This window comes from Stegostoma tigrinum, chromosome 24 (genome assembly GCF_030684315.1).
Source record: "Stegostoma tigrinum isolate sSteTig4 chromosome 24, sSteTig4.hap1, whole genome shotgun sequence".
In the NCBI taxonomy this organism is placed as follows: Eukaryota; Metazoa; Chordata; class Chondrichthyes; order Orectolobiformes; family Stegostomatidae; genus Stegostoma; species Stegostoma tigrinum.
This window is the reverse complement of record NC_081377.1, coordinates 26,048,789-26,109,736: the sequence shown is the minus strand read 5'-3', so window position 1 is coordinate 26,109,736 and position 60,948 is coordinate 26,048,789. Positions and strand designations below refer to the sequence as shown.

General features: G+C 41.0%; 1 protein-coding gene across 1 annotated transcript; it reads left to right on the top strand.

Annotated features, from left to right (window-relative positions):
- The first annotated feature begins 704 nt into the window (after positions 1-704).
- yars1 (tyrosyl-tRNA synthetase 1) lies at positions 705-39,961 on the top strand. Its single transcript, XM_048557960.2, has 14 exons — positions 705-821; positions 1,944-2,035; positions 5,223-5,369; positions 8,019-8,194; positions 8,299-8,428; positions 9,794-9,874; positions 15,116-15,208; positions 15,828-15,963; positions 21,903-21,988; positions 24,004-24,142; positions 25,023-25,114; positions 27,431-27,624; positions 34,865-35,006; positions 37,466-39,961. The coding sequence occupies exons 2-14, from the start codon at positions 1,979-1,981 to the stop codon at positions 37,574-37,576; spliced, it is 1,584 nt and encodes a 527-aa protein (XP_048413917.1). The 5' UTR covers positions 705-821; positions 1,944-1,978; the 3' UTR covers positions 37,577-39,961.
- Positions 39,962-60,948: the final 20,987 nt, after the last annotated feature.

Here is a 60,948-nt window from a genome sequence, read left to right as displayed (position 1 = left end):
TGGTATCAATGTGGACTTCACCAGCTTCAAAATCTCCCCTACCCCCACCGCATCCCAAAACCAGCCCAGTTCGTCCCCTCCCCCCACTGCACCACACACCCAGCCCAGCTCTTCCCCTCCACCCACTGCATCCCAAAACCAGTTCAACCTGTCTCTGCCTCCCTAACCTGTTCTTCCTCTCACCCATCCCCTCCTCCCACCCCAAGCCGCACCTCCAGCTACCTACTAACCTCATCCCACCTCCTTGACCTGTCCATCTTCCCGGGACTGACCTATCCCCTCCCTACCTCCCCACCTAAACTCTCCTCTCCACCTATCTTCTTTTCTCTCCATCTTCGGTCCGCCTCCCCCTCTCTCCCTATTTATTCCAGTTCCCTCTCCCCATCCCCCTCTCTGATGAAGGGTCTAGGCCCGAAACGTCAGCTTTTGTGCTCCTGAGATGCTGCTGGGCCTGCTGTGTTCATCCAGCCTCACATTTCATTATCTTAGATTGTTCATGTTTTTTTAAATTGTTACATTCTAAGCAACTGAAAAAAATATTCCTGTAATTGCCTTTCAACACCTTGTCCAGGGTAATTGAGCCAGACACACTCTTGGCCCATCCCAACTTTATTACAGATTTGACATGATCTCGCCACAATACTTCGCCCACATGTAGCAATGACAGACTGATGTACGCAGCCGCAGGATCGGGTGATCGATGGTGCTGGTTCGATAGCGCTGTCTGCGCCTGCGCAGGGCGCCGGGTGGATGATGCAGCCACTCGGAAACTGATGCAACCGGCGTTTTAGAAGCGGACACCGGCAGAAGGCGGCTACGCGGTAAGAGCTGACTCGGACGGGCTTCCTCTACATTGGGGAAACCAAGCGGAGGCTTGGGGGCCGCTTTGCAGAACACCTCCGCTCGGTTCGCAATAAACAACTGCACCTCCCAGTCGCAAACCATTTCCACTCCCCCTCCCATTCTCTTGATGACATGTCCATCATGGGCCTCCTGCACTGCCGCAATGATGCCACCCGAAGGTTGCAGGAACAGCAACTCATATTCCGCCTGGGAACCCTGCAGCCCAATGGTATCAATGTGGACTTCACCAGTTTCAAAATCTCCCCTTCCCCCACTGCATCCCTAAACCAGCCCAGTTCATCCCCACCTCATTAACCTGTCCTTCCTCCCCACTATCCCCTCCTCCCACCTCAAGCCGCACCTCCATTTCCTACCTACTAACCTCATCCCACCTCCTTGACCAGTCCGTCCTCCCTTGTCTGAACTATCCCCTCCCTACCTCCCCACCTACACTCACCTTTACTGGCTCCATCCCTGCCTCTTTGACCGTTCTGTCTCCTCTCCACCTGTCTTCTCCGCTATCCATCTTCAATCCGCCTCACCCCTCTCTCCCTATTTATTGCAGAATGCCATTCCCCTCCCCCATTTCTGAAGAAGGGTCTAGACCTGAAACGCCAGCTTTCCAGCTCTCTGATGCTGTTTGGCCTGCTGTGTTCATCCAACGTTGCATCTTGTTATCCCGGTCCAGCCCGGCAGTTGGGAAAGGGAGTAGGCATAGCCGGTCTGGGGAGTGCGGAGATGGAGCAGGCCTGGTCTGGGCGGAGAGGAAAGGGACCCCATAGGGTTCTGAACGAGTCAGTCCTGGCCTCTGGGGGCCATGTGTAGAATCCAGCAGATGATGTCCTTCCACCCTGGGTGGGTGTGGGCTGTGTGTGCATGTGGGGGAAGTGGTGGTGATGGAGTTGGAGAGAGATGGTGATGATGGCAATGGGCTAGTGGTGAAGAGAGATGGTGGTGGTGGGCTGGAGCGGGGGGGAGAGATGATCGGTGTAGAGGGTTGGGGGTGAATACATGATGGAATAAGTCGGACCTTTGATAGTGATAGACCTCATGTGAGCTGTGATTATCTTTTAAAAGTTAATGGCTTTTTTTTCTTCCAGTTCATGCCTGATAATTATTAGGAACATTTGTCATCATGGGCGACAGTGCGAATGTTCAGGAAAAACTCAATCTAATCACCAGGAACTTGCAGGTATAATCTTTCTGTATAAATAGTTAACCTACATGAGATCAGAAGATTCCTCACAGAACAAAGCTGTGTGGAATAGGTTGCTTGGTAATGGCGAAAAATACTGGAATCTTTGTGTGTCAATTGAATTGTGAAATCTGTGGAATGTAGGCCAAATAACCTCCTCCAACATGGGGATGGGCAGCACAGTGGCTCAGTGGTTAGCACTGCTGGCTCACAGCGCCAGGGACTCGGGTTCAGTTCCAGCCTCAGGCAACTGCCCGGGTGCTCCGGTTTCCTCCACAGTCCCAAGATGTGCAGGTCAGGTGGATTGGGCATGCTAAATTCCTCAAAGTGTTCCGGAATGTGTAGATTAGGTGGGTTATAAGGGAATGGGTCTGGGTGGGTGCTCTGAGGTTCACTGTGGACTTGTTGGGCCAAAGGGCCTGTTTCCACACTGTGTGGATTCTGTGTCATCCGTATATTTTTAGGTGGCATGGTGGCTCAGTGGTTAGCACTGCAGCCTCACAGCAACAGGGACCTGGGTTCAATTCCAGCCTCGGGTGACTGTCTGTGTGGAGTTTACACATTCTCCCCGTGTCTGCGTGGGTTTCCTCCGGGTGCTCCGGTTTCCTCCCACAATCCAAAGATGTGCAGGCTAGGTGGATTGGCTATGCTAAATTGCCCGTAGTGTTCAGGGTTGTGTGGGTTATAGAGGGATGGGTCTGGGTGGGATGCTCCAAGCGGCGGCGTGGTCTTGTTGGGCCAAAGGGCCCGTTTCCACACTGTAGGGACTCTAATCAAACATAGTGAAGTTGTGAAACTGAAACTGTCTTGAAATTTTCACATTTCTGGGTAGTAAACTGATGACTGAATTGTGAGATGACTAAGAAAATAGACTGCGAAAGTATGACAAATGATTATGAGCAAATTACCTTTAATGAACAATGTTCAAATCATTACATTGATAGTAAAACAAGAATCAGATTAAATGGAAAGCAGCCAGTGCTGAACCAGGTGGATATTTGATTACCTTTCAGGGAGCAGTAATTTCACACAAAGATCACCTTTTTTGACAGTGTTTTGATCTTTCAAGGTTTCCATGCTCTGGCAGCTTCATGTTTTCTATTTGGCAGATTGCCACCTGAGCAGCGATGTACCTAAGGATGAGATGTCTGCTCATTTTGCCATGATTTGTGGTGTTGTGCTTTTCTCTTCAGTTAGAAACATAGGAGAAGGATTGGGTCATTTAGTCTCTCTGCCAGTGAGGATCACAGCTGCTCATCCACCACCATGCTATATCCCTGAATTATCCCTATATCGCTTGATGTAATTAATAACTAGAAATTAACGCTCTGTGTCTTGCGCATAGTTTTTTTTAATTCATTCACAGGACATGGGTATCAGTGGCTGGCCAGCATTTATTGGCCATTCCTAGTTGCTCTTGAGAAGGTGGCGGTGAATTGCCGCCGTTCATTTGTAGTAGGTAGATCCACAATGCTATTCGTGGAGGAGTTTCAGGATTTTTACCCATCGACGCTAAAGAAATGGTGACATTTTTCCAAGTATGGCTGGTGACTGTTTTGGAGGGGTGCTTGCAAATTGTAATGATCCCATATATTTGCTACCCTTGTCCTTCTCGATGGCAGTGCTCATGGGTTTGGAAGATGCTGTCTAGGGAGTTTTAGTAAATTTCTGCCATTTTAAAATGACAAAACTGCTGTAACTGAACACTGCAGGTAAAATCTTTGTGGATATGGTACCAACTAAGTGACTGCTTGGTCCTGGATAGTATCAAGCTTACTGTGTTATTGGAGTTGCAGCCTTCAAGGTCAATGGCAGTATTCTGTCACACTGCTGACTTGTGCCGTATAGATGGTGGGCAGGGTTTGGGGAGTCAGAAGACGGTTACATGCTGCAAGATTCCCAGCCTCTGAGCTGCTCTTGTAGCCACAATATTTAAATGCTGTGTCCAGTTCAGCTTCTGGTTGATGGTAACCTTCAGGATCTTGAGAATACCCAATATTTGATGGCAATGTTTAGATTTTCTTTTGTTGGAGTTGACTGCTCAAAAGTGCTGATCAGGGTTGTAAATCCTATCTCTAGAGGGCGAGAGTGCTATTAGGTCGAGGTGGGAACAATGTCATATCATTGGGAGTACTCTGTGTGTGTGTGTGTGTGTGTGTGTGTGTGTGTGTGTGTGTGTGCGTGTGTGTGTGTCAGGTAGGTTGCTGGACTGGCCGACATGTCTGCATTAGGAAACGGTTGTCAGGCCTGCTTGGGAGGGTTTCTTGGATTAGGTGCGAGCTGCTGTCCGGTGCTGAGTTGAGTTCACTCTAATAATTAGCTCAGAGTAGTTTTAAAATCTTCTAAGGTTTCCTTTGTAAACGTTCGACTAATTTTTTCAGAATTTTCTAGGTGCAGTGTGATTACCAACTGAAAGTTGTAATTTCTAGCATTATTCCTGGCTTGGAGTCTGCTCCATTTGGGATTTTTATAAGGTCCCAACATGCAACCACAGTCTACTGTAAAGCAATAACCACTTGGACAGTGCAACTTCTGGTTAATGCTTGAACCTCTCCATTGTTCTGGGCTTGATAATTACAAAGATTCAGTATCCTCTAAGTCAAGAAAGTCTTCCTCTGTCCTAAATGGTGTGTCTCTTGTTCTGAGACTGTTCCCAGGTTCTTGAATCGCCAGCCAGAGGAAACATTCTATCTGCATTTACGTTGTTTAGCCCTTGAAGAATTTTGTAAGTTTCAGTGAGATCACCTTTCATTCATCTAAACATTAGAGATTTCAGGCCCCAGAATTATTCAGGGGAGCTTCCTGTTTTCAATGTCAACAGCAATATGATAGGGAAGAGAATACATGAGGTGGTTTCCCACTATCTTCCTTATGTGCTTAAAGGAAGCACTAATCATGTCCCTGAAATATCCTTTGATTGAAGGAGTTTTTGTTCTTTTGCCAACACAATCAAAAATTCAGTTCCACCATTCGACTTGACTTGTAACCCACTGTATGGGATTCTGACTTGGGCTTAGGGCAATTTGGAAAATGCCAGGAAAGGAGAACTTCCTGTGGTCTAAAATTAGCCTACTGACCTAACATACCCTTTAGACCAGCAAATGCAAGTTAATTTTATGTTAAAACGTTTTGCTCAGTCGACACGGACATGAAGAAAACAGACTTTTCTTACATTTTTTTGCAGGAGGTCCTTGGCGAAGAGAAGTTGCGTTCAATTCTGGAGGAACGGGATTTGAGTGTCTACTGGGGGACAGCTACCACTGGGAAACCTCATGTGGCATACTTTGTGCCAATGTCAAAGATCGCTGACTTCCTAAAAGCTGGATGTGAGGTAGAGATTGGTTTTCATACGTTTGGTGACGTAACAGCCATGCACAACTGAAAGCCATGTCATTAATTTAGCTCTTATGTTACTGTAAGCCACAAGAGGATTTGTATCATAATGTAACAAAAAACAAGTTTTTCGTAAACCTGATGTACGTTGCAGCGCCCCTTACCTTGAGACAACTGGTTAACATTTTTGTTTGGTCTCCTCTGTAGAGATGGCAGATCAGATTATGCTGTTTAGGAGGGAGGTACACAGGTAGAAAATGGTGGTGAGGGAGTTTCGACTGTAGAGATTCCATGCAGTCCTCTTGTGAGTAAGTAGTTCAAATTGTAAAACCCCATGGTCATCTTTTAGTTATAATCTTGTAGAAAACTGACAGAGTAGGTAGAGGTTTGACTTTTATTAATAATTCTAGTTTCCGTATTACATTGTCGTTGCAATATTGCACAATGGATTTCCATGTTTATTTTTAATTGGGGAAATTTGGTGAGCTGATCTTGGTGAAGCCAGTGATGAGGTTTATAATTGGTCAGTGGGTGAATATGAAAAATCAGTTCAGGAAAATATTTTATTAACATTTCTTCTCTAGGCCTCCACCTGCCCCTCTTTCCCTGTTTACTTCAGATTCCCTCTTCCGTTCCCCCATTTCTGAAGAAGGGTGTAGGTCCGAAACATCAGCTTTCCTGCTCCTTTGATGCTGCTTGACCTGCTGTGTTCTTCCAGGTCTACACCTAGTTATCTAAGATTCTCCAGCATCTGCATTTCCTACTATCTCTGGAAAGGAACAGAGCTTGGCTGGAACAAAAACAATGGGTGCAGTTTTCCCAGTTTTCTTTAATCAATGTGGGGGCAGATATGTTAGGTTGCAAATAAAATGCCACTCCCACTGCTGAGATAATGCAACCTAATGAAAGTCAGTCAGCACATTAAGTCCTCCCCACTGGCATCCTGTGTTGGCAAAAGTTTGTCTGCTGTTTGAAGACCAATAGCTTTTGGAGTTCCTAAGACAACTGGTCAAGGCCTACATCTCAGGGATCCAGCAAGCAAAAGGTAGAATGTTTTGACATCTTTTCACATGATGGCAGTCCCGAGAGAGAGTGGTCACCTCTCTTGTCACCTCATCTATGCCATTTGGGCACTTAGAGATTCCTCCTCCCTCCCTATCACACTCTCTCTATTTTTCTCTGTCTCTTTCTTTTCTCTTTCTCTCTCTCTCTCTCTCTCTCTCTTATTTCTCTCCTTTCTTCCTTCCTCGCTCCCCTTTCTCTTGTCGCTCTTCTGTCGCGCTGTCTGCCTCACTCCCCTTTCTCTTGTCGCTCTTCTGTCGCGCTGCCTGCCTCACTCCCCTTTCTCTTCTCGCTCTTCTGTCACGCTGCCTGCCTCACTCCCCTTTCTCTTCTCGCTCTTCTGTCGTGCTGCCTGCCTCACTCCCCTTTCTCTTCTCGTTCTTCTGTCGCGCTGCCTGCCTCACTCCCCTTTCTCTTCTCGCTCTTCTGTCGCGCTGCCTGCCTCACTCCCTTTTCTCTTCTTGCTCTTCTGTTTCGCCGTCTGCCTCGCTCCTGCTCTCACCCTCTTTCTGTTGCTCAGTCTCTGTCTCGCTGCCACTCTCTTTCTCTCGCTATCACTCTGTCGCTGTCTTTCTCTCACTGTCGCTCTCGCTGTCTCGCTCACTCTTGCTCTGTCGCTGTCCAACTCTTGCTCTCGCTCTTCCGCTCGCTCTTCCACTCTTTTTCTCACTCTTCTGCTCTCTTTCTCGCGCGCTCTCGCTTGCTCTTGCTCTCACCCTCTCTTTTTCTTGCTCTCACTCGCTCTCTTTCTCTCACTGTCACTGTCCTTATCTCTCTGTCGCGCTGTCGCGCTCTTGCTCTGTCGCGCTCTTGCTCTGTCGCGCTCTTGCTCTGTCGCGCTCTTGCTCTGTCGCGCTCTTGCTCTGTCGCGCTCTTGCTCTGTCGCGCTCTCTCTGTCTTGCGCGGTCACTCTTTCTCGCTCGCTCGCGCGCTCTCTCTCCCTCTCGCTCGCGCGCTCTCTCTCCCTCTCGCTCGCGCGCTCTCTCTCCCTCTCGCTCGCGCGCTCTCTCTCCCTCTCGCTCGCGCGCTCTCTCTCCCTCTCGCTCGCGCTCCCTCCTTCTCCCCATTCCAAACAATTAACTGTCAGGAAGATTGCCACATGCCCAGAAAGTAGGTATTTTGTAACCAGTAAGTTGAGGCCATTAATTGACGACATATGAGCTTTAATTGGTGCCAAATTGAGAATTCCCTCAATGGGGCTTCTCATCCAAAGCTTAATTAGTAAGGCAGTGAGAAGGGTGGGAAGTATCTCACCAAATTATTTGCCTTTTATGCCATCTCCAGAAAGGGGAACATTCTTACCCAATGGGTTAACCTTCCTAAAGTTTAAGTGGAGGAAATTTCTGCTCATGTAGTACTGGACATGTGATAAATATCCTGACAACATGAAGGCAGTGAAAAGTGGTCAAGAGAAGTGGAGGTATTGTAGAATTGGAGGTATATCTACTTAGCTTCCTATATTTACACCGTATTTCAGTTTCTGTATGAATATTTTACAAGGTATATCCCAAATTCCCAGATATAATGAAAATTGTTGGCTAATTATTCATCAAAATAATGGACAGAGTTGCCCCTTTCATTCCAGGTAACTATTCTGTTTGCTGATTTGCATGCCTATTTGGACAACATGAAAGCTCCCTGGGAACTGCTGGAACTGAGGACGCAGTATTATGAACATATTATTAAAGCGATGCTCGAAAGTATCGGTGTGCCAATAGAAAAACTCAGATTTGTAAAGGGAACTAATTATCAGTTAAGCAGGTAAGAGCTAAATATTAAATCTCTGATCATATAATGTGAGGACATGTAGGATGGAAATGCTTTTCCTGCTTTTTAAAGACTTTCGCAAATTTTTGCATTTACAGGGAATACACTTTGGATGTTTACAAATTATCCTCTGTGGTGACTCAGCATGATGCCAAAAAAGCTGGTGCTGAAGTGGTTAAACAAGTGGACCATCCACTCCTCAGTGGCCTCCTATATCCTGGATTACAGGTCAGTATGGGAGATGTAGTCTATATAATCTATCCATTATCATTGTGTTGACCAGGATTTCAAGTTATTAAACATAAAGACTGAGTGTATGTTCAAATGACAGTCATAAACAACTTAAGTTTTACTTTAATGGAAGTTTGTCTTTGTCTTCCTCATTTGCTTGTATTATAAATTTCCAATTATCCATTGCATGTTTAAAAATGTATATCTGTTGTATTAGCTCTAGGGTGCTCCTTTTAATGCCTGTGATGAAATTAATGAGCAAAGGATTGATTTTGCGTACTGCTCCATTTGTACAAGTCATAGCTTTAACATGCCTTGCTTAGTTTTTAGCCACTTCCCTCACATTATGTTCACGGCCCTGGTTTAATGTCATTGCTCCCTCTGCCAAATCGTTGTCTTGGCTCAAAGCTTGTTGCCCCAGCCTTGCTCCTTTGCCCTTAGTTTAGGCCAATCCTTTCGCCATTGAATTTGTTTTGTTTTCCTGATCGTTCTTGTGAACTGCTGAATTAATCTAAAAACAAAGTACTGTGAATGTTGGAGATAACAAAATGTGTGGAGCTGGATGAACACAGCAGGCCAAGCAGCATCTTAGGAGCACAAAAACTTTTGTGATGAAGGGTCTAGGCCCGAAATGTCAGCTTTTGTGCTCCTAAGATGCTGCTAGGCCTGCTGTGTTCATCCAGCTCCACACTTTGTTCTCTTGGATTCTCCAGCATCTGCAGTTCCCATTATCACTGTGAATGTTGGAGATTTGAAGTAAAAGCCGGACATGTTGGAGAACTCAGAAAGTGATGGCAGCATTTCTGGAGAGAGGTGTTAACATTTTGAGTCTTTTATGACTCATTCAAAACTCTTCTGCTCTCCGCAGAAGCTGCCAGACCCATTGGGTTTCTCCAGCACTTTGTTTCATAGTGAATAGCTCCATCAAGTGGCAGATGCTGGCTAGTGCAGGAACCCTATTACTCCCTACATTAACTTCTGTCACTAAGTGAAGCCCGGTCAAGCTAAAAGCAGGTGCATGTTTTTGAGCATATTGTATTGCACAGTGATACACTTATTCTATTTAGTAATGAGAACAGAGTGCTATGCATGTATGGTATAGTATTTCAACTAGTACCTTTTCTTTCCTCGGTGAAAAAGTCCAAAGGCACTTATCTCTGCTTTTAACATTGATCCCTTTGGGAGTCTATGATTCACTTAAAATTGTTTCACTTGAAGTCACAATTTTCAGGAACGCAATCAAAACTTGATAAGTGAGGACCCATAGTACTATAAGGTGTAATATCAATACGCACAGAATGTTTAACTAAAGTTTTTAAAAGGATTAAGATTTATTTTTGAAATAATTTTCTACTGTTTTAGGCCTTGGATGAAGAATACTTGAAGGTCGATGCACAGTTTGGTGGAATTGATCAGAGGAAAATATTCACATTTGCAGAAAAGGTAAGCTTTGTACCTTCTCATATTGATTATTACATGAGCCGGTTAGGAAGTCCAAAGCAATTAATTTAAACTTTAGGCTAGTGAATTTGTCTAGAGAAACATACCAGAACTTAGCTGCATTTTTAAAATATCATCTTTCTGCCTCTTAAAAAGAAATGCATGAAGCTTTACGTACAGGATATTGTTTCATGGTAGGTTTTAGACTAAAGCAAATTCTTAACAAAAAAGGCTTCATTAGGCTTTTATTTTGGATGAGGGAACTGACTTTCTGAATGAAAGGTGAGACACTTTGAAGAAATGTGCATATATAATAAATGAAAGCTTTCTAGTTTAAGAAATTTAGATGTGTTTTATTGGGCTGTAATTCGTTAAGTTCTTCTTTTCAGACACAGCATTTCAATTTAAAATGGCATAGCTAGTGCTGTCTGCCTGTGCATTTTTGCCTAGTTTTGCATAATTGCAATGACTGCCAACCAATGTAGTTTACAAATTACAAAACAACTGCCACAAGCATTACATTGGACAGACTGGAAGGAAACTAATCATCAGAATACATGAACATCAACTAGCTGTAAAATGACATGACAGACTTTCCTTAATATCAGTACACTCGGACAATGAAAGCCGTCAGTTTAACTGGGACAATGTAACCATAGTAACTCAAGCCAAATGTAGACACACAACGGGAATTCTCAGGGGCATGGTTCTCATCCCATAATGCAAGCAACAAACACAGAACTGAACCCAATGTACAAACCCATACAGAACAAAACTGGAAATGACACTACTCAGTATAATGGACCAGACAGTATAAATTCCAAGCAGAGCAGAACAACATTGCTTCGTTGGAGGCCTCACTGATCATGTTACCTAGCATGCTGATGAAACGTCTGAACAAAAACAAGCCAGCTCAGCAAGCAAATCAACAACCTCATTCACAACCAGAGCTAGAAATCTTTGCTAAAACCTTAAAGCATAGTTTTTCCCCTTCCAAAATACATCTTTTCAGACATGCTTAGTGCCCTTTTTAATATTCTTATACATTATATACATTTTGTAACGTAACATTCCAGTGTGCAGCAATCCCAGTTAAGGAAGCAAAGAATCATGTATACGTGCATTTGAAATGATGATAATTTAACCTGCTGTGAAATCAATTTGTTGATTAGCGAGTGTTGAGATGATATTGTCTCACATCAGGTACAGCTTACAAGTAAAGACCATAAAACCATAAGACATAGGAGTGGAAGTAAGGCCATTCGGCCCATCAAGTCCACTCCACCATTTAAATCATGGCTGATGGGCATTTCAACTCCACTTCCCTGCACTCTCCCCATAGCCCTTGATTCCTTCTGAGATCAAGAATTTGTCGATCTCTGCCTTGAAGGCATCCAACGTCCCAAGCCTCCACTGCACTCTGTGGCAATGAATTCCACAAGCCCACCACTCTCTGGCTGAAGAAATGTCGTTTCATTTCCATTCTAAATTGACCCCCTCGAATTCTAAGGCTGTGCCCACAGGTCCTAGTCACCCCACCTAACGGAAACAACTTCCTAGCGTCCACTCCTTCTAAGCCATACATTATCTTGTAAATTTCTATTAGATCTCCCCTCAACCTTCTAAACTCTAATGAGTACAATCCCAGGATCCTTAGCCATTCATCATACGTTAAACCTACCATTCCAGGGATCATCTGTGTGAATCTCCGCTGGACACGCTGTAGGGCTAGTATGTCCTTCCTGAGGTGTGGGGCCCAAAATTGGATATAGCATTCTAAATGGGGCCTAACTATAGACCTTTATAAAGCCTCAGAAGCACATCGCTGCTTTTATATTCCAACCCTCTTGAGATAAACGGCAGCATTACATTCTCTTTCTTGATTACGGACTCTACCTGCAAGTTAACCTTTAGAGAATCCTGGACCAACACTCCCAGACCCCTTTGTACTTCTGCTTTGCGAATTTTCTCACCATTTAGAAAATGGTCCATGCCTGTATTCTTTTTTCCAAAGTGCAAAACCTCACATTTACTCACATTGAATTTCATCAGCTATTTCCTGGACCACTGTCCAAATCTTTCTGCAGCTTCCCCACCTCCTCAGTACAACCTGCCTGTCCACCTATCTTCGTATCATCGGCAAACTTCGCCAGAATGCCCCCAGCCCCTTCATGCAAATCATTAATATATAAGGTGAACAGCTGCGGCCCCAACACTGAACCCTGCAGGACACCACTCGTCACTGATTGCCATTCCGAAAAAGAGCCTTTTATCCCACCTCTCTGCCTTCTGTCAGAGCCAATCCTCAATCCAAGCCAGTAGCTCACCTCGAACACCATGGGCCCTCACCTTGCTCAGCAGCCTCCCGTGAGGCACCGTATCAAAGGCCTTTTGGAAGTCTAGATAGATAACATCTACTGGGTTTCCCTGGTCTAACATACTTGTTACCTCTACAAAGAATTAAAGTTGTAATTATGTGTGACTTTAGTCTTAAAATGGTTTTCTACACAAATATGTAGTGGAACCAACTAGCAGGCAGGCTACCCTGGACTGTGGGTATTGTGTAATAATAAAAGAGTACCTGGCACTGTAGCTGTGAGAGACCCCATGAGGATGAGTAACCATAATAAGATTGGATTCTTGATGATAGAAAGTTGGTTTAGATAATTCTGAAATTGGAGTCCTGAACTGAAATAAAGGAAACTTCAGTGGTGTGAGGTGTGAGCTCGTTGTGATAAATTGGGAAACATTCTCCCAAAGTGATAACATTGGACAGGCAATGTTAGACATTTAGAGTGCATGGAGAAATGACAAGAATTTCTCATTCCTGTCTGGCCCAGAAACAACATGGAAAAGGTGGCCCTATCATGGCCTATAAGGGAATCGAAGGATAATATTCGATCCAACAAACGGATATACAAATTGGCCAAAAAGAATAACACACCTGAGGATCGGGAGAAATTTCGATTTCAGCCAGAGGGAACAAAGGGATTGATTAAGAAATAAAAATTACATGACTAATTTTATGGGAAACATACAAACTGACTGTAAATGCTGCTGTTGAAATGTAAAGTTTAAAAGATCAGTGAAGAGAAATATAGGTCCCTTACAAACAGAAACACGAGGATTTGTAATGGGAAACAGAGATGACAGACTAGTTATTTTGCTTCTGTTTTCACAAAGGAGGGTACAAATAATGTCCCAGAAATGTTAGGTAACACAGTCTAGCAACAGGGAGGAACGTAAGGAAATCCAATATTGGTAGAGAAATACTGTTGGGGAAATAATTAGGATTAAAGGCCAGTAAACCTCCAGGGCCTAATAATCAACATCTTAGAGTCCTTAAGGAAGTGACTGAAGAGCTAGTGGATGCATTGGTTGTTATCTTTCAAAATTCTGTAGAGTCTGGAACAGTTCCTATAGATTGGAGGGTAGTTAATACAATCCCACTATTTTAAAAAAGCAGGCAGAGAGAAACCAAGGAATTATAAACTGGTCAACCTGATGTTGATGGTAGAGAAAATGCTGGAATCCGCTATTAAAAAAAAATTCATAGAGCATTTGTAAAATTGTGACAGGATCTCAGTATGTATTTGAGAAAGGGAAATCATGCTTGACCACTCTATTGCAGTTCTTCAAGGATGTGATAAAGAGGGACCAGTGGATGTGGTTTACTTGGCATTTCAGAATGCTTTGCCAGAAGGTCCCACATAAGCATTTAGTGTGTATAATCAGAGCACATGGGACTTGGGGTAATGTAGTGACATGGATGTGGCACTGGTTGGTAGACAGGAAACAAATAATCGGAATAAACGGGACACTTTCAGAGCGGAAGCCACTGATCAGTGATAGGAACCCATCTATTCACCATATATATTGATGATTTAGATGAGGGAAATAAATGTAATATCATCAGGTTTGCGGGTGCCACATAGCTGGCTGGGAATGTGATCTGTGGGAAGGATGCAGAGATACATCAGTGTGATCTGGACAAATTGACTTAGTGGGAAAATGTATTTCAGATGAAGTATAATGTGGCGAAATGTGAGGTTATCCATTTTGGTAGCAAATGCAGCAAGACAGATTATTATCTGAATGGTGATAGATTGAAAAAGGGGTTAGTGTAACAAGATTTGGGTGACCTTGTACACGAGCTGCTGGCAGTCAACATGCAGGTGAACCAGGGATGTGAAGATGGCAAATGATATTTTGGCCTTCATAGCGGGAGGATTCAGATGCAGGAGCAAGGATGTCTTGCTGTAATCATACAAGGTCTTAATGAGGCCATACCTGGAATATTGCATGCAGTTTTGGTCTCCTTATCTAGCGAAGGGTGTACTGGCTATGGAGGAAGTGCAACAAAGATTTACCAGACTGATTCTTGGGGTGGCAATATTGACATAAGAAGAGAGATTTGGTTAAAAATATATTCATTGGAGTTGAGAAGAATGAGGGATTGAAACCTATGAAATTTTAACAGGACTAGACAGGGTAAACACAGGAAGGATGTTCCTGATGATTGGAGAGTCCAGAGCCAGGGATCACAGTCTAAGAATACGAGGTAAGTAATGAAGAATAGTTTAGGAATAGAAGAAAAGCACATTTAGGACTGAGATGAGAATTTTCTTTACCCAGAGAGAGGTGAACCTTTGGAATTTTCTGTCCTTAAAAAGTGGTTGAGGCAAAAACATTTAATGTTTTCAAGAAGAAGGATTACAGTTCTTAGGGTTAAAGGGATCAAAGGATATGAACTGAAAGCGGGAGAGGAGGGATGATCATAGTGAATGGTAAAGCAAGCTCCAAAGGCTAAATGACCCATTCCTTTTCTATTTTCTATGTTTCTTTCTTTAATTTTATGTACTTTCTGTAAAAGCTTTAAAGCAGCACTTTACAGCAGTAGAATTTTTTAAACTTTTTTTTAAGAGTAGCTGAATTAATCATCTTACGCTGTAGAACATAGTTAAAGCAGAGTGGCTGTTACCAGTTATCATAATAATCATTGCTTGTCAAAAGTAATCTATTGGGTGAAGCACTGCATGAAACATTTTGATGGTAAAATACTGTCTGATCAAAAGTAGAAATGCAGTGTTAGCATAACATGCTTTAAGTCTTTCTTAAAATAAATCTTTTCCTAGTTCTTGTTTGTTCTTCAAATGTTCACCTTCTAAATTAGTTGTTCTTTATACCATAAAGTTTTAAAATCTTGAACTACCATGTATATTGATGATATTTGAACTTATTCAGTATCTTCCAGCTCTTGGGTATGCCAAACGTATTCACTTAATGAATCCTATGGTGCCAGGTCTGACTGGAGGGAAAATGAGCTCCTCTGAAGAGGTATTACTTACCAACAAATTTCATTTCATTTGTGATTAATAGTTTAACAGACATTGTGATTTGAAAGTGAGTGACTGTATGGTGCAACAGAATTTACTTTGATGTATAAGAACTCAGTTGCAGTGCAATTCTCTCAGTAAGTAAAACGAAGCCTGAAATATGAAATCTCATATTTCATAACAAGAGATATGAAGTGCTTACTGATGCAGTGAAAATCTTGGAGGAGAGAAGAAATACAAATGTTTTGAAGTATCCGTTCCATTTGATTAGAAATCACGTCAATTTTGATTTAAAATCATTCAGTATTGCAGCTAAGAAACAAATTGTGATAATTATACTCTGTAGGTATCAATCTCATCTGATAGTTGTTGAAAGGCTGCAGCTTCATAGCAGACCTTGTCCTGTTAACAGGAATCGATGATCAAAGTGCTTTGAGAGTCATTGCTACTGTAAAACTAAAACTTGCAATTGAAATTTTTTTGAAGAAATATTGGTATTCCAAGGTGTGAAGTTAAGAGGTGGAACTCTGGCGAGAGAATACTGAATACAAATGTTCATATATGTAATAATTTTCTTTAGGTAATATCTTTTGGATGTTCACATTAATTGTTGCATTTAGGAATCCAAAATTGACTTGCTGGACAAAAAGGAAGACATTAAAAAGAAGCTGAAACGGGCATTTTGTGAACCTGGTAATGTGGAGAACAATGGTGTTTTATCCTTTGTGAAACATGTCTTGTTTCCCTTACATGGAGGTGAGAATAAAGAACATGGAATTTTAGTTATTGTTATCAAAATAGTTTTGGCAAAAATTAGTATTTCTTTACTTTCCATCTTTTGAGACATTCCTACCATAAACGGGCGTAAAGTGGATTTATCAACACTTGAGATTGATGTATTGCTGTAAATTCCAACTTCAAGTTTCTAGCTAATGGGCTGCCCAGTATCAATATACTCCGGGTTTCTACACATACTACAACATTTGCTTAACCAGCAGAATGCAAGTAGCATTCTAAATATTGGCTCATCTTGCAAGGTACAGAAATAGACCAAATGGAAGCTATTCTATAGGACAGTGACTAACTTGATCAGATATTGTTTGCTCTGTAATGTGCAAACTTGCAAATGTGCCAAAGACTGCCACTTTCAGACCTGAAACATGCCTGATTTACCTGTTATCTGAGAAAAGCAGAGTATTGTTCAAATTTGAATGCAAGATAAACAAGCTATTTCACGCTGCTGTGAGTAGTATTTTCCAACAGCAGAATGTCGCCATTAGTCCGAAAAGACATTCTGCTGACTACGCAAGTATGGAACGTAGTGTTTGAATTTCAGTACCAATATGATGCCAGATACTTACACCACTCACGTCCACATTGAGTTGATCAAATCAGCATGTTCTTTCATTGGTTTCTAATAGGTGTGTTTCAGACTATACTCGTCATGACCAGACTTGTAAACACCCAAAGCAAAGCGTCCATGTGATGTGATTCCTCGGTTGGACAGCACTTGCTGAACTATCCGGAATGTATGAATAGAACATTAATTGTAATTTAAGATAATCAGTCATGCACATTTATTTTCCCTAGAATCAGCAGACATTCATACATGATGAACTGTTTTATGTAAACAAAAGGAATGTCTTGAAAATTACACTTCTTTTATTGACATGGGAACTTGGCATTTTTATGGCCCCCCTTTTCTTTCTCCATGCCAATGTCTCAGTTGACTTGCTAATCCTGTGACTCAAATTGTTGTGATTGTTTGTAATTTTGCGTTATTTCTTTTGTTCTGCTGAGTGCAAACCAAAATAACTTCAGCAGCTTGTTTCTCTTTTCAATAACCTGAAAGTTATTTGTGTGATAATATACTGAAGTATCAGGCTGGGGCAGAAGTCAAATAATCACTCATGGATTAAAAACTGAAATTGCTGTTGACGCTCAGCAGGTCTGGCACCATATGTGGAGAGAAAGCAGAGTTAACTTTGAGTCCAATGCCTCTTCATCAGAATAGATAGCAAGTAGGAACAAAGTGTTATGGAGGTTTTGTGAAGTCGTGAATCATGAATTTGTCCCAAAAAATAAATAACAAATATGAACATTCGCATTTCCTTGATTTTTAACCTATTTTTAATTAGCTCAGAACTCGTGAATTTCTCATCATTTCCATGATTCTCTGGAATGGCACTCTCGCAGTTATGGAGCAATGACTATATCTGCTGAAGACGGATTTCTGGGGGTAATTCAGGAGGCACAGCAGAAATTCATCAGAGGAAGAAGAAACACACTGAGAAAAGGGCATGGCAACCATGGTTGACCAGGGAAATCAGAAAAAGCATGAAAGAAAAATTAGACATTGTGATGAAGATTAGTGGGAAGCCAGAGGATCGGAAAACCTTAAAAACCAGCAGAGGATGACTGAAAAAGCAATAAGGGGGGAGTTGAAATATGACGATAAGAAAGCTAGTCATATAAAAAAAATGAAAAGAGTTTATCTAACATATCAGAAAGGTAAGAGAGAGCCTAGTGTAGATAATGGACCGCCGGAAAATGAGACTGGAGAGGAAGTAAATGGAAACAAGGAATTGGCTGATGAACTGAGTAGGTACTTTGTGTCAGTTCTCACAGTTGAAGACACCAGTAGCATACCAGAATTTCAAGAGAGTCAGGGGGCCGAGCTGAGTGTAGTGGCCATCAGTAAGGAGAAGGTGCTGCGAAGCTGAAAGGTCTGAAGTTAAATAAATCACCTGGACCAGATGGACTGCACCCCAGAGTTCTGAAGAAAATAGCTGAGGAGACTATAGAGACATTGGTAGTGATTTTTCAGGAATCTGAAGTCAGGAAGGGTCCCAGAGGAGTGGAAAATGGCTAATGTAACATCCCTGCTTAAGAAAGAAGGATGGCAGAAGACTGAAAACTGTTGGCTGGTTTGCCGGCCTTAGTTGCTGCTAGATTTTGGAATCCACGATTAAGAATGCAATTGCAGAATACTTGGAAGTGCATGGATATAATAGGGCTGAGTCAGCATCGCTTCATCAGGTGGAGGTCATGCCTGATAAATCTATTGGAATGCTTTGAGAAGTTATTGAGCAAGTTAGACAAAGGAGAGAAGTGGATGTGATCTATTTGGATTACCAGAAAGCTTTTGACAAGGTGCCACACAGGAGGCTGCTAAATAAGATCAGACTGCACGGTAAAGAGCTGAAGAAGGACCTACGCCCGAAACGTCAGCTTTCCTGCTCCTATGATGCTGTTTGACCTGCTCTGTTCATCCAGCTCTACACCTTGTTATCTCAGATTCTCCAGCATCTGCAGTTCCTACTACCTCAGACTGCATGGTGTTAGGGCAAGGTACGAGCATGGATAGAAGATTAGCTGACTGATAGAAGGCAGAGAATGAGTATAAAGCGGTCTTTCTCGGGATGGCAGCTGGTGAATTATGGAGTTCCTATACAGTACATTGGTTAGCCTACTCTTAAAATACTGCATTCAGCTCTGGTCCCCCTGCAATAGGAAAGATGTTGTGAAACTTGAAAGGGTTCAGAAAAGATTTGCATTGATGCTGCCAGGATTAGAGAGTTTGAGCTATAGGCAGAGGCTGAATAGACTGAGTCTATTTTCCCTGGAGCATTGGAGGCTGAGGGGTAACTCTATAGAGATTTTTAAAATATCGAGGGACAAGGTCATGTCTTTTCCCCAAGGTAGGTGAGTCCAAAACTAGAGGGCATAAGTTTAAGGTGAGAGGCGAAAGATTTAAAAGGAGCCTGAAGGGGCAGACTTCTCTTGCAGAGCCTGGTGCTTGAATTGAATGAGCAATGGAGGTGCCAGAGGAGGTGGTGAAAGCTGGTACAGTTACAAAATTTAAAAGGCATATGGATGGGTATATAAATAGGAAGGGTTTTGACGGATATAGGCCAAATGCTGGCACGTGGGACTTGATTAATTTAGAGATCGGCATGGACAAATTGGACTGAAGGGTCCATTTCCATGCTTTATAACTCTGAGTTTATGACGTCTGTATTGGATCACAACTATTCACATTATACATTAATGATCTGAATGAAGGAGCCGAGGGCATTGTTGATAAGTTTGTGGATGACACCAAGGTGAAGGGACAGGCAGTCTTGAGAAAGTGAAGAGGCTGCAGAAAGACTTGGACAAGGAGAGTGGATAAAGAAGTTGCGGCTAGAAGTACAGGGTGGGGAAAATATGAAATTAAGCACTTTAGTAGGAAAAAGGGGTACAGATTACTTGCTAAATGGTGAAAGACTTTAGATATCTGAAGCACAAAGGGACTTGGGAATCCTGTTTCAGGATTTCTCTTTAGGTTAATATGCAGGTACAGTTGGCTGTTAGGAAGGTAAACGCAATGTTCGACCTTCGTTTCACCAGGATTAGAATACAATGTAGATATACTGCCGAGGTTGTATAAGACTCTGGTCAGACCGCATTTAGAATATTATGAGCAGTTATGGGCCCCTAATAAAAGAAAGGATGTGCTGGCCATGGAGGAGATGCAGATAAGGTTTGCAAAAATGATCCCAGGGATGTAGGGCATTTCATATGAGGAGAGGTTGAGGTCTTTGTGCCTGTTCTGGGTGGATTTTACAAGAATGAGGGGGGATCTGATTGAAACTTACAGAATACTGAGAGGCCTGGATAGCGTGGATGTGGAGGTGATATTTTCACTAGTTGGAGAGACCAGGACCTGAGGGCACAGCCTCAGAGTGAAGGCATGATCCTTTAGAACTGAAATGAGGAATTTCTTCAACCTGAGAGTGGTTAATCTGGGAACTCGTTGCTGCAAAAGTGTACTGATTGGTAAGGGGCCCAGGGGTTATGGGGCAAAGGTAAATCTACCATGATCCAAGAGGGGAGCAGACTGGAGGGGCCAAATGATTGAGGGGGAAAGTGCGTGGACAGGTGGCAACAGAACACAGAGATTGCACACAAGGGGATTACTGATGGGTCAAGACAAAAAAAGAAGTTGAGTAAGTGATAATGACAGTTGAAAGTAATATAGAATGGGTAGGGTGTGCTAAAAGCAACCTATGTCATGACAGGACAGGTCGTTGGGTGGATTAAAATCTTTGAAGGATGGAATTGGGCTCCAGAGTTATTGAACATGATATCAAGTCCTCGAGGCTACGGAATCAGGAAATGTCAACACAAGCTCGAAGGACAGCATCTCATTTTCTGCTTGGGAACCCTGCAGCCTCCACGACTCCACAGCAAGCTCAATAAGTTTTGAACTTGATTCTGTCTTTCTATTTTTTTTAACCACTCCTACTATTAGTATGGCTGACCCATTCTCACCCACTCTCAGGCCTGTCAGCACAGCCTACCCATTTTCTCCTACTTTCATACACACTGTCCTACTGTCAGTTGTCATTATCGCTTACTCCGCTTCTCATCTGTCCTGGCCTATCAATAAGCTCTTCATTTGCCTATTCCTTTAATATCTCTGGCTCTCGGCTCCATCACCATCTTTCCGTTCACCTGCCCTCTCAGCCCGAACCTCATCTTCATCATAAGTACCACTTTTTCCTACCTGCTGTTAGTTCTCGTGAAGAGTCGTTGGACTCAAAACAGTAACTCTGTTTTCTCCCCACAGATGTTCCCAGACCTACTGAGATTTGTCAGCAATTTATTTTGTTCAATATCCGCAGTTCCTTGTGTTTTTTTCCTTGCATATTGCTAACGATGTGGCCAATGGAATGTAATGTGAGAAAATGTGAAATTGTCCATTTTGACAAGCAGTCTAAAAATTAAGTATATTCAAAAATGAGAAATTGCTGAATTCTGAAATGCAGTGTCCTAGTGCCTGAGTTGTTGTAGCAAATAATTAGAAAATCTAATAAATCCTTTAATGCAAGATGAATTGAATACAAAGTAGGGAAGCCATATTTAGATTACATTGTGCATTGGTGAGATCATATTTGAGTATTGTGTACGGTATTGGTTTTGTTTTTTAAGAAACAGTGTGAATGCATTGGAAGCTGTTTGGCGAAGACTAACGGCTCTGGAATGAGTGATTTACCTTTTAAAGAAATGTTGGACATGCTAAGCTTGTATTTGCTAGAGTTCCAAGCAAGTCGGCACTTTTTTTTGAGTCATAGAATCATATAGCACAGAAGCAGCCCAACTCATTCATGCTGACCAGGTTTCCTAAACTGAACTGCAATTGGCACGTATCCCTTTAAACTTTTCTTATTCATGCACCTGTCCAAATGTCTTTTAAATGCTGTAATTGCACTCGCCTCTACGACTTCCTTTGGCAGCATATAGCATGTACATTTGAATGGAACATAAAAGATCCTGAGGGCATCTTGTCAGGGTGATTGTAGAGGGGGTACTTCCATCTAAATTCAGGGGTCATTTTTTAAAAAAAACATTTAAAACGAGTTTTTTTTCAGACGATCATGAGCCTTTGGTACTCTCAAATGACAGAGAAAGCAGAATCTTTAAATACTTTTAATATAGAAGTAGATAGTTTCTTGATCAGCAAGTAAATGGAGGGATCTCAGGAGTGGGTGGGAAAGTCAAGAAATCAGATCAGCAAGGATTTTATTGAATAATGGCACAGACTTGATGGACCAAGTTGTTTATTTCTCCCAATTCATGTATTTAGAACTCTAACTGATTTCTGTTTGTCAGTTCTCCAAATGACTGTTTTACCTACTTTCTTTCCCCAGAGTTTGTTATTTTGAGAGATGAGAAGTGGGGTGGCTGCAAGACCTATGTAGAATATGATGAACTTGAAAAAGACTTCATTGATCAGGTTAGATTAAATGTTGACCTATTTTATACCTGTACTTAACAAAGTTAGTTTGTTATTCTTCCGCATACATCATCTAAACTCTTGGTTTTAAGGACTGGCTTCCTTATGAATATTTAACATTTATTAATATTCTCCACAGAAATGTATATTTTTCAGTAATTCGTTTGAACTCTGGTCATTGATACCAGAAGCAGATTAACAAGACCGGGAGAATAGGAAGTGAACGTAATCTTATTAAAAGCATTAAATAACTGCCTAGTAAAGCTGCAATAGATATGCAAAAAGGAAGTGATTGGCTAAAATTAAATGTGGGTCCATGACAGGCAAAGTCGGGACAATTGTAATGGGGAATAGCAAAATGGCAGAGAAGCTAAATTATTATATTTTTCTTTCTGTTTTCACTGAGGAAGGTACAAGAAATATCCCAGAGCTAGAATCCAAGTGGCTAAGGTTGAATGTGCTGGAAGAAAATTGGCATCTGTGAGAAGATTGTCCTGACAAAATTAACTGGGCTGAAAGTTGATAAATTTCCCAGACCTGATGTCTACTTTTGAGAATGTTGAAGAAAATGGCTGTAGAGATAGTTGATGATCTGGTGATAAGCTTCCAAAATTCTATAGATTTGGGATTGGAAGGTAGAAAATGTTATCCCACTATTTAAGAAGAGAGCAAAAGAGAAAATGGGAAACTACAGAAAATGTTAGACATAAATCCATAAGAGAGAAAATGATGGGGCCTGTTATAAAGAATTGAATAAATAGACAGTTGTTTGATAATGATCTGATGGGCAGTCGTATGGATTTGTGAACTGAAAGTCATATTTGACGACCTGGTTGGAATTTTTTGAGGATGTTGCCAACAAAATTGATAAAGCATGGCTGATTGACGTAGTATGCTTACATTTTTGGAAGGCTTTTGACAAAGTCCCCTAGAGAAGGCTGGTTGGAAAAATTAAGGCACGTAGGATAGGAGGTCATGGTTTAATGACTGGCTAACAGAAGATAAGAATAAATAGGTTATGCTTGAGTGGGTAGGCTGTAACTCATGAGGTACTGACGTCAGGACTTAGGTCCCAATTGTTCACAACATGGGTCAATGAATTGGATTTAGGGACCAAATGTAATATTTTCAGATTTACAGATGATACAAAGCCAACTGTGACAGTTTGTTGTGAGGAACATGTAAAGATGCTTCAGGAGGATTTGAACACACTCAACAAATGGAATTGAACATGGCAGATGGAATATAATGCTGAAAAATGTGGGATTATCCACATTGGTAGGAGAAATTGATGTGCTAAGTATTTCTAAAATGGTAAGAGGTTGGAATGTGTAGATGCACAAAAGGGACCCAGGTGTTAATTCACTGAAAGCTAACATAGGCACAGCAAGCTATTAGGAAGGATAATAGAATGTTAGTCTTGCAAGAAAAAGTATGTTCAAGAGTAGTGAAACCTTGCCTTAATTGTGTAGGATCTTGGTTGGACCGAAGTATTGTATGCAATTTTCGACTCTTTTATCTGAGCAAGGATTTTGTTGTCATATAAAGAGAAACTAGGCAAACTGGGACTGTATTCTCTAGAATTTCAATGAATGAAAGATGATGACATTGAAGCTTACAAAATATTTACAGATATTTTCCCTGGTTGGAGAGTTTGGTACCGGGGGCACAATTTAAAGAAAGTAAAAATAATTGCAATTTGGGTCCAAGACAAGAATTGTTTTTACTGTGAAGGTGTGAACCTATGGAATTCTCTACCACAGAGAGTCGTGGAAACTCAGTCTTTCGACTGTGCTCAAGTTAGAGATTGATGATTTATGATTATCCATGGCATACAGTGTTATGGGATTCATTGGGTAAAAGGCATTGAAGTGTTCAATTAGCTGTCACTTTTATAGCAGGGCAGACTCAATGGGCTGAATAACCTACTCTTGTTCCTATTAAGGTTATTTACATTAAACCCACTGTTAGCCTTTAGAGAGTGTTACCATTGTATTAAAACACTTTCTCCTCAGTCTGTTCATCCTGGTGATCTGAAAAATTCTGTTGAAGTTGGCTTGAACAAATTGCTGGATCCAATTCGGAAGAAGTTTCAAATGCCAGAGATGCAAAAATTAACCAGAGCTGCTTATCCTGAACCTGCAAAGCATCAAAGTGAGTACTTTTTTTTCTAAAATAGGAAGTTATCTTTCCTTGATGAACAGGAAATTAGAACACACTAAACTTGGACTGCTTTGATTTAAAAGAATGGCATGTAAGCACAGAACAAGGATAACTTGGAGTCCTAAAATACTTCTAATGTGGTGAAATCTCCAAAGGTACTTCACGGCATTGAGACAAAGTTTTAACGAAATCACATTAACAGTTATTGGGACAGAGGAATAACATCATTCTTAAGGGGTTTGTTAAAGGTAAAGAGCTAGAGTGTGGAAAATTTTTCGAGGGGTAGTTCCAGAACTTGAGAGGCATAGAAAATTGAAGTGTTTTTACCTATTAGAGGAACAAACCAATTTGAAGATGCGCAAGAGACCAGAATTGGAGAAACGCAGAGTTTTCAGACAATTACAGGACTGTAGAAAGTTAAACATGGGGTGGAAATAAACCAAGGAGGGTTTTGAACATGAAAATTTTAAATTTGCAGCATTATTGTCAGTGTTGTAGATCACCAAGCACGGACTTGTTGGGCGAATGATCCTGCTAAGATAATGTCTTTTTATGCCAAGGTCGAATTTTAAAGATGATGGTTTATCTTGTTTAGAAAATGGACTGGTTCCTACACTTTAACAGTGGGTGTTAAACAAAGTAATAAGCAAGCTGTGATAAAGACAATAATGTTTACACATTTAACAAACTTAAAATAGTCCACCTGAGACCTTATGCTGAAATAGCTATTCTTGTAAACTGTTATTGATTCATTTTCATATGTATGCAAAAAGATTATTGCCTGTGAAATTATTTTTTAAAAGAATTAGGCTTAAATTCCATACGCACAAATGCAAATTCATTCCTTTTTCTTTTTTTATTCACTTTTCAGAGGGAGTTTCCAAAGGGCAAGCTGCTGAAAATGATGAAATTGTACCTTCAAGGCTTGATATAAGAGTTGGTAGAATTACCAGTATTGAGAGAGTAAGTTTGAAACACCGGTTATGAATTAGCTGTAACTAAGTGTGTATTTTTTTTCCCCTGTGGTGTTTCTGTTCTGTTAATTAGCTTTGTGGCACCCTACTTATTTATTTGTCCTGATTAAAATTAGTGTATTCAACCAATTTTGAGGTTGGCGTTAGGAATAATACATCAATATCTGCATGGATGTTTGGAATAAAAGCAAAAATTGCTGAAAATACCCATCAGACCAAGAACATCTGTGGAGAGAAACTGTGGTTCTGTATCATTTCAAGTCAAGATAGCCTTCTATCAGTATATTTATTTGGTACTTGTTATGGCTTCTGTGGGATTTATGGATATGTTCAGTAGCCATAAATGAACATAGTAGTTGGAAGGACAAATCAAAAGTCGACCAGTGAAGTTGTAGTTAACATATCATGTTGCAATCGATCATGTATCTTCCCTGTGAATTGTGGTTTGTAACGCTGGCTCTTTAAACAAGGAAGAATTCAGTGAGGCCAAAATTCATCGTAACCTTGGTTTACACAATGGCTTCTGATTTCATTTTGATGTATCATTGCTGAAATCACCAGTTTGATTGAGGAAGGATTTGTTCTAAAAGATAAGCTCTGCTGGATGAATAAAACTAATGGAAGATAATGAACAATAGCTTCTCTCAACAAGTAGGTTTATGTATTTATCCTAAAGTGAATACCAATTTAAATTTTGTTGTACATGTTTATCAGTGTCCTTCTGCAAAGGTGCTGCTAGTTTTGCATCTACCAAAGTTGTTACATCACTCATTATGTTGCACTCCCTCTGGTTTACTTGCAGTAGAGGTCAGGTACACTTGAGTGTACTCGATCAATTTTTTTCTTGGCCAAAGAAATCAGGGTGTTATTCACCCCTAACACTAACTCTGTTCTTTTCAATCAGTGCAAAAAAACCTGCCCGTTCGCCTTCCCTAATCACCAGAGCAGTTTGCCTAATTTGTTGGATATTTTCCTGATCCTAACGCTAATTCAATTTTTTTGTCTACTCACGGGCCCCTCTGATTTCTGTCCAAATGTTCACGGACAATTTCCACTTGGTAAACTATTCAGGTCTCAATCAACTTAAGAAATCAGACATCTAGAAGTGACTTTGAGAACATAAGTGACTTTGAAAGCATAACCCATCACGCATCAAATTTTGTACAAGTCTTAGTTCAGATTTAACGGCCATTCTGTTTCTTGTGGGGAAAAAAAACTGACAGTTGCAACTGACAATATGAACCATTTTCTGTCTACCTATGATTTCTCTAAATACAGTGCAGATTTATTGGGAATTAAAATTGTTGTCTTCCCCGGCCCCTCCCCCAGCTGTCATTTCCAAAGTAGTGTCTGAATTCTGGTATTGTTCCATTCTAATCCTTTTCCACTCACATGATAAAGTTGAATGTTGCAAAGAGAAAGGCCATTGGTTAAGCTCATTTATTTTCTCTTCCAACTGAAAGTTCAAAACTTTTCTGAAGAATCTTCATCACGCCACACTGTGCTGTCATGATGACCATATTAAATTTTATTCTGTCTGACTGGCTGCTTTTATATATGGTCTCCTAAGGACCTGATACTGCTTCTGCATTTCTTCTCATCATGCTCATTACTTGCACCCTTGAATTAAATCTTCATTTTTGCTGTCTGCTTTGTGTTCTTAGTAGTCCACGCACCTTTTCGCTTAAGAAATCTTTGTTAATAGGATTCTTCACAATCAGTACGGTCTGCAAATTAAATACTTTCAAGTCTTCCCTAAAGGCTTTTCACATGGCTACCGACTTTAACAATGTTTTTCCCAGCAGTTTCCTACCTGATGCTGTATTGACTACCCCAAATAATCCTCAGACTTTTGAAACCTAAGCCGTAATCATTATCTAAAAGAATCCCTAGGGTGCAGATAAAGGCAGTTTGGCCCATTGAGTCTGCATTGACCCTCCAAAAGAGCATCCTGCCTTACCCCTGTATTAACCAAGCTAATCACCTCACCTGCACATCTGTGTATTGTGGGAGGAAGCTGCTGCACTGAGGGAGAACACTCAAAATCCACAACAACAGTCATCCAAGGTGGCAGTTGAACTTGGGTCCTTTGTGCTGTCAGGCAGCAGTGCCAACCACTGAAGTACTATGATACTAGATCAGTTTGAGACAGCTGGTTAGTGTGGACGAGTTGGATTGAAAGCTCTGTTTCTTTGCTGTAAAACTTTATGATTATGATTATATCTCTTGAATTATGTTTAAAAAATGGAATGAAGAGAAAATAAATGTAATTATTAAGAAGTGAACTTTGTTTTGTTTATGACAGCATCCTGATGCTGACAGTCTCTATGTAGAGAAAGTGGATGTTGGAGAAGCACAGCCACGAACAGTTGTCAGTGGTTTAGTGCAATGTGTCCCTGTCGAGGAGCTGCAAAATCGTGATGTCATATTGTTATGTAATATGAAACCACAGAAGATGCGAGGAATCGAATCTCAAGCCATGTTGCTTTGTGCATCAATGTGAGTAGATAGAACAGTAATTAAGAACTCTAGAGCATGTTCAAAACATGTTTTGATCATTGCAGGGTAATTTGTGATTAAATAAAGAATCAACTTCTAAATAAAATATTCAGATCATCTAGTGCCAGAAATGCTAATGATGTAATGACATTTTGTACTGTATATCTCCAACTGTCAGTTTTTCAGAACACAATATTATAAACAATTTCACATGACATTAATATTCTAATTATGGGATTGATATTTCTGTACAAAAATATTACTTAAATTCAATCTTTTAACATTACCATATGTTGTTATACTTCTGCATTTAGCACTTCCTAATTAGTAACTGCAAGTATTATCAGTGGGCTTGATTAAAGTGAAAACACTGTGAATCAACAGCTGTACCAATTTTTGCACACCTTTGTTCAGATCCAGTGATGATGCCAGTTCCATAAGTGAAACATTAAAATATTACTTTAACATAAGAAAGCCAAATAACAGATGCATTAACGTATACCTAGATATGTACATTTTGCTTACTTCATTGCTTTGCTGATGGATTTTTGATATTAACTTGTATTGTAGCAGGACTATAAACTTTTGCTTTATTGTCAATTCAGTTTAGGATGCTTTCACCTAGACAGGAAACATTTCATTTTTTAAACTTGAGCCTGGGCAATCATCATAGCTTTTGCTTTTGAAGATTCTGGATATAGTATCTTAATTTCTTCCAACATTTCCTATGGATACTTGACCTTTTTAATGTGGACCATGAAATAAAATTTTAATTTCCAGAGGGTGATCTCTGTTATGGATGGATTTCCTTGCCCTTGCAGATTTCTAAATTCCTTTCTAATTACCAGGAGCTTGCTACCAGATGGTGTATTGCCTACCCCAAACAATCTTCGAACTTTTGAAACCTAAGTCTATAATCACTATCTCACAGAATCCTTACAGTGCAGCTAGAGGCCATTCGGCCCATCGAATGCACATTGATCCTTCAAAGAGCATTTCACCCTATCCCAATATTAACCCAGCTAATCCAACTATTGAGTGGTTGAGACTCCCATCTCCCAAGTTTAAAGGCATAACGCCTTCCATTATATCTATTCAAAAATGCTTAAAGATCTAATGTACCAAATTCACCCCTAGGTGATAAAGAGTACTCAAATAAACTTTCAGGTAGTGAATGCAACTTCACTCAAATTTGTTCACCTGCTCTCTGTTTACCAAGTTCATCCTGGTGGAAACAAAGCTCAGTACAAAAAAGAAAACTGAACATATTTTTCCCACTATTGGATAACAATTTGACAAAACAAAAATGAATGGGGTTTCTTACAGACTCAGGACCTCTCTGAATGTGAAAATCTGGAATTAGTCATTTGTTTAGCTTTTCTTGATGCTGTGCTACCCAAATACCTCTGTGATTAAAGTATTAACACTCATGCTGAGTATATATATTGAATTCTTATTTGACTGATTTATTTTGAATTCCCGTGTAGTTATTTTAATGAGCCTGTTCAGATGTGTTTATACACATCTTTGGAGTAAGTAGAACTTGAACCCAGGCCTCCAGACCGAGAGATAGGGATATTACCACTATGGCACAAGAACCACCATCACTTTTATATTTGTTCAGTTACTTCTGAAAGTTCGTGACTAAGCTAACAATGAATAAGTCTTTATAGTTGTCGATCTTATAAGTTCCACTCCTGTCTTTGGTGTCATCTGTTTTGAAGTGAATTATAGCCAAGAAATTTCAACTGGAAATTGATTTTGGAATTTGTTGTCCTTTAAAACTGCTACATATTTGATGGTGCTGCAGCTTTGATGCCGTGTATATCCCTATAAATTCCATCAGTTTCTGAGAGAATTCACTGATCTGTTTTCTATAGCCTTCTTTCAGCTTCACATACTTGGGTAGCATCTTGGCAGTGCATTTACTGATGGAAATATATTCAGCTGTATGAATCTAGAAAAGTACAAAAACTTCACAATGAATGGAAGTGCAAAGAAGAAATAAATCTGAGGTGTGCTTGCATTCGGATCAACCAGTTAGACCACAGTAAGGTTTTGCAGCTCTACACTTTCCTACGTATTATATATGGGAGGCATTTTCAAAATAAAACCCATCTTGGATGCAGTCTGGCTCTGCTATTTTTAAAGTTTCTAGCTGAATCTCAGTTAGTGCTTTTTACCTTGTTGCCCAGCCTATTGCTTCCTCGTCCTGGTGTTTGTTCTTCTACTTTCTTCAGGATTTTCTGGGTAGCCAGAGCAGGAACCACAGCTGATGCTTTTCTCCGTACAGCTCGGGAAACTGAGCTTGTGTTCCGCTCAAACCCAGAAACCGTCAAAGTGTTTTCACTGAGCCGCAGAGACTCAGTGAAAGGCTACAGGCAATGAGTCCCAAATCGGAAATGGTCAGTATTTCACTTTTGTCCTCCCTCAGTCATCATTAGGTCCAGAATGCATTTATTCCAATAATGTTAACATGCATTAGACATAAAAGGGCCCTCAATATTTGGTTTTTCTTCCCCCTCAATCCTCTCATTATCTATTAACCACCCAGTCTAAGCACAAACATTTTGGAAATATCCAATGGACATCATCCTCTGAGGTGGATGTAGAAGAACATAGAACAGCGCAGCACAGTACCGGCCCTTCGGCCCATGATGTTGTGCTGACCTATTATCCTACTGTAAGTTCAAACTATTTTGCATATCTTTCATTTTACTGTCATCCATGTGCCTATCCAATTGCTTGAATGTCTCTATTGTATCTGATTCCACTACCACTGCTGGCAGCATATTCCATGCACCCACCCCCCTTCGTGTAAAGAACCTAACTCTGACATCTCCCTTATTCCTTCCTCCAATCACCTTAAAATTATGCTCCCTCATAATAGTCATTTCCGCCCTAGGAAAAAATCTCTGGCAATCCATTCTTTCTATGCCTCTCATCATCCTGTACACCTCTATCAAGTCAGCTCTCATCCTTCTTCGCTCCAATGAGAAAAGCCTTAACTCCCTCATCCTTTCCTCACAAGACCTGCCCTCCAGTCCAGGCAGCAACCTGGTAAATCTCCTCTGCACTCTCTCTAAAGCTTCCACATCCTTCCTATAATGAGGTGACCCAAACTGATCACAGTATTCCAAGTGTGGTCTCACTAGGTTAATCAGCAGAACCTCACAGCCATTAAACTGAATTCCTCTGCCAATGAAAGCCAACACACAATACACCTTCTTTACAACCCTATCAATTTGGGGAGCAATTTTTAGGGATCTATGGATGTGGACCCCAAGACCCCTCTGTTCCTCCATACTGCCAACAATCCTGCCATTAACCCTGTATTCTGCATTCAAATTTGACATTCCAAAATGAATCACGTCGCACTTTTCTGGATTGAATTCCATCTGCCACTTCTTTGCCCAGCTCTGCATCCTGTCAATGTCCTGTTGCAACCTACAACAGTCCTCCACATTCTCCACAACTGCACCAACCTTTGTGTCATTGGCAAACTTACTAACTCACCCTTCCACTTTCTCATTCAAGTCATTCATACAGATCGCAAAGAGCAGAGGTCCCAGAAAAGATCCCTGCAGAACGCCACTGGTCACGGACCTCCAAGCTGAATACTTTCCATCTGCTACCGCCCTCTGTCTTCTATTGGACAGCCAACTGTATACCAGGCAGCCAAATTTTCCTGAATCTGATGCTTCCTTACTTTCTAAATGAGCCTACCTTATCAAAATGCCTAGCTAAAATCCATATATACCACATCCACTGCTTGACCTTCATGAATGTGTTTTGTTACATCCTCAAAGAATTCAGTAAAGCTTATGAGGCATAACCTGCCCCTCACAAAGCCATACTGTATATATTCAATTAAACTATGCTTTTCCAAATAATCGTAAATATTATCTCTCAGAATCTTCTCCAATAATTTGCCCACCACAGAAGCAAGACTGACTGGTCTGTAGTTTCCAGTATTATCCCTATTCCCTTTCTTGAGCAATAGAATAACATTTGCCACCCTCCAATCATCTAGTACTACTCCAGTGAACAGCAAGGACGCAAAGATCATTGCCAAAGGTGGAGCAATCTCTTCCCTCGCTTTCCGTAGTAACCTTGGGTATATCCCGCCTAGTCCAGGGATCTACCTATCCTCATGATTTTCAAAATTTCTAGCATCCTCCTTCCTAACATCAACCTGTTCGAGCATATCAGCCTGTTTTATGCTGTCCTCACAAATGTCAAGGCCCCTCTCACTGGTGAATACTGAAGCATAGTTAATTAAGGACCTCCCCTATCTCCTTCGGCTCCGCGCATAAGCTCCTGCCACTATCCCTGATTGACCCTACCCTCGCTCTGGCCATCCTCTTGTTCCTCGCATAAGTATAGAACGCCTTGGAATTTTCCTTAATTCTACCTGCCAAGACTTTTCCATACCCCCTTCTCGATCTCCTAAGTCCACTCTTCAGTTCCTTCCTGGCTACCTTGTGGAACTCTAGAGCCCCATCCAATCCTTGCTTCCTCAACCTTTAGTAAACTTCCTTTTGCTCTTGACTAGATGTTCCACGTCTTGTCATCCAAGGTTCCTTCAACTTACCATCCCTTTATTGCCTCAGTGGGACAATCCTAACCAGCACATGTAGCAAGTGCTCCCTAAACAACCTCCACATTTCTGTCATGCAATTCCCTGAAAACGCCTGCTCCCAATTTATGCTCAACAGTTCTTGCCTCATAGCATGATAATTCCCCCGACCCCAATTAAATACTTTCCCATACCATCTGCTCCTGTCCCCGTCCATGACTATAGTAAAGGTCAGGTAGTTATGATCACTATCACCGAAATGCACTCCCACCGAGAGATCTGACACTTGGTCTGGTTTGTTGTCTAGCACTGAATCCAATATGGCCTCCCCTCTAGTTGGCCTATCAACATATTGAATCAGAAATCTTTCCTGGACACACCTGACAAAATCTGCTCCATCCAAACTATTTGCACTTAAGAGGTTCCAGTCTATATTAGGCAAGTTGAAACCACCCATAACAACAGCCCTATTACTTCTGCACCTTTCTGAAATCTGCCTCCCAATCTGCTCCTCAGTGTCCCTGTTGCTATCGGGGGGTTCTATAGAAAACTCCCAATAAAGTGACGGCTCCTTTCCTGTTTCTGACTTCCACCCATGCGGACTCAGTGGAGAATCCCTTGCTGCAGCTGTGATACCATCCCTAATTAGCTGTGTCACTTTCCTACCTCTTTTACCTCCCTCCCTATTTCTTTTGAAACATCTAAATTCCGGAACGTTCAACAACCATTCCTGCCCCGTGTTACCTAAGTCTCCATAATGGCCACAACATCGTAGTTCCAAGTACTGATCCATGCTCTACGTTCATCACCCTTATTCCTGCCACTTCTTGCGTTAATATAGACACACTTCAATCTGTGACACTGACTGCAGCTTTGCCCTATCAGCTGTCTGTCCTTCCTCACAGACTCCCTGCATGCTGTATCTGCCTGTACACCAGTTACCTTGTCTTCTGATCTGTAGCTCCGGTTCCCATCACCCTACCAAACTAGTTTAAACCCTCACGAAGAGCTCTAGCAAGCCACCCACCCAGAATATTGGTGCACCTTCAGTTCAAGTGCATTTGTGAGATTACCATTCTGCTCATCCTGCCTTTTAGCTTGCAACCTAAGTCTCTATATTCACTCTTTTCAGGTCCTCATCCCGTTTCCTAGCTATGTCGTTGCTACCGATGTGTACCATGACTGCTGGCTGCTCACCCTGCCCTGTAAGAATTCTGTAGACTCGATCCGAGACATCCCTGACTCTGGCACCCAGGAGGAAACGTACCATCCGGGAGTCTTGCTCTGCACCACAGAATCTCCTGCCTGTACCCCTAACCATCAAATCTCCTATCACGATTGCTGCCCTATTTTTCCCCCATTTCCTCCTGAGCCACAGAACCAGGCTCAATGCCAGAGGCTTAGCTGCTATGGCTTGCCCCTGGTAGGTCATTCACTCCCTCCACCCGAACCACAACAGTATTCAAAGCAGAATACTTATTAATGAGGGGAACGGCCACAGGGGAATCCCTGCTCTGTCTGCCTATTCCCTTTCCCTCTCCTGACAGTCACTAAGCTACCTTTGTTCTGTAATTTGGGTATGATCACCTCCCAATAACTCCTTTCTATCACTGCCTCTGCCTCCCGAATGATCCGGAGTTCATCTGTTTGTGTTTTCAGCAAACCACAATATGGATCTTTTCCATATTGATCTTCCCCCTTCCTGATTCTTCTAAATATGTTTAACTGAGTGTTCAACACCATTCCAAGAAGAGAGATTAGTTAAATTTGCAGTTAAAGCTCTCCTGCCTCATTACACTACACATGCATACTTGCAGCTGCAACAGCCCCACTCCTACCATCTCTCAGGAGACACCCAAGAAATCCCTTGGCCTATGTAAGTAAAAAGGAGCCTTGCCATCAGGTTCTCCACCCTTTTTGTTCTCCTAATTCGCAATTAGATATTGAGCATTCCCCAGAGTAATGGAACATCTAGCCCAAAGTGTAACTAGCAGCATAAGCAACCATCATTAATTGCACGAAAATTGATCACTATAATTCATTGACAGTCAATAGGGAATAGATTAGCAGGGGTTCCACTGTTGAAGGCTGTTCATTGTACTCTCAAAGAAATGCCTGTTAGTAATGATGCTCAGGTGGAACTTTCCTGTGATAATCTTTAGGATTAAACAATCTGCTGATAAAATTTAGGTTCTTAGCTAAAGAAAATTCACTCATAATGTAGCAGAGCTGCCAGCAGCAGGTGGTATTCCAACAGGAACTAGCCTCAACAGAATGAGGGAGTGCTCATGGGATTCTCCATATCTGTTGCCTTCATCTGTGCCTCAACAATAGACAATGTGTGTTAATAAAATTGAGTAGTTTTGTGATGTTTGTTCAAAGTTTGCAAACTCTTACATTGAAATATATCGTTTAACTGTTGGCATTGGTGTGAACTAATTAAAGTGCTGCAGATGGGTGACAAAGTTACACAGAAGGATTTAATGAAACTGACACTTTTGCAATGAGCTAAACATTCACAAGATTAAATTTCTGAAAGTAGTTTTAGGATGATGATAACTGTGAAGAAAAAGAGATAATGCACATAAAGATCTATGCCTCAGCATTTACTTCTAAATTAACATTGCTGTTAAGTCAACTTTGTGCTTCTTGTCATTATAGAGAAGGAGAAAAGCGTAAAGTGGAGCCATTAAATCCTCCAGAAGGTTCTTCCCCAGGAGAGCGTGTGTTTATAGTAGGATTTGAAAATGGTACAGCAGATGATGAACTAAAACCAAAAAAGAAAGTGTTTGAAAAATTACAGGTAATACTTGAAACAGGAAACTACTGAAGGATTTATTCAAGACAGCAAAAAACCTATTCTTACAGCACAGTGTTTGTACATGACATCCCTTCCCAGTTGGGAACAATTATCTTGCTATTGGGATTTAAGTATTTTCAAAAATGTGTTTGTTTTTCACAAGAAATAGACCAAATGTGTCAGTGAGAATTGAAACTGACAGCAGAAGTGCCAATATCATGTATATTTGACTAGGATGGTCGGCAGTTAACAGCTTGTGCAGGGTTTAGGATGTTGGAAAGTTTACTTCCATTTATTTCACAGAATCGATATGTTGTGAAAGGAGACCATTTGGCCCATCATGCCTGTACTGGCTCTTCAAGCAAGCTTAACTTAGTTAAATGCTAGTTGTCTTAATTTTTTCCAGTCCCACTCTGTCCATTGGGTCTGCAAGACTTTGCCATCAGCTGTGGTACATTGTCATCTCTTTTACTGCAGCCCATGTGGTGTCCTGTTCTGGGAAGTGTTCCATAATGTCTTTGACCAGTCCTATTTTCTTTGTCTTAGGCCCTGCTGCAGTGGCAGTAAAATATGTTCAAAAGCCAAAAAGGTGAGCACAGACACCACGGACTCCTTCAATATCATCACAGGTGTAGGGCAGTGCTACATACTCTTCCTTTTCCTCATGATTAATGTTTACATCATAAAGAAGGTGATGATAGGTAAGACTTGAGCATTCCACGACAGCATCGCCAGATATCACATCCTACTGGCCAAGGAATTAAACACAATGATGCACATAACAGAACATCAACTGTCTATATGTGGCAATATAGTATTGAAACATTGTCCAGCATTCCTCTCTAGGAAGGTGATGAAGAGATTAATGTCCACACAAGAATCTGCAAAGCAGCATCTGTTTTTACGTTGGCTCCTCATGATCTGGCCATCCAGCACCGTCAACCTAGTCAAGAAGGTGCAACTCTACACATCCAAGGTAATATCAGTGCTGATCTGTTCAAGCAAGAAATGCGATACCTTTGGTCTTTTCCATAAGTAGCCAATCATTCACCAGCACTCCCTTTTGTAAGATCTTTGGCATCATGTGGCGAAACATCATCAAAAGGAAGTGTTGCATAGGTTTGGGCAGAAGTGCCTACAGGACATCATAATGGAGAGGTGGCCAATTCAGACAGCGCATGTCCAATCCTTCCAGACATAACCCCTGCCAAAGTGAAAAGGCATTAGGAAGAAGTAAATTCATTTGGCAGGAAGTTTTATTTTGTATTCGGAGTGGAGGTGTGTTTTTTTTCGTAAACCACTTTTACCCCTCATGGCAGTAGCAATATTTTGTGAATCTGAATAGATACAGATCATTGAACTATTCTGTTCCTCAGCAAGGAACCTTCAGCCCAAGGTTGTATATTCTGAGGTAAGTGACATTCTGTGCATATAAAATACCAGTACTGCCTTTGTAGTAAGTCTTCTGGTCTGTTGGTACAACTGTATCCAAACCTTAAACATGGAATTGTAGTATCAAGCCAAGTTCCTAACACCACTTTTCTACCAATCCAGCATCAGAGCCAATTAGCTTCCTCCAGAATACTTCTCCGCTACTGTATAGATAATGTATTTAAGCTACTGCTACTGAAACACGAATGACAAAGTGATTTGAAAGATTACATGTTTAATACTTCACCTGCAGAATGACCTGCTATACATTAGAAACAGAATTGTGCATTGACAGCTATTACAAAGACAGAAAATTACATTGTGAGTGATGGGCAGACAGCTGGCTACCCCTGCGCTGTTAGAAGAAAAGTGGGCGATCAGCTGGACAGACTTGGAAGATGCCAGCCCCAAACCATAATGCACTGCAGGCAGCTAAACTGAATGGATAATAGGATTTCTGTCTATCACTGGGCTGATGGGCAAAGACCCAACTACCAACACATGCAACCCCTGCAAAGATAGTACTCCTTCTTCTCGCTGTTCAGAAACCACAAGCATCTGCTTCCAGCCACCTGCCCGCAAATATTTTATTGAGTGAGCAGCATAATAGTTTCAGTTGAGCGTTTAATACTCACAGTTGATACTTTATTTATTTGCACTGACTCTTATGGAAGTAAGTTTGGAGGTGGGTGGGAGAATGCTGGGCCAGCCACCTGACCTACATTACATGCCACTCTTGTCCTGCTGAAATCCTAAAAAACTGAGACAAATTGAAATGGGATATTGCAAATGTTAAAATACCTGGCACGAAAGGAAGCTGTGTGACCCATTCTCATTAGTTACTCTCCCAGAGTAGCCAAACATTAATCTTGTTCTTCCATTCTCTCTTCATTGTCCTGTTCCTTCTGCTGTTTTGAATACTTACTCAGTTTCCCTTAAAATAAGCGAAACGTTTCTGCCTCAGACATATATGCATAAATTAAATGATGTTTAAAGTAATTTGCTAAGATTAATATTTGTTTTATTTGCAGGCTGATTTCAAGATCTCTGATGATTGCATAGCCCAGTGGCAGCACAAGAATTTCATGACCAAACTTGGCGTTGTAACATGTAAATCACTAAAAGGTGGAAATATAAGTTAGTTTAGAAGGACTAGTTTTACATGGGAGTGCAAGAATTATTTTTCTTTAAGCCAACAAGTCTTCACTTTCATGTCCTGTACAATAGGAGTATCATTGCATTCAATTCTTAATGAGTTACACTGAAGCTATGTTTAATTCTGTAGTTGGTGATAACATAAAGCAGTGAAATATGAAGAAAAGGGGTGACAGTTCTTAATTTGGGGGAAAGCAAAAATCAGGCATTCATGAATAATTGTCTGAACATAATGTTACAGAATCATTTTAAGGATCATCATTGTGTTATGATACATTTTATTTAAATTATTTCATCCTTATAAGATTTCTGGGATAACGGGGCATTTTAACTGTAATAATTGCTTCCTTGGTGTCTCTTGTGCTGTAGCGAAATCTGATAGTGTGATAACCATTCTCTGGTGACTAGATATCAAAAGTCTTATTCTAATTGCAAAGAGTTTTACATTACACCACTATTTTGTACCTCAAAACTTAAAGCTTCCATTGTTGAAGGCCATGGGCAAAAAACAGTGACATTCTTTAACTGTTCCCTTAAACCCCTCTCAGAATAAACAAAACATACATTTTTCTTGTTTCTTTGCTAGTTCTGTAATACATTCCAGCTGTGCTGAGTGTGACAGTCTATTTAACAATTGTTTTAATTCAAAAAGATGATTAATTATCCACACTTGACCTCAAATTGTACTTCAATTTTAATCTGCCAACAATTAGAATATTCTTTTTCATACAGTTTAATTTCAGTTAAACCTGCTAAATTTAATTGTCTGTCTAAAGAAACTGTTATTAAATTTGAAACATTTTGATTAGGTTGTACTCTCTGGCCCAAGAAACTCAAGAACCTTAATGTGTGCTGAATTACTAAGCATCATTGATTCAGGCTTTGAATCAGAACTTCTATAATATGCCATCTTGTGATTTCTTCTTTGTGTCAGTTTACTCTTATTGGTCACTTTGTGAGTGACTTGCAGCATTATATTAAAAAGTTGGTGTTGATTGTAAGTTATATTGTTGTCAAGCTCCAAAAATTATTACTTTGTTTGTAATTTAGAATCATATGACACCGAAAGAATCAATTTGGCTCAATGTGTCTATGCTGGCTTTCATTAAGAGATGTCTGATTAACCTCACTCTCTTTTGCTCTTTCCGCATAGCTTTGAGAATTGTACTTTGAGCGTTATATGCCAGAAAATGTGCTTTGCAGCATTAAATTGATCAGCCTGGTATGTCAGGCAGATTGATGCTTGACTCTGTCACTACAGTTCTGTCAAGGCTGGCTGTTTGACTTCTAAGGTTGAATAGTTATGTCTTTGGTAGCTGTAATTTGTGACAGAACCAATCATTCTCCTAATTGTCCATATAATGGAATCATGATATGCTGCTGTTGAGTAACTGTTCCCTAAAGGAATTATTTATTCAACTGGGCACAATTATATTTTTAACTCCAAGAATCAGCAAGTTGTTTGGTCCTTTTTGGAAAAACTGAGAACCCTGAAGCTTCAGTAATACCTCAGTACTGCAAAGTAAGTTAATTAGACTGCACTTTGCATCAGACCATGTGCTAAGGTACATCAGTTATAATGATATCAGTATTTTCTGGCCGGGGAAGGGAATAAGAAAGATCAGCCAGAATATTTTTTCTGCCAGTAAATGACTGGACTCTTGCTGTAAGTGCATCTTAAATAGATACTGCAGGAGGGCAGAAGTTTAGGCTTGTTGTCTTCGAACCCCATCAACTACCAACGCTAGCATAGAGGAAAATAACCCTTTGAGTGGGGTTTAGATAGCTATGGAGTTATGTCCCAAATGAGTCTCCTTTGTGATGGGGGTGGGGGTGGGGAGTGGGGAGTAAAATAATATATTCAATGCTGCTCTCAAGAATAGTTTATGGCCTTAATCCCACTTTTTTTTTAAAAGAAAAAGCTTTCTATTATACTGTGATTTTGTGCACAAATCTGAGAATGCACAAAATCCATTGACAATGGAAATGAAACACATGCAGATGGAAAATTATTTAAAATGTAAATTAATGTTCATTGAAATGCTGACTAAGTATTAATACCCGGGGAAATACCTCACTGAAAATATCCTTCACCTTGTGACCATTTCCTTTCAAGTGGAATCTTGATTTGAATTTTAAACTCTACCTTTGAACATATTTTATCTGGTGGTTATATTAGTTACCACACCACTGGTGGGTATCATGTCAGATATATGCCAAGTGAAGCAGCCTATCTATATATATATATATATATATATCTGTGCTACCTGCTCAGATAAATATATTTTGGAATTGTGAACCTTACCAATTTGTTTTGCCAAATTGTTCGTGAATGAGATGTAACATATATAATTAAAAGGAATAGTAAAATACTCATCAGTTTGTTGGGTTTTATTTGTAGTTTCACAAGCTTAAACATATGTTTGGGGGAGATGAAAATGCTCTCTGTTTATGCGGCCAAAACTCAGCAGATCCCTTTGCCCCCCAAAAAAATTGTGTAATACCTGTAACAGTTCAGGTTGTTGATCCTTGGTTGAGTTCAGACTTCATGCATGTAATGGCAATACAAATATGAATTGAGAATGCATACAGAGAAGTAATAAAGAATGGAACCAAGAAATGGAGGTGTGGGTTTTTCTTCACTTTTAATTTACATGCATTTTTTAGTATTTAATGTTAGTTTCCAAACATTAATACTAACTAATTAGAAACATGCTTCTGTTGTAAAGTGAATGTGGATAAATGTGCCTTGACCAATTTGGAGAGGGTTTTTTTAAACTCAGGCATATTACATGACGAGATAGACAAAGTGGCCAAGAGTCCAGGGAAGGTCCAACACGACTTTATTCAACACTACTTCCAAGGAAAAACAATATTTATTGGACCGTATTATTACACTCTAATTAAAATTGATCAAACTTTATCCATCTCCTTACAGGTTTCTTTACTAAAGAATCTTAAATTCTAAGTAAACAATCTTAAATTTATGCTAGCTATCTACTGAATATTTACTACGTCTTATCCTCTGGTACCTACTGCTGTATATAAACTGTCTGAAAGGACTGGTGTTACCCATTCAGTTAGGCTGGGACAGGCTGTTTCATGGCCTTTGAGGATTGGCTGATGTTTAAAATCTGCAGTTGTTGATTTGGGCTTTCCCTTTCGTCTGGAGCTGGTTCTTGTCTTTGGGTCATCTCGCTGATATGGTATTTCTGGATACACTGTTGAAGAAGTTGCATGAAAGCAATGTCAGCTGGGTTACCCCTTTTAACCCCATTTTTGAACCCTTCTCAAAGACTCTGTGGCACGAATCCAATACTAGCATCAGGTGGAGGCTAAAATGAGGTGACTACTTTCCACATTTGGAGGTTGCAGAACATGGCTTTGAATCTTCAACTGTCAGGTGCTGTTTTTGTCACTCTAATGCCTCTGGCCTCCTCCTGAGCTGGCTTTCACCAAGTCTGCATAGCATTCTTCTTACAAAGCACTTTCATTGTTTAAATCTCTAATGTGGCTGTGAGCACGTGACCAGGCAGTTCCGGGCCTGTCTGATTTCAACAGGAAGTTGACTGTCCAAGGCCTGGCTGCGTGAATCTTGTCTGTTCCAGGTCTGCAGTTTGCAATTTGCAGAGTCCAGCTAGATTTAAACTTGGCTTCCACATTTCAAGGTTTCACCATGCTCATGAAAAAAATATCAATATTTCTGTAATGATGCTGAGGTCATGGGTCATCTTACCACGCTGCAAATTGCCTGTTAGTGCTTCCAATTTTTGGAATGGTATAAATTGCTTTACTATTATAAATTTAGAGCTCACATTACTAAATATGGTTCAATTTGCATGCATTGATATTGATAGCATGTGTTTTCAAGTTGTTTGAATTTTCTACCTGTTCATGACCTCCTAACTGCCAGAAGTTAAAGATGATTTTCTGCTGATCAAATCATTATCATCATGGTATGCTTATGTAAAGATGATAAGAGAAAAGAGTCACTCACTGTACTGAGCCATACCAAGAATCCCTTGATTCAAATTCCACAATAAGTTGTGAAATTTAATTCTGTATAAATAAAATGCAAAGAATGTATTCCAATTTGGAATTTCCATGGCTAGACAGCAGTATTACCACTGACTAGAATGTCTTAAGAGGCACAGATACTCCCTTTGAGGGTTCCCTGGAAGAAGTGAAAGAAACACTTATCTCACATGTCCTTTAACACAAGTATGTTAGCTAGTAGACATGCTGAATTCAGTTAGATATGCATAAGCATTTATCGCCAGAATCACTGGTCCTTTACCTCAGTCCAGTGGCCACACATCCTGAGTCCCAGGAGTCTTGGATGGCCAGGAATAAAAATAAGGCACAAAACTATTTAAATCAAGTGTGGACCTGTCTCTTTAGAAGGGGCTGGTTATAGAACATCTGTCTTACCATGGGCAGCTTGGTGTCTGGGTTTCAACTTACAATGCCTTTGATGTCTCACCATCTGGCTCACACCAATAAACCTATCCTTTTTTGGGGGATTTGAATATCCTACGAAGTATTTTCTTTTGGTACCTCCAGCAATTAGCATCTTCCAAAGAAAGGTCATGGGACCTGAAGCATAACTGCTTTCTGTTCTCAGATGCTGCCGGACCTGCTGAATTTTCCAGCAAGCTGTTGTTTCTGATTTCCAGGATCCAGAATTTTTTGTCTTTTTTTAAGCATGGCAATAGTATTGCGGTAAATGGAGCAGGTGAAAGCCACCTTTAGAATTGTATGATTTGGCACATGGCGTGCTGTGAGGCATTGATAGTAATTTTGTTACTGCTGACAACATTTTGGTAGTCACAATTGATCAGATAATGTAGCTTAATGCAAAATCAGGTTTAAGGCGTGGTATAATAGAAATGGTTTAGAATGAATGAGACATTTAATGGAATAGTCACCGCTGGTCTGGATTGATGCAGCTGAAAACATTCAAGAACCTGGAACTAACTGTCTGAATGCGTAATGGCAGCTGAGTTGTTGGCCAATGGAGTAGAAGTCCATTAATATTATCCCTGAGGGCAGTCAAATCCTGCTGCCTAGTGACTTCATTTCAGACTGGTAGTGTCCCCAGTCCTGGACTAGGAGACCTGGATTGAAGTCCCACTGCTCCAAAGGTGTGTAATAACATCTCTGAACAGGTTGATTAGAAAAATAGGTTATTTTTTTTAAAAAGGGGAACTGCCTGCTTGATTGGCACCACTGTCCATAATGGATATCCACCCCTCCTGTACTGGGATGACAATATACTATTTATGCAATACATGACAACAACTTATTACTTTCTTCTTGGCATTATCATATGGCAAAAGATCTTTGCATTCAAAAAGGTAAGACAATCAACACCACTACCTTCAGGTAATCTTCCAATTTATTCATTGTAATGGCTTGGATACAGTACTATTGTTTCTTCATTGGCAAATCACTGTCATAGAATTTGTATTTTGCCTCACCCCTCCCATATCTTTGCAGACTCCTCCACTATCTACCCTTGTCAGATATCTATTCATCAATTCTGGCCTTAGGTGATTCACAATTTTAAATGCTCCATCTATGGTGTCCATGTCTTCAGTTGCTTATGCCATAAGTTCTGAAATTCTGTCCCTAATACTCTTTGCCTCTCTTTCATCTTTAAGATGCTCCTTAATCATACCTTTAAGGCTTTGTTCATCAATCCTAATGTCTCTTCATGTGGCTTTCTGCCAAATCAATACACACCTGTGAAGGATCTTGTAATGTTTTATTGTGTTAAAAGTGCTACAAATCCAAGTTTGTGTTATTGCAATTCTGACTTCAGTGGATTGGAAATTTAGGCAAGATTGTATGATGATCAACTGATCGACAGTCTGTTTTGTGCCTGTGCCAAAGTTAAATTTCACTCTACTTGAAGTAGGAGATTAGCTTTCGTTTTTGTGGGGCAATTTTTAAGCTGAAATAAAATCAGAATTTTCCTTATTTGTCTTGAAAGTCTCATGGAAAAAATTGCAAACTTAGGAAACATGATTGGTATTGTTGGTTCAATGATTAATACTGCTGGCTCAGGGTGCCAGGGACCCAGGTTTGATTTCAGCCTTGAGTGACTTGGAGTTTGCATGTTTTCCCTATGTCTGTTTGGGTTTCCTTCCATCATCCAAAATGTGCAGGTTGGGTGGATTGATCATGCTAAATTGCCCATATTGCCCAGGGAGTTGTAAACTAGATGAATTAGCCATGGTAAATGCAGGGTTTAGGGGATAGGGTGGAGACTAGGTCTTGGTAGGATGCTCCTTGGAGGGTCAATGCAGCCTCATTGGGTTGAATGGTCTCTTTTTCCACAGTGTAGGGATTCTACAATTCAATTGTTTTTTTTTTCTTATTTCACTCTAACACTAACAATGGATGGGCGGGGGAGGGAGGTAGAAACAGTCAGAAATTGAGTAGTCTGACGTTTTACTGCAAAAATATTGGCTCCTTCAGAAGATTTGCCTAAATCTAACTTAAAAATGTGAATCAATGCATAACCAGTATAAAGATTGATTTTTAAAAGCAGAATGCACCTGGGACATTTGTCCTGATTACTTGTTCCTGAGAATTGTTCTGATTCTAAATGTTTATACCTGCCTTATTTATCTGCTTTTGTGTGTTTTAAATGGATAAATTAACAGCACCAATAGGCAAAGCTTTTTCATACCTTCACTAATCAATATAGTGGAATCTTGAATCTAATGGAACATGAAAGGAGACTTAAACTCCAAATAAATCCACATCATACGGCTGCCAATCAATAAAGATATGCACAATACTCAATATAGGTGGCATGCAAAATTTCATAATACATTAGCTTTTGATAGTCATCTACATTGAAGATTATAAATTTGATGTGCAGTGCTCACATGATGTGGTTAAAGACAAACTCAATATTGAGACCTGCCTCCTTGAAAGCACATGTGCAAGTGAGATATATATTTTCATTTAATGGATAACACTATGATGAATTGGAATTTTTAAGTTATACGAAAAGCCATCTTCTAAAAATATTTTGAGGTTTTGTTCTCTGGTAACTGCTATAATTTCATTCCTGTTTACAAGACTGCATTTGTAGCTAGAAGAACATTACTAATCTATTGCATCCAAGTCAAAATAACTTTTTATCATGTTGCTGACATAATGAAAATTTTGAAATGTCCGTTTTGAAAACAAATAAGAAATAAATATTCTTTGCACACAATGTATGTTTGTTAGTTTTGTTTCATTCAGTTTTGAAATAAATTTAATTTATACTTTTTACTGTTAAATAAGAGTGCCGGAGCATATTTGTCTTTTAAATGAGAGCATGAGTTTATGATGCATATCATTCCAGTGCACGGTGGAAAATAAATTAGTTGGTGTTACTGTATTACAGTATGCAAGGAAGGTTAAATACCCTCCAAAAGCTCCTGCTCCTGACCTTACACCTATGCTCTGCCTGATCTTGTAGACCTCAATCAGATGTCCCCTCAGCAGAACTTTGTAATTGGCTTAATTTATGGAGAGTGGAAATTGGAAGCATTCAGAGTCAAGCCGAGATATTATAAGGGCATGGATTAAACTTTTGGTAGCAGATGAGCAGAGTTAGTATAAGTATTATGAATGATATCAGTGATGGTGTGGATACATTGTTGAAAACTCATCTTAAGATCAAGCACAACACCAAGGTTGCAAGTGGTCTCACTGAGACTGCTCCAGAAAATGAATGGCTTCACTGGCTGGGATGGTGGTGCAAATAACAGCTTCAGTCTTCCTCATGTTTAATTGAAAGGAATTTCCAGTTCATCCAGTACTGTAGAGCAGTGAATGTTGTCTGCATGCATGTTGTAAGTAAGTAAGGCTTTTGACAAGATTGTCCACAGTAGGCTCGTTCAGAAGATTAAGATGCATGGGATTCATGGTGATTTGGCCACGTGGACTCAGAAATGGCTTTAGAAGGCAGACAGTAGTGGTTTTGAAGGGTGTTTTTCTGGACGTCTGTGACTAGTGGTGTTTTGCAGGGATCCATGCTGGGACCTCTGGTGATAAATGACATAGATAAAAATGTGGATGAGTGGGTCAGTAAGTTTACAGGTGGTACAAAAGATCAGTGGAGTCGTGGATAGTGTAGAAGGTTGTCAAGGATACAGTGGGATATTGATTAGTTCCATACATAGGTGGAGAAATGGCAAATGGATATTAATCTGGGTAAGTGAGAGGTGCTGTACTTCAGGAGATCAAATGTAAAGGAAAAGTATACATCTAAGGGCAGAACCCTGAACAGCATTGATGTACAGTGGGATCTTGGGGTTCAAGCCCATGGCTCTCTGAAAGTAGCCACGCAGGTAGATAGGGTGGTAAAGAAGGCATATGGCATGCTTGCCTTAGTTGATTAGGGATTTGAGTGCAAGAGTCAGGATGTCACGTCGCAGTTTTGTAAGACTGGTTAGGTCACATTTAGAGGATTGTGTCCAGTTCTGGTCACATTACAGGAAGGATGTGGAGACTTTGGAGAGGGTTGCAAAAGAGATTTACCAAGATGTTAAAATGTGAGGCTGGATGAACACAGCAGGCCAAGCAGCATCTCAGGAGCACAAAAGCTGACGTTTCGGGCCTAGACCCTTCATCAGAGAGGCATACCAAGATGTTGCCTGGATTAGAGGGTATGAACTATAGGAGAGGCTGGAAAAACTTGGTTTGTTTTCTCTGAAATGGCAGAGGCTGAGGGACATTTGATAGTTTTAGAAACTTCTATGAGATCCATAGATAGGGTTCACAGTCAGAATCTTTTTCACCAGAGTTGAAATGCCTAATACTAGGGGGCATGCATTTAATCTGAGGGAAATTTCAAAGGGGAAGTGAGGGGCAAGTTTTTTTACACAGAACATGGTAGGAATTTAGAATGTGTTGCTCGGGTGGTGTGGAGGCGGATGCAATAGGGGTGTTCAAGGGACTTTTACATAAGCACATGAATATGCAAGGAGTAGAGAGAAATGCACCAAGGGCAGGTGTCATGTTCAGGACAGCATTATGGGTGGAAGGGCCCCTTCCTGTGCTGTACAGTTCTATGTTCTATATACGGGACATTAGACCAGCAATGTGACAACAGAAATGGTGGAAGAGTTGAAGAGAGATGACAATAGACAATAGGTGCTTGAGTAGGCCATTTGGCCCTTCGAGCCAGCACCACCATTCACAGTTAGATGGAGCTGAATGCCACCTTACAACCTTATGTGTTGAGCTGTATGGTCTGTTTTCTGAAGATGCCAGGTAGGCAGCGTATGGGTGAGAAAGAGAGCAGGGGGCGGTAGGGGGTGGGGACAGTGAAAGGTAGTGCTATAGGGCCTGTAGAAAATTCAGCTTGCAATGCTTTGTACAAATTTTCTTGAGTATTATGTTACATTAATAGAGATAACATATGCAAAATGTTCAGCATGCTGATGGTCTATAAATCTGTTCTAATCTCTGATTTCTTTCATTTTGTTTAAGTTTCTTTGCTTATATATTTAATTCTGAGCCAAATTTTTGTTGCAGTAATTTAGGAACATTGCCCATTGTTTGTTCAACTTGCCGTTATTATCATGTTTACTTTCCATGAGAAACAGCACAGCCTGTTGTAGAGCTAAATGGTCACTGCCCTCTTACTGGATGCGTGGAACTTGTGTGAACAGGCCAAGCTGCTGTCTTTCTCCTTCATCAAAGCATTAGGATTTGTGCCACATGGTCTTTAAAGTAAGGATTACAAATTTGAATATTGAATTCAATGGCAGTGCAAATACAGAATGTGGATAAAGAGAAGAAAAGAAAGATTAGATAATGAGACAAAGTAATAAAAGATGGAAACGAAATGTAAAAAAAAAATTAAATATTGAAGTTTCCATGATTAAAGCCATAAACTTATATTGACAGAGAAGTTGTATCAGTGATAATGGGAACTGCAGATGCTGGAGAATCCAAGATAATGAAATGTGAGGCTGGATGAACACAGCAGGCCAAGCAGCATCTCAGGAGCACAAAAGCTGACGTTTCGGGCCTAGACCCTTTTAGGCCCGAAACGTCAGCTTTTACGCTCCTGAGATGCTGCTGGGCCTGCTGTGTTCATCCAGCCTCACATTTCATTATCTTGACAGAGAAGTTGTTGGCTGTAACCATACAGTTAAGAGTATATTTATACTGAAATGGGCACCCTTTAACTATCTGTGGTAAATTTATTTTGTATCTATTATGCAAGTGCAGGACTTTCTCACTGTTCATTGCATTTAAATAATGACCCAGATGGTGAGGTGCTTCTTCATAAAGCTATGACCACGTTGAGTGCAGGTAAAAGCCCAGAGGGAGGGGTCCAGATGGAGAGTGAGCGTTGGAGCTGGGGGAAGGGGTCTGTGAGATAGGGAGGGGACTCTTGCCCAAAGGAATGGGCACGGAGGCGACGACGACAGAAGAAGAGTTTGATGTCATGTCATGCCTGAAATTCATTAAGGTGGAGATGCAGAGGGATTCCTTTGCACAAGAGTGCTCTCCCTGTCCCACAGATCTCTTCACCCAGCTCCAATACTGTCCCTCCACCTGGACCCCTCCCTCTGGTCTGTTACCTGCACTTGATCTGTTTATTGAGAACTGTCAATGTGACATTGGTCACGTCAATTTCTCTGCTCCTCCCCCCCTCACCTAATCCAACCTGTCTCCCTCCGAACTGACTGCAGTTTGTTTGCTTAGATCCAACTGTAACTTTGTTATTAAGCCTGTTGATGAGGGTGGTGCTGTTGTTGTGTGGCATACTGAGCTGTACGTTGCAGAGGTTGAACATCAGCTCTCAGATACCTCCTCCTATCTCCCCTGGACCAGGACACCACCTTGGAACATCAAGGCAATGTATCAAGTATGACTGCTGATCTCTTTTTGTGTGGTAATCTCCCTCCAGCTGCCTCCAAGCTGATAGTCCCCCAGCCCCGCACAGCGTGCTTCTAACTCTTTCTGAAAACTACAAACAGGACTGTCTAGGCAGACCCATTGTTTCTGTCCGCTCCTGTCCCACAGAACTCATCTCTTCCTACCTTGACTCAGTCTTTTCTCCCCTGGTCCAGTCCCTAACCACAAACATCCATGATTCCTCTGGTGTTTTACACCAGTTTCAGAAGTTCCCGTTTGCAGGCTCCAGCCACTTCCTGTTTACCATGGAAATGCAATCTCCTTACACATCCATTCCCTACCAGGACAGTCTCAGAGCTCTCTGGTTCTTCCTGAACTGTCCCCACCCACCACCGCCCTCCTCCACTTGGCTGACTTCATCCTCACCCTGAACAACCTCTCTTTTAACTCCTCTCATTTTCTTCAGATCATGAGAATGGCCACACGTATGCACATGGGCCCCAGTTATGTCTGCCTTTTCATGGACTACATGGAACATTCCTTGTTCTAGTGATATTCCAGCCTCCCACCCACAACTCTTCCTCTGATATATCAATATGGTGCTGCTTCCCTCTTTTGTCTGAAATTGGAACAGTTCATTGATTTTTGGTTCCATTTTCCACCCCACCCTCACTTTTTCACCTGATCTGTTGCTGACTCGTCCCTTGCCTTCCTCAACATCTCTGTTGCCATTTCTGTGGATACACTGGCCACTAATGTCCATGATAAACTCCCACAGCTACCTGGACTGTACATCCTCACACCCTGCTCCCCGTAAAGACTTCATCCCATTTTCTCAGTCTCTCCATGTCTGTCACATATGTTCGAATGAGGTCACCCTTGACAGGAAGCCTCCAAAATGTCCACCTTCTTCCTCAACCAAGGATTCCCCAGCTTCATTGTCAACAGGGCCCTCAATCCAGTCCGACCCATCTCCTGCACTTCTGCCCTCACCCCTTCTCTTCCCTCCTGCACAGCAATAAGGCTGCCCTTGTCCTTACCTACCATCCACATCCATCATATGTCATTTCCGCCGCCACCAGACACACACTCCCCTCTCCCCCTTGTCCGCCTTCTGCAGGGACCATTCCCTCCTGGACACCCTGGTCCACACTTCCTTTACCCCCAGCATGCCCCCCACAGCACCTCCCCTGCAACCGACGAAGGTGTAACATCTACCCATTTACCTCCTCCCTCCCCAGTATCCAAGGGCCCAAACATACCTTCCAGGTGAAGCAGCACTTCACCTGCACTTCCCACAATCTAGTCTACAGCATTGGTTGCTCACAGCGTGGTCTTCTCTACATTGGGGAAACAAAGGGTAGACAATGACAGCTTCACAGAATTTCTAAGTTCTGCCCGCAAAAAAGCTTCCAGTTGCCTGCCACTTTAACACACCACCCTGTTTCCTGGCTGACATCACTGTAAAACTCAATGCAAGCTGGAAGAACAACACCTCATTTTCCATTTGGGGACCCTGCAGCCCTCTGGACTCTATATTGAATTCAACAATTTCAGGGCCTGAACTCTCCCGTGTCTCAGACTCCTACCCTGCACACCAGGCTTTGTTATCACATAGGCTGCCATTACATATGACCTATGGTTAGCCACGAACAGTTCCAATTAACAACTATTCATTCTCCCAGCCAGACTGTTTTTGTCTCCTTCGTCTGTCCAACTGTCCCTCTATCTCTTCGGGTTCTAACCCCGCCTATCATTTACTCCTTATCCCCTGGAGTGGGAGGGAGCGTAGATCTGAGCCTGTTTTGTAGATCATCTGAGCTCTGCACACAATAAACGACAACACCTTCTGGTCACCAGCTATTGTAACTCTCCCTCCCACCCCCTGAGTCACATGTCCATCCTGGGCCTCCTCCAGTGTCACAATGACACCACCCGCAAACTGGAGGAGCAGCACCTCATATTTGACCTCGGGGGCCTACAGCCTGATTGCCTAAACCTGGAATTCACCAGTTTTAAAATCTCCCCACCCCTGGCCTCATCCCATGTCCAACCCTCCATCCCATCCCCACCTTATTGACTGACAAACCTGTCCGTATTCTCTCCCACCTATCTGTCCCTCCCATCCCACTGACCAATCCCCACCACTGCCTAATTACACTCCCCTATCACCATCCCACCTACCGTCCCAGTCTCACCCCTCCTCTCTCTATTCGTTTGAACTCCCTTCCCCACTTCCCTTTTCTGAAGAAGAGTCCCAACCCAAAACGTCAACGTTCCTGCTCCTCTGATGCTGCCTGGCCTGCTGTGTTCCTGCAGCTCCACATTGTGCTGTCTCAATTTATTCCTACTCTCTGTTTGCTGAATGCTAATGAATTCTCAATCAATGCTGATATATTACCCAAAATTTATACATGCTTTAATCTTGCTTTAATCATGCTTTAACCTCTTGTGGGGAACATTAACAGCGTTCTGAAAATCCAAATAAGTCTTATCCACTGGTTCTCCCTTATCTAAAATATTATTTGCATCCTCAAAATTTTCCAGCAGATTTGTCAAACGTGGCTTCCCCCTCCTATGCTGACTTTGTCCAACCCCATTCATATTTTCTAAATGTACTGTCATCGCATCCTTCAATTAGGCTTCAGCATTTCATCTACTGATGTTTGGCTTGCCAATCTATAATTTCCTGTTTCCTTTCTCCTTTTTTAAATCGTGAGATTATAGTTGTCATCTACTTTTTCAGAATGCACAGAATTTTTGGAAGATTACAACATTTGCATCCATTATCTTATTAGTCTCCTTAATTTCTCCAGCACTTCTATTAAAACTAATTTCCTTCAACTTGCCTTCCCAAACTTTTGCACACTACACTGCTAACTTAACCCACTGCCTCTGGATTTTTCATGATAATAAGCCATTACAGGGGTATTTCAGAGATCCAATTTGTGATAGTTATAATTAGAATTTATTCGAATCCTGAGCTTTGCAGTTGCTGCCCAGAAGGATCAATTGGAATTAAACCATGAGAGAAGTATAATAGATAATGACAGTCCTCTGTGTAGGCATTGAGGTACACAGATTGCATGGTGATTCCACTCCAGTTTTATGTTGTAAAAATTCCTTGTTATCTACCAATTTCTAGTCTCTATTGGGAGTTATTTTCCATTCTAGTACATCAAAATAGACCTGTTGCTTTATAGACTTAACCATCTACCTGTTTTTATCAGTTTTTTTTCCAGTTCAGAAGCAATTACATCTTTCCCCCGTTCTCCACTCGAGTATCCTCAATGTATTTTACTGGGGGGCATGAGTTAATGGGTCTCCCCATTTCACACAATGTCAGTGGTAATAATTATTGTATGGATTAAATGCCAACCAGCAAACCGATTTATCACAGACCTGTATTGCCCAGAGCATAGAAACTGCTATGGGAACAAAGTGCTCTGGCATCCTGCAGAAAAGGAGATCCATCATGGATGATATCAACTTTAAATACGGCTTATCTTGCTTTTCAGTTTAGCATGTGGAGATAGGAGCAAATAGCTAAAATTAAAGAGATGATTTCTGAATAATTTCACATCATCTTTTGCTGCCCTTTTCACTGAACAATGATCTTTTGAAGCTGAAGACATCTTTACCTATTTTCTTACCAAGATAGTGATGACAGCCTAGGGGGTAGTTTATCTCGATAGTGAGGAAGGGGCACTCAACCTGAAACATTAACTCTGATTTCTCTCCACAGATACTGCCAGCCCTACTATGTTTTTTCCAGCAATTTCTGTTTTTTGTTTTTGATTATGTCAGTTGGCGAGGCAGTTGCTTTGAGACGCAGTGTGATGCCAACAGCACAGTCTCAATTTCTGTGTGTTCTGAGGTTGCAGTGAAGGACTGTCCTTCTCTGCTTCATCCCTTGCCTAAGAGTAGGATTATGATGACTTTACCGTTACCTATTAACAACTGATCTGACAATTGGAATTTCATAACTCAAGCACCAAGCATGTTCCAAACAAACATTGTACACTCAAGGTATTGTTATAATGGCCCAGGTTGTTTTATATGCAAAGTACTGAACTATTGAACATTTAAAGGTGGAAGTGGCTAAATTCTCGGTGAGCAAGGAAGTGAAAGGTCACCATGGTAGTCAGAAATATGGATCAATTAGGGTTTACAATCAGACCAACCATGATCTTATTAAATGACGGAGACAGTTCAAACAATCAAATGACTTACTCCTGCAGGTTTTTTGTACGTTCATATGTCTAGTGGATCACAGTAATAGGGTTGGGCCTTGCCAGCAACACTTATTTCCCATGAAATAAAGAAACATCACAGATCTGTCCATTGCATAGTTCATGATGTAGAGCCTGGCCACTGATAGAACTACTATCATCGACAATTGCAAATATTAAATTCAAAAGCTTTTTATGTTTATGTTAATAATCTCATTAGCTACTTGAGAAACATTGAAGGAACATCGTTCAGGTATATGATAAATGTCAGCTAATTTAACATTTTGATGATGGATCATAATTTTTTCACACTGGCCAACCAGCTGTGCAGTTCCAATATTATTTGTTCTATTTCTGATTTTCAGTATTCAATGTTTTGTAAATCAAACACATTAAGAAGGGTGCAGCTATAATATTTTGAGGCTGATGTATTATGGTTACTTTGGTGATGTTATTCTTAGTGTAATTTTGATTGGAGAGAATAACAAAATAACTGCTCTTGTGAAGTACGTCTGAGGAAAAGACTTGTCATCTTAAAGCTTTGTTTGTTCTTAGCTTAACACAATGTTTGATTCAAACCAATACGTAAAACAATTTCTATGAACCCTCTCAAAGAACCAGGTTTAGTGACAAGGAAAAGGGCCTTGCAAGGCAGTGTTTAATTTCACTTGCTGAAGTTCTTGGCTTTGCCGTCTGGTATTACTGTTTCATTTTAGTGTATGTTCTCGCAAGCATGTGACATAGAACGATCAAAGCTTTGCTTCAGCTGCCACCCTTCACTGCATAATAATGAATTCAGCAAAGGCCTTTCCAAAAAAAGCGTCATTTCAGAAATTGGTAAGTGCTCTTGCCACAGCTTAAAAATTCATAACTTTTAAAAGTTCAAAGATGCCTACAAACACCTCTGAACCTATCTTTCATGTTGCATGCCTATTGGCTATAGCTCTTGACTGTATATCAGCAGCTGCAAGTGGACAGTATTCTATCACAATCTTGACTTTGCCTTGTCGATGGTGGCCAGGCACAGGGGAATCTGGAGGTCGATTGCTCACCATAAAATCCCGTATTACCTGCTGTCACAGCCATTGTATTTATATGGCAGGTCCAATTGGTTTTTGATCAATAATAATTTCTATGATGTTGATAGACTGTTCTGTCAGTGTTTTGTCTGAATAGCAGCTACTCCCAGTCCTGTGGACAATAATTCTGTGGCTACTATAGTGAATAAGCCTGGATTATAACATGCTAAAACATGAACCAAGAATAACTTCTCCTTAATCCTTTAAAAAACTGGCCTGTGCTTGACTCCAATACCATTGCTGGCTTTCTTTAAAAATAACTCTCTTATAGATTGGATAAGACTGGCTAAAGTGGGGATAACTTACCGTCTTGATTCCCAATACCCAAGAAGTGCTATGTATCCTTTTCACACATCAATGCCAGATACTCAGTGATGACTGCTGACTTCCTTCAATCATTGTGATGCCTTGGCCTCATAGAATGTTTCTTAGGAACACAGTAATCAGTCTAGAGAATTGGTGTTTCTTAATTAATGTAAATCCTGCATTCTGCTGTACCTTTAACATTTCTCAGACCCTCTGTTCTGACTTACTCTTTATTCTGCCATGCACTAAAATGCCATCCATTTGGCAATTGTTCCTATTTTCCTTCCAAGAGCTTGTTGCAAAAGGAGATTCCAAATCAATGCTGACTGAAACAATGAAAAAGGTGCAGAGGAGATCTACCAGGATGTTGCCTGGATCTTACGAGGAAAGGTTGAGAGAGTTGGGCTTTTCTCTTTAGAACGACAAAGGATGAGAGGTGACTTGATAGGGCTGTACAATATGATCAGAGGTATAGATAGTGGGCAGCCAGAGATTTTTTCCAAGGGTGGAGTTAGCCATTACGAGGGAGCATAGTTTTAAAGTGAGTGGAAGTAGATATGGGGAGACATCAGAGGTAGTTTCTTTACTCAAAGAGTGGTCGGGGCATGGAATCGGCCTTATTAGGCATTTAAGCAGTGACGAGATAGGTATATGGATGATATTGTGAGGTAGGGGTGGAGGTTAGATAGACCTTAAGATTAGGGTAAAAGTTTGGCACAACATTGTGTGCTATACTGTTCAAACCCTCCAACCCTGGCAACATCTTTGAAAATCTCTTCTGAGCTCTTTCAAGTTTCACAAAATACTTCCTTTGGGAGAGAGACTAGAATTGCATACAATACTCCAAAAGTTCTTGCACGGTAATGTGACACTTTGTCTATTCTAATTTATAATAAATTTTGAATGGTTTTGGAAATTCTTACAGAAATTCTCTCCCATTTTTACTCTGAAGATCTATACCCATTCTCTCCAAGTGTCTAGATTTGAATACAAGTATTTCTGCTCAATAATGAGGTATTCTAATTCTTCAGAATATACACTGTTACATCGACATTTCATCCTCTGTGACTGAACACTTCTGTGCCCACACACATGAGGATCTGTGCTTCTTGGACCATGTTTTATGTTTGCTTGTCTGACTCTGACCAATTTCAATCATGGTAAGCTGTCAGCTTGTATTGACAGCTGCCCCTATGTTTAAATTCTATTTGAAACTTTCCCCTTTCTATTCAAAAGCAGTGGGGGGTGGGATGATATTCATGTGCTACTATCGCTGGTCTATTAATCATAAAGTCAGAAGTGGGGTTGCCTGCCAGTGATTGCACAATGTTCAGCACCATTCATGACTCCTCAGATGCTGAGAGATAGTAATAACTGTCAATGCTAAAGTCAGAGAAAACACAGTGTGGAGCTGGAGGAGCTCAGCAGGCCAGGCAGCTTCAGAGGAGCAGGGAAGTTGACGTCTCGAGTCAGGGCGCTTCTTCAGAAGAAGGGTCCCGACCCAAAATGTCAACTTTCCTGCTCCTCTGATGCTGCCTGTCCTGCTGTGCTCCTCCAGCTCCACAGTGTGTCATCCTTAGATACTGAAACAGGCCATTTTCAAATGCAATAAGATGTAGGCAATAACTAGGCTTGGGCTGACAAGTGCCACACAAATGCCAGGCTATGATCATCTCCAATAAGAGACAATATAACCATCTATCTTTGATATTTGATGATATTAACATCACTGAATCCCTGACTATCAACTATCCTGGGGAATACCATTGACCAGAAACTCAACTGAATTCTACACATAAACACAATGGCTACAAAAGCAGATCAGTAGCTAGGAATACCAGGACGAGTAATTCACCTCCTGACTCGCCAAAGCCTGTTCACCACCTGCACGGCACAAGTCAGGAGTGTGATGGAATATTCCCCACTTGTCTGGATGAGTGCATCTCCAACAACACTCAAGAAGCTTGACACCATCCAAGAAAAAGCAGCCTGTTGATTGGCACGACATCCACAAACATCCGTGCCCTCCACCACTGACACTCGGTAGCAGCTGTGTGTACCATTTACAGATGCACTGAAGAAATTCACCAAACGTCCTCAGACAACCCCTTCCAAACCCGCAACCACTTTCATTTAGAAGGACAAGGGCAGCAGACACATGGCAAAATCACCACCTGCAAGCCACTCACCATTCTGACTTGAAAATATATTGCAGCCTCCTCACTGTCGCTGGATCAAAATCTTCGAATTCCCTTCCTAACGGCGTTGTGAATCAAACCACAGCAAGCGGACTGCAGCAGCTCAAGAGGGCACTATCACTTTCTCAAGGGCAAATAGGGCCGGGTTATAAATGCTGGCCAGCCAGCGACATCCAAGTCCTACAGATGAATAGATAAACTCCTGCTATGGGCTACCTGTGACTCCAGCTCATAGGAATGTGATTGACTCTGATCTGCCTCAAGGCAATTACTGGTGGCAATAAATGCTGGCCTAGCTAGTGATGGCCACAGCCTGTGAATGAATGTTACAAAGAACTTCAAGTTCATCATCCAGAAACTGTTTCGACTCTCTGTGACACCACATAGAAATGTTGCCTTTACTTTTTGTTCTGTATCTTTAACTCCTTAAACTTTCTCATTGTTGCATGATTTCATTTCTCTGGACTGATTCCCTCTGCAGGGTGTTTTATTTGTTTGTGAGGTGATGAAGTTGCTGTTAAATTACAATGCTTTCTTAAGTGACCCAATTGGCCATAATTTTAGCACTCAGCTCCCCCGGTGGGCTTTTGTTGTGCTTGTGATTCTGTTTGGAGTTATGTCTTGTCTAATGGGGCTGAAGACATTGATTCCCATGCTTTTGGTACTTTAGCAGACTTTTGGGAGTGCAGTGATGGAGTGCAGGCATTCAGATCCTGTGTTTTTACTCTCCAAAGTAGTGCCTAGCCATGCTTCTAAGTCACCTGTTATTTTTTACCTCACCCTTGGGGGTCTTCTCACTCTGTAGCCCTGTAATTGGGACTTATCCATCCAACTGTGTCAGAGAAACCCTTATCGTTTTCTCGTGGCAGGGACTGATTTTGGGCATTGATTTCTGCCTGTGTAGCAAATTGAATTGCCTGTTTTAGTTTCTTCAATCCAAGCAGGATTTAATGCTAAGACAAGTTCTCATCCCTCATGGTCACCATTATATGATCTCTAATTAATCATTCTTAAAAGCTCCATATCTGCAACCACATGCTAGATAATATAAATCCATTTCAAAGACTTCTATTGATTCTCCTGAATGCTGAGATCACTGATTAAATCATCTTTGGCTTAAAGTACATATCAAATATTTTATTCTCTTCATTCCAAACTTTGTTTCACCAGAAACATCACCATCTATTCAACCTGTAGCATATAAAAATTTACTGACTTGATGGCATTAATTCTTCATTTGTCAGCCTGAAAGTGTTCTATTGCCCTGGAATTGCTATTCCCAGAGCTTGCACATTCGGCCACATGAGTGTATTCCACATTATCATACAGTTGAGGTAATGGTAAAGTCTCCACTGGAGCTGCCATCTCTATGGAGAATATTATGCCTGACCGCCTTGTACTTGAATTTTTACATCTCATTGTTGAAGCATTCAGATCCTGTGTTTTTACTCTCCAAAGTAGTGCCTAGCCATGCTTCTAAGTCACCTGTTATTTTTTACCTCACCCTTGGGGCTCTTCTCACTCTGTAGCCCTGTAATTAAAGAATTCCAAAGTTTTCTTCCTACCATTAGTTTTCTCTTTTTCCAGCTTTTTTCCCCCCAACGTCTTCCACACTCTTAATCTGCCATTGGAATTTTCCCTTTTCAACCACATCGCTTGTGTTCTGTTTGAACTTCAGATGCTAGGTTTGCAGGACTTTGCCCCAGTGCCACTATGAGGGTCATAGATCCATATAGCCCAGAAACAGACCCTTCGGTCCAAACAGTCTATGCTGAAACTAAACTAGACCTACCTGACTGCCCCGGCCCATATCCCTCCAAACCTTTCCTATTCAGGTATCTTTCCAAATGTTTTTTAAACATGGTAATTGTACCCATCCGCCACTTCCTCAGGAAGATCATTCCACATGTGAACCACCCATGTCCAGCTCTTTTTTAAATTGTTCTCCTCTCACCTTAAAAATGTGCCCCCAGTCTTAAAATCCTCATCTCGGGAAACGACAAATACCATTTACACTAACTATACCTCTCATTATTTTATAAACTTCTATCAGGTCACTCTCAACCTCCTACACTCTAGTGGAAAAAGTCCCAGCCTATCCAGCCTTTCCTTACAACTCAAACCTTCTATGCCCAACAACACCTTTGTAAATCTCTTCTGAACCTTCACCAGATTGATAATACCCTTCCTCTAACTGGGTGACCAGAACTGGACATGATACTCTAAAAGATGCCTCGCTAATGTCCTATACAACCACAACATGACTTCCCAACTCCTCTACTCAAAGAACTGAGCAATGAAGGCAAGCGTGCCAAATGCCTTTTTAACCACCCTGTCTATATGTGACACGACTTCAAAGAATTATGTCCCTAGGCCTTCTGTTCTACAACACTACCCAAAGCCCTACCATTAATTGTATAAGCCCTACCCTTGTTTATTGTACCAAAATGCAATACCTTACATTTATGCAAATTGAACCCTATCTGCCATTTTTCAGCCCATTGACCCATTTAAACAAGATCGCTTTGTAATCTCAGAAAACCTTCCTCACTGTCTACAATGCCACCAATTCTGGTGTTTCTCACAAATGTACTAATCACGCCTTCTATATCCTCATCCAAATCAGGTGGCCACCGGAGATGGAGACACAGGAATCCAGGAAGGAGAAATAAGTATTGGAGATGGTTGAGGGCCACCTCATATTCTACCTTGGAAGCCTGCAGCCCAATGGTCTCAATGTGGACTTCACTCACTAGTTTCAAAATCTCCCCACCCCTGGCCTCATCCTATGACCAACCTTCCCTCTCATCCCTGCCTCCTTGACCTAACACAATCTGTCCGTCTTCTTTTCTACCTATCCACCCCTCCCACCTCACTGACCATTCCCCACCACTCCCTATTGTCACTCAACTACCACCATTCCACCTACCTTCCCCAGCCCTGCTCCTCCTCTCTCTATTTCTGAGCTCCCTTCCCACTCCCCATTTCTGAAGAAAGGTCCCGACCCAAAATGTCAACTTTCCTGTTCCCCTAAGGCTGCCTGGCCTGCTGTGTTCCTCCAGCGTCATACTGTGTTATCCCTGTGGAACACTGCTGGTCACAGGCCTCCAGTCCAAAAAGCAACCCTCTGCCATTGGCCTCTGTCTCCTGCCAATCATGTATCCAATTAGCAAAGTCACCCTGAATCCCATGTGACGTAACTTTACTAATTCACCGACTATGCAGAACTTTCTCAAAAGCTTTACTAAAATCTAAATAAACAACATCAGCTATTCTGACATCATCAATCTTTTTGATAACTTCCTCAAAAAAAACTCAATCAAATTTGTGAGACACAATTTTTTTCTCACAAAACTATGCTGACTATCCCTAATCAATTTTTGCCTCTCTAAATGTCCATAAATCTTATCTTTTATAATCACTTCTGACAATTTACCCACAACCAAAGTCAGATTCACTAGTCTAATGTTCCCCAGTTTTAATTAACAATTTTTCTTGTAAAAAAGTACAATGTTAGCCACCCTCCAGGCACCAGGCACCTCACCCGTAGTAATGAATGGTGCAAATATTTCAGCAAGTGGTCTCATAATTTCCTCCCTTACGTCCCACAATGTTCTAGGATACATTAGATTAGGGCTCAGAGATTTATCCACCTTTATATTCTCTAAAACTTCCTGAACTTTCTTTTCTGTAGTGTGAACTGCTTGTAAAACATTGGAGTTTATTTCTCTGCACTCTGTAGACTCCATTCTTTTTTCCATAGTAAAACCAGAACCAAAATATTCATTTAGCATGTCTCCCATCTACTGGGGTTCAACACAAAGACAACCTCCTTGATCTTTAACAAGCTCTACCCTCTGTCTAGTTACCCTCTTGCTCTTAATGTATTTGTAGAATCTCTTTGGACTTTCGTTGACCTCATCTGCTAATGTATCTCATATCCCCTCTTTGCCTTCCTGACTTCCCTCTTAAGAATGCCCCTGCACTCTTTATACTGATTAAGACATTCAGTTGAACCAAGTTGTCTATATCTAAAATACGATTCTCTTGTATTCTTTTTTAGAACCTCAATATATTTATTCATCTGTTGTCCCTTAATCTTACCAGGATTACCCTTCACTCTAACAGGAACAAAATGTCTCTAAACTCTCATCATCACATTCTTAAACACCTCCTACTTGTCATACGTCCTTTCATTTGTGAACAACTTTGTAAAGTTCTTGCTCCATACTGTTAAAATTTGCCTTACTCCAGTTAAAAACTTCAACTCCTTTGGAAGGCTTATCCTTTTCCATAACCATTTTGAAATTAGAATTGCTAGTCACAAAGTGTTCCCTTACCTTTCCTTCAGTCAGCTGCCCTGCCTTGCCTTATTGCCCAAAAGAGAGCCTAGTTTTGCTCCTTCTCTCATAGGACCATCTGCATATTAGAACATAGAACATAGAACATAGAACAGTACAGCACAGAGCAGGCCCTTCAGCCCACAATGTTGTGCCGACCATTGATCCTCATGTATGCACCCTCAAATTTCTTGATAAAGAAAATTTTCTTGAACACATTTGGCAAATTCTTCACCATCCAAATATTTAGCACTATGTTAGCCCCAGCCAATATTTGGAAAATTAAATCTCCCATTATTACAACATTATTTAACTTGCATATA

Bases quoted from the DNA above. Each gene is read 5' to 3' on its own strand.
- yars1 (XM_048557960.2), top strand. From the start codon at position 1,979: ATGGGCGACAGTGCGAATGTTCAGGAAAAACTCAATCTAATCACCAGG. The intron at 8,429-9,793 runs GTCAGTATGGGA...CTACTGTTTTAG, and splicing joins TCCTATATCCTGGATTACAG to GCCTTGGATGAAGAATACTT. The intron at 15,964-21,902 runs GTGAGAATAAAG...TTCTTTCCCCAG, and splicing joins CTTGTTTCCCTTACATGGAG to AGTTTGTTATTTTGAGAGAT.